General features: G+C 45.7%; 4 protein-coding genes and 1 long non-coding RNA gene across 5 annotated transcripts; 3 read left to right on the top strand and 2 right to left on the bottom strand.

Annotated features, from left to right (window-relative positions):
• Positions 1 to 4,519: 4,519 nt before the first annotated feature.
• Positions 4,520 to 5,053, top strand: LOC136549186 (secreted RxLR effector protein 161-like). The gene has a single exon (XM_066540454.1). It carries the CDS (start codon positions 4,520 to 4,522, stop codon positions 5,051 to 5,053), a length of 534 nt encoding a protein of 177 aa, XP_066396551.1.
• A 5,394-nt stretch (positions 5,054 to 10,447) lies between these two features.
• Positions 10,448 to 18,840, top strand: LOC136550485 (gamma carbonic anhydrase 2, mitochondrial-like). Its single transcript, XM_066542067.1, has 5 exons — positions 10,448 to 10,726; positions 11,511 to 11,654; positions 15,793 to 15,918; positions 16,022 to 16,173; positions 18,397 to 18,840. Exons 1-5 carry the CDS (start codon positions 10,612 to 10,614, stop codon positions 18,679 to 18,681), a joined length of 822 nt encoding a protein of 273 aa, XP_066398164.1. The 5' UTR covers positions 10,448 to 10,611; the 3' UTR covers positions 18,682 to 18,840.
• Positions 18,841 to 22,213: 3,373 nt separating this feature from the next.
• LOC136552830 (uncharacterized) lies at positions 22,214 to 24,513 on the top strand. The gene is made up of 4 exons (XR_010782885.1): positions 22,214 to 22,287; positions 22,918 to 22,980; positions 23,092 to 23,738; positions 24,207 to 24,513. It is a non-coding gene; the product is annotated as an uncharacterized lncRNA (long non-coding RNA).
• Positions 24,514 to 25,563: 1,050 nt separating this feature from the next.
• On the bottom strand, positions 25,564 to 26,891 carry LOC136550484 (probable carboxylesterase 18). The gene has a single exon (XM_066542066.1). The coding sequence runs from the start codon at positions 26,714 to 26,716 to the stop codon at positions 25,667 to 25,669; it is 1,050 nt and encodes a 349-aa protein (XP_066398163.1). The 5' UTR covers positions 26,717 to 26,891; the 3' UTR covers positions 25,564 to 25,666.
• A 3,071-nt stretch (positions 26,892 to 29,962) lies between these two features.
• Positions 29,963 to 32,018, bottom strand: LOC136550483 (SWI/SNF complex component SNF12 homolog). The gene is made up of 2 exons (XM_066542065.1): positions 30,357 to 32,018; positions 29,963 to 30,258 (listed from the first exon to the last, which is right to left on the bottom strand). The coding sequence occupies exons 1-2, from the start codon at positions 31,892 to 31,894 to the stop codon at positions 30,180 to 30,182; spliced, it is 1,617 nt and encodes a 538-aa protein (XP_066398162.1). The 5' UTR covers positions 31,895 to 32,018; the 3' UTR covers positions 29,963 to 30,179.
• Positions 32,019 to 58,524: the final 26,506 nt, after the last annotated feature.

Here is a 58,524-nt window from a genome sequence, read left to right as displayed (position 1 = left end):
GCTTGGCGTGACGCGCTTGAATTAGAGCGGCCAGACCCGAGCAGGTCTCATCGGCGTCGACTAGCGAGGGCAAGTGAGGCAGGACGAGTAGAGAGGCATCACCATCACCCTATGACTAGGGTCGGTTGACCTAGACACGGTGAGTGGCGGCACGGGCTCACGGTAGGTGGGACACAGGGCAGGGCGACTGCCACGTCAACACGACGACAATGGCCACGACCTTGGCTCGACCCCACGCGTGGCTCAACGGACACGGTGGCGCACACATGCAGCGACAGCGAGGGCACACAGCAACCGTATTGCAATGACGCCGTGCCACGCGACCTGTGCAGTGGCTGCATCAGCGTAGCGCTCATGTGCACGCGTGGCTAGGGCACAGCTCGGTCGGACCGATGCGCAGCACGTGTGGCGATGAGACCGCCATTGGAAAGGTCACACGCGGTGCACACATGCGATGGTGTGAGCACCCACGCGTGACATCGCACACCCAAACATGGTGACCGCGCACAGTCCGAACAGCTGCCCTAGGTGACGTGCACACATTTTAAAGCATGTCTAAAAACTAACCTAACACAGTTGAAGCTAAACTACCTCGACCATGCTAACGAGGGTACATCAGTCTACCATAAGGAGCAAAAACATAGCATTGACCTTTAGCTAGATTTTCTAGAATTAATTCACCAACATGGCATTGTCACACTGTTTTCAAACTTAAAAATTCTTCCAAGTCTTGAGCTAAATTTGACTTCAAGTTCCATTTCCAAGCCATTAGAAATCCTAGCTAGTCATATTATTTTTCTACAGCAAGAGTTGCATTGTCATTTGCAAAGTTTGTACTTCAAACTTTATTTAAGTATCACATACATGTTCTATAGTATTTTTGCTTAATAAAAATTGATTTTTAACCCTACTTGATATACATGAGCTATTGAATCAATATTGATTTAACATTTTTATTGGTTATTTTAGCCTACAAGAAATTTATCAACACCTTCTATCACATGCATTATTACATAAACACGATGCTCATGACATGATTTAGTAGTTGGTTTAAGGCATAACATCGAGGGTGTTACAGCTCTAGCCCCCTTACACAAAATCTCGTCCCGAGATTTGAAACAAGAATCAAAAAGGAAAAATACGATTACACTTCGTAGATCTAAAATTACACGAAAGATTACACTATGTCGAACACTAAACCACACAAGAATTTAGAGATACACGGTTAAGAGCAACCTAGTACAACCCAGGCTTAATCCAGAAGTTGAGATAGACGAGGACAATGGAGAAACAAGAAAATGATTATCCAAAACATAGCGTATGTCTAACAGATCCAGAAACAGAAGACTAAGAACTCAAACATCATGAACCCTAGGACCAAACTAACTAGAGGTGGACTTGAACTTCTTCGACAAAAACTAGATCCCTTCTTCTCTGGATTACATAATTTCCTTTGACTAGCGACCCTAGTTCCACGAACGACAACAAGATCTTGTAGCTCAAGACGCTCGGGGAGACAGTGGATGACACCCACGTGGTTAAGAATTTTCTCCGCATGGTGCCTCCTCGTTTCACCCAAGTGGTGGTCTCCATCGAGATGTTCTATGATCTCAAGGTGATGACGATGGAGGAACTGGTGGGGCACCTACGTGCGACGGAGGAACGACTCGATGACAAGGTCGAGCAGATCGTCGATAAAATGGGACGTCTCCTACTTGCTGAGGAGGACTGGCTTGAGAAACACAAGCATCATTTCCATCCCTGTCCGAAGAAGGTGGTGGAGGATCTAGTGGCAGCCACTCAAAGGGCAAGGTGGTGGTGCGCTCAGATGGCGGTGGCTTAGGAGCAGTCAAACCGACCTCCGAGGGCACGCCAAGGCGGAAGGGGCGCTATCGCAACTGTGGCATATATGGCCACTGGGTGCAAGACTACAAACTCCCAAAGAAGGAGAAGGAGGCCAAGCAGCCAGAGGCTAACATGGCTATGGGCGGCGCGGAACAGCCGGCGTTGATGCTGGCAACGTGCGACATCGATGTCATACGTAGGCCAACACAGTTCGTCTACCTGGCAGAGAACATGATCCCGATGGACGTTCTAGATGGCGTGTGGGTGCTAGACATCGATGCTAGTAACCACATGACCGGAACACGGTTGGCGCTGACATAGCTCGATGAAGGTGTTCGTGGCATGGTGCTGTTTGGTGATGGTTCACATGTCAAGATCCATGGCATCGGCTCCATGGTGATGCAAGGTCGCCACCAGCAGCACAAGGTACTAACTGATGTTTACTACATACCAGCACTAAAAAGCAACATTGTTAGTCTGGGTCAGTTAGAAGAAAAATGTTTTAAGGTCACTCTTAAAATGGCAAGATGTGTGTGTTTGATCAAGAACGTGCCCTGTTGATCTCTGCTCCTAGAACTTCTAATAGGTTGTACACAATCAAGTTTGGTTTAGTGTCAGCAGTATGCCTGTTAGCAAAGTCTGATGATGTAGCATGGCATTGGCATGCAAGATTTGGCCATCTAAATTTTAGAGCTCTCAGAGATCTCAGTTGCAAAAGGATGGTAGAAGGTATGCCAACAGTGAACAGGGTTGAACAAATTTGTGATGGGTGGGTTCTTGGAAAACAGCATAGAGTTCCTTTTCTCAAAGCTTCAAATGTTAGAGCAAACCAAGGCTTGCAGCTAGTTCATGCAGATCTGTGTGGTCACATCACTCCTAAAACACCAGGAGGTTGCTCATACTTTTTGCTTGTAGTTGATGATTACAGCAGATACATGTGGGTGGAGATGTTGAAAACAAAAGATCAGGCTCTAGATTTCTTTAAGAAAGTCAAGCAGAGAGCTGAGGTGGAGTCTGACAATAAGCTGGAAGCCCTGAGAATAGATAGAGGAGGGGAGTTTACATCTCATCTTTTCTTAGTTTTTTTGCAATGAGCAGGGGATCAAGCACTATACTACTACTCCTTATTATCCTCAAGCAAAATGGAGTAGTAGAGCATCGAAACCAGATAGTGGTGGAGATGGCAAGGTGTATGTTGAAAGCAATGAATGTCCCTTGCAAAATTCTAGGGTGAGGCAATCCTTGATTGCTATCTATGTTCTGAACAGATCACGAACAAAGAGCTTGAATTGTGTCACCCCATTTGAAGCTTGGCACAGGAGGAAACCAAAGGTGAGCAATTTGAGAACATTTGGATGTGTGGCTCATGTGAAGCATATAGGTCCTGGTCTGAACAAATTGTCAGACAGATCAACCAAGATGGTGTTTATTGGTTATGAGTCAGGCACCTAGGGGTACAGGTTTTTTGATCCTGCTGCTGGTCGTCTGGTGATCAGTAGAGATGTGATTTTTTATGAGGGTCAAGCCTATGATTGGACAAATGTAGAGAATGTGCCGATTCAAAAGGAGACTAAAACCTTTACTATGCACTATGAAGTATCTGATGAAAATCCGACAACAACTGAAGATGCAGTGTTACCAACTACAGGAGATGAGGGGGAGGCTTCAGTTGATTAGGATGGTGTTGTGGGTCCACATGAAGCAACACCTACCCCACAAAACTCCCCAGGCTCAGTCCAAGCACCACATTCTCACCGGGCAACACCACCAAGCTAAGGATCTGATAGTTCACAAGTGGGTCCAATCAGATACAGAACCTTCAATGACCTATTTGATTCCACTAAAGAATTATATGATTATGAATACAATGGTGTATGTATGCTGGCTGTAGATAAGCCGACTGGTGTAGATGAAGCACTAGAGGAATAATGCTGGATTGATGCCATGAAAACTGAGTTGTTGTCCATACAAGAAAATAATACCTGGTACTATGCAAATCTTCCAAAGGGGCCACAAAGCAATTGGACTAAAGTGGGTTTATAAAGTGAAGAGGGATCCAAAGGGAAATGTTGTCAAGCACAAAGCTAGACTTGTAGTAAAAAGATATGCTCAGAGGCTAGGGGGTGGACTATGAGGAAGTTTTTGCTCCAGTGGCAAGACTGGAGACAGTGAGACTGATCCTAGCTCTAGCTAGCTCAAGGTAGGATGGGAAGTGCATCACATGGATGTAAAATCAGCATTCTTAAATGGAGATCTACTAGAAGAAGTGTATGTCCACCAACCCCCAGGTTTTCTGAATCCCAAGTATCTAGGCAAGGTGCTGAAACTCAGAAAAGCTCTTTATGGGCTTAAACAAGCACCCAGAGCCTAGGAATGCCAAGTTAGATCAAGAATTGTGCAAGCTAGGGTTTCACATGAGTGAGGAGGAGCATCAGTTTACAAGAGAGGCAGTGGTTACACACTGCTGTTGCTTGGGGTGTATGTAGATGACCTCATCTTTTGCGGGCCTGATAATAAAAGAATTGTTGAATTCAAACAGCAGATGTGCAAGACTTTTAGTATGAGTGATCTAGGCATGTTAAGTTACTACTTGGGGATAGAAGTAAAGCAAAGTCCTGGTTAGATTACTATCTGTGAGAGAGCATATGCAGCTAAGATTGTTGAGCAATGAGGCATGACTTGCTGTAATCCAGTGGATACTCCAATGGAACAAAACAACAAGTTACTCCCTGGAAAACCTAATCTAGCAAGAGATGTGACCAAATACAGAAGCATTGTTGGAAGCTTGAGATATCTGGTGAAAACCAGACCTGACATAGCATTTGCAGTTAGGATGGTGAGCAGGTTCATGGAATCTCCAACTTCTGAACATTGGGCTGCTATCAAAAGAATTGTGAGGTATATAGCAGGGACATCTGAGTATGGTTGCAAGTATGAAAAGAAATCCACTTCAGGTTTGAAGTTGTTGGGTTACTTTGACAGTGATCATGCTGGTGATCTTGAGAAGAGGAAAAGTACTTCAGTGATTCTGTTTTTCTTGAATGACAATGTGGTCACATGGACATCTCAGAAGCAAAGGGTTGTATCACTGTCCAGCTATGAAGCTGAGTATATTGCAGCAAGCTTCAGTAGCATGTCAAGGAGTTTGGTTGAGCAGACTCATTTTAGATCTGATCAGGAGACAGGGTGCAGAAGTTTAGACTTCTGATGGACAACAAATCGGCTCTAGAGTTGAGCAAGAATCCGGTGTATCATGAAAGGAGCAAGCACATTGACACATGTTATCATTACATCAGAGAGTGTATCAAGTGATGGCATTGTAGAGGTTGAAAATATTGGCACTGACAGACAGCTTGCAGACATCCTGATGAAGCCACTTGAGAGGATCAAGTCCGTCGAGATGTGTCAACAGCTTGGCGTCAGCAACGTGTGTCACAATTAAGGGGGTGATTTGTTGAGTTTGATTCCTTGTAATCGTGACAGACATGTATCAGCATGGTAGATGCATTAGTTAGTTTGTTGTTTAGGCAAACATGTTTGCAATTATCGCATAGAATCAGGGGCAGCGTGGAGACTGCATGCGCTGTGCTTTGACCGCATCTAGGGAGAGTTGGCTCCACCATGGCGTGCACGCCGTGCATGTAGCACGAGTGACCGCAAAAGATGGCGCACCGTGCAGCTGTATGTTGTGGTGGGAGTCTCGGATCAAGCCTGGTTTTAATACAAGCAAATGCATCAAGGAAAGCTACGCCATTCGCAGTGGAAACCACTCTCTCTCGCGCGCGCGCGCAAGTGCTCGTTGTGTTCTCGCCATCGCGTTCGTGGTGATCGCGCTCCGAGCAACGCCGGAGCGTCGGTGAGTTCATAGCGTCGGCGATCCACCGGCCCTAACAAACTAAACAATGTGTCGTCCAAGCTGGCTGCTTGATGATCCCAGTCACAGCAGCTTGGAAATCTATCGTTCCTACTTACGCATGCGTCGTGGTTCTTGTATTTGATGATGCGAGTGAGTGTGTGATCATACTATTAGCAATGTTGTCTTCAAATCTATCGTTCCTATGCTTTATGAGACTGATTTCATTTTCTGAGAAATAATATGGTGATATATGTCAATCTTCCTTCCTGCAACGCAGCAAGTTGTTGGCCGTGGAGAAATAATATGAAAAGTGTACTGCTTGCGGCATTACTACGTACATGGCGCATATGCCTAGACGAAGCGCACATGGGTCACTGCCTAGCTTGTTGGCGTATGGTATGGCGCACGACACGGTGCGTGACCTGCATGCTATCGCACCTACCTGCCTCTTAGCCTCTGTATGCTCGCTGGCAGCCAGCCTGCTAGCTGCCGTAGCATGGGCCGTGGGCATGACTGCACGCACCATGAGTGCCTGAACTAGCGTTGTAGCCTACAGCCATCGTACTGTACTAATAAATAAATGCCGAGTAGTGGGCAAAAAACAGTGTGTTGAAATGACGATCCTCTACTGCTACAAGGCAATGGGTGAAAGACAGTGTCCTTAGGGGGTTTGGTTCCCCTACTAAAATTGAGTTCCTGTCACATTGAATATTTGACACATGCATAAAGTATTAAAAATAGACGAATTACAAAACTAATTGTATAGATTGAGACTAATTTACGAGATGAATCTATTAAGCCTAATTAGACTCATGTTTAGTCTTTCTAATTAGTACATAAATACCCGATGTGACATCTACTAAACTTTAGTCCCTGGATTAGGACCGTTATTGCTATTGCTAGGTTGTTATAGCCTCCGTCCTGTAAAGGATGTAACTATGGGTTGTGTGTCACGAAAAGTGGTTCATATTTTATTAAGTTTTTAGTGAATAATATTCACATTTATGGCTTTAAATTAATTTATTATGAAAATACATTTCATAATTAATCTAATGGTATTTATTTGATATCATAAACATAGATACTTTTTATTTAATTGATCAAACTTAAGGTACTAAAACAGGACACTGTGTTAGAATTGCATTCTTTTTGAGACGGAGGTAGTATTTGCAACTCTCCCTCGTTCCAAAAATAAGTGCACTTTTAGAACTATGGTAAAGATAACAAGGCTAGTGAAAAATTACAAATATACCTCTATAAAGATGCAATCATTACATATTGGAAAGAGAGAAAGTAGGAAAGGACAAATAAAGTTTGTTTGTTTTATTTTATATGTAGGTGCACTTATTTTGGGATAAATTTTAAACTCTAGAAATGCACTTATTATGGGACGGAGGGAGTACATGAATAGTTTAAGTGTACTCCCTCCGTCCCTAAATATCTGTCGTTTTCGCTTCCCAAGAAACATATTTGACTAAATATATTTAAAAATATTAATATTTATGGTACAAAATTAATATCATTAGATAGATATTTGAATCTAGTTTTTAATAAGGAGTTAAATGCACCAGCGGCCCTCGAACTTATAGGCGTGTGTCACATAGGTCCATGAACTTGAAAAATGCATTTCTGGGTCACTAAACTTGTTAAGTGGTGCACCGCAGGCCCACATCAGCCACGTGGACATTTTTTGCTGACGTGGACATTTCTTGTTAAATAAGTCTGCGGGTATCTTCAAGACAATAATCGTTCGTAGCTGGACTGGTCAGGCAGCCGCGTCTCGAGGCAGGTTCGAATCCCTTCGCCGACGCATTTTTTTGGTTGACGCTGTTTTGCATGGCACTGTGACCGTGCGGGTGTGTCGTGTTTACGCGCGTCGCTGGCTTGCTTGCTCGCGTACGCACTGTGGGATGGCCCGGCGTGATCGGCCGCCACACGGCCAGCCCCGCCGCATCCGCGAACTGGAATCATCACCCGCGGCCGCCACGGCCTCCAACGTACCCATGCATTTTCATCGATTTTGGTAGCAGAGTCCACGATTGACATGGGGCAAGAAAAAAGAGTCAGCTCACCTGGCTTTTGTTTCTCTCGCTCGGCTCATGTCTCTGGCAACAGACCCGAGCAACGTAACCACCGTTCGGTCTCCCAAACGAACCGCACCAGGGTTACCAACCCACCCGCCGTGAATGTCTCTGGCCTGCCGCGCCTGTTCCTCGCTTTACATACATAGACATGTTCTAAAGTAAAAGCCTAGGCTAGGATTCGTGGCTATGTACATTCGTGAGTGCGGTTTAAAAGGAGCGGGGATGCAAAGAGACAAACCGATGGTCACCACGGGCTGCTGCACGCTCAGTTGAACGATCCGATCGGTACTAGTATGAAAGGTTGTGGTGTTCACTCATCGTCCTCCACTAAATAAAGCTTACCCCATCGTACGTGCCGTCATCCATCGTACGTCGGGCGGGCGACGCCGCGTGCCCCCGGGCTTTGGATTTTTCCTCGGTCGCGGCCGGACGGCCGGCGGCAGCCGCACGCGATGCGACCGATATGACCCAACGAGCACTCAGGAGCCGTGTATCTGTAGCTCCGCGGTTACTGGATGAGCACGGGGGAGGACTGGAGCAGTGGTCATCGGTCGTCACGACCTGCGTCATATCACAAGAAGTTTAACATGCTGATGCTTATTAAGATCATGCTTAAGCTTAACAATGAAGTGCACATTCATATGCGGTGCGGGCGGGCGGCGATGCAGATGCAGACGCAGAGCTGCAGACACCGCGGCGTGCCGATCCCCAGCCGACGCGGCGCGTTTGCCGCTCGCGCCTGGCGCGCGCCCTCCCCGTCAGGCCGTCACCTGCCGATGCACAGGTTTCTCTCAGACACCCTTGCCCATGCGCTGCTCGTCACAACGTGGGGCATGCAACTGGACGGCTTGTGTCGTACACATTGCACAGCCATGCCTAGTTGGCTCTCGTCACAAAGAGAGAAGCTAAAGCCTTGTGTTGGTTCACCTGAAATGCTGACCATGCATGGGTACGTATTGGTCGCTTAGCTAACAGCATGCACGCATGTGGGAGCCGTGGTCATGCTAATGAGATACTTCACGCGGAAGCCTGTTTGGGAGGACGCAAACCAAACAATCCCCGACCCAAACGCGAGCAAGCAAGCCAGTGACGCGCGTAAACACGACCCACCCGCACGGTCACAGTGCCATGCAAAAACGCCAGTCCCATGCAAAACAGCGTCAACCAAAAAAATGGGTCGGCGAAGGGATTCGAACCCTGCCCACACGCCTCGAGACGCGGCTGTCTGACCAGTCCAGCTACGAACGATTTTTGTCTTGGAGATACCCGCAGACCTATTTAACAAGAAATGTCCACGTCAGCAAAAAAATGTCCACGTGGCTGGTATGGGCCTGCGGTACACCACTTAACAAGTTTAGTGACCCAGAAATGCATTTTCCAAGTTCATGGACCTATGTGACACACGCCTACAAGTTTGAGGGCCGCTGGTGCATTTAACTCTTTAATAAATTTATTTGAATATACAAATGTTGCACATATTTTCTAAAAATTGAATTAAACTTTCAGCACGGAAACCAACGGCGACGATTAATTAGGGACAGAGGGAGTAAGTACGGATGATTCCAATGAAAAAAATACTAGGATAGTGATTTGGGCCATGATAAAGAGTGTTGAGATTAAAAAAAAGCGTTATTGTCATAGTCTCATTTTTATCCTAAAACTCTAAAATCAAATATCTTATCCCCTCAACCCTAAAAAATATCTAAATTATTTCACTGCTCTGATTTGGAGTTGTTTTCGTATTTTTTTAGTTTAAAATATCAGCAAACAAATATTAAGGTTTTTAAACAATGAAAAATATCTCTAAGCTTCTCAAAATTATGAGAAAAGCCCGGGATATAGATTGGGTACAACAAACCCAAGTTCAATATTTATCATGAAAGTGTCTCTAAAAACTTCCAAAAAAATAGCACCAGAAAAAAATAAAAACATCTATAAAAATATGGAAATTTCCCATAGCATGTTAATCAATGTCGAAACATTTTGAAAACTTTCTACAACAAAAACATAATATGCAACCAGCATGATTGCATTTAGAATTAAATGTATGTTTTATTCGCTAATTTTGTCACATATTTTGTTGTGGAGAATTTTTTTAAATGCATTTAGACATCAATTAGAATGTTTTGGGAATTTCCACATTTGTCTAAATGTGTTTCTATTTTCCTAGAGCTAAATCTAATCTTTGAAACCTTATAGATATATTTTGATGAGCTCTAAATATTTTATCTAGATCTCTTATGTCCTAATCTATCTCTAAAGAGTTTTCTCGGAATTTTTAGAAGCTTAGAGGCATCTTTCATGGTTTTAAGAACCTTATCAGGTATTTGTTGGGTTTTTTTAATTATATAAAAATTCCTTAAAGACCACTTCTAACTTGATAGGGAGTTAATTTAAATAATTTTAAGAGATGAGAGCGGCAGCATATCCAATTTTGAAGTTCGATGAGAAAATTCAGAACGTGGCACTGGTTCATCGATGTAAGATGAAATTTTCCCATAGTTGTATCCATTTCCTTCTTAAACTGTTTGGGCCATTATGTAGGCCCTTTAGTTAAATCGTGGAACTGGACAGCAAACAAAGCAGCCCAACATTTCAGGGCCCAGGTCCATCGACCGCCCGGCCTCCTCTCCCCTACAGTCCAGTGGCCACTGCCTCGGCCGCAGGCAGCCATCGCCTCGCCCTCCTGCAGCCTATTCTCTCTCTTCCCCCGTCTCGCCTCCTGACGCCATTAAACCACACCCGCGCGCGCGGCGGCCGGCGGTGAGCCCCTACCCATCCGAGCAAGCGGAGGAGGAAGCGCGCGCGGCAGTAGAAGGAGGAGGCATGGGTACCCTGGGGCGCGCGATCTTCACGGTGGGCAAGTGGATCCGGGGCACGGGGCAGGCCATGGACCGCCTCGGATCCACCATCCAGGGCGGGCTCCGCGTCGAGGAGCAGGGTAAGCGTCCGCCTCCTCCCGCTCCGTCTCTCTCCCCTTCTCCTCCGCCTCCTCGCCCCACCCTGTGGCTGTTTTCTTTACTCACAAAGGATGGGTCGTCTCCTCGTCTAATCATTTCGATGCGGCGCAGAGGTAGTTGTATGCCATCGGTCAGTTCATGCTGTTCGTCTTTTAGGATCTGCTAGAGCCAGATCAGGCTGATTCAGTGGCGACCGTGTTCTTCGTTGTTCTTACACTTGGGGCTGTGCCCAAAGGGGGAGAATAAAGCTGAAATAGTATTCGTGAAGGATGGATTAGCTATGGATATGCGTAATGTGGTTTGATCATCTGAATAAAGCTAAAATGAGCATTTCGTTTACTGTTTACATTAAACTACCATGCCCCTTTTATATGGTATATGTTTGTTTCCAATGCCATCACACATTCGTGAAATGTTGCCACTGCAGTCACTATTTTTTCCTGTGGAAGTCATGTACAACAGGAATTGGTTAACACAATCGTACTATCTTCTGTTAATATATCCAGCTAGCATTCCAGTTTCAAGTGATCTTGTATGCAATTCTCTCTTCCCTAGCATCATAATAATGCACAACTGGTGAATTACCAGGGATTTGCGTGATTTTGGCAGTTAGCGCAATGATGAGGAACGTGTGTCTGATTTTTTTAGTGCTTTGCACTTAACTCCATTTATCATTTTAGAGTCGATTATGCACTTATGACTTCTGTGATATGCAAAGACATTAGTTGCTGACTGGTTGGTTACCCTTTTGTATGCTATTTTCAGTTTCAAGGCATCGTACAATCATGAACATTTTTGAGAAAGAGCCAAGGATCCATAGAGATGTGTTTGTTGCTCCCAGTGCAGCAGTCATTGGTGATGTTGAGATTGGGCATGGGTCATCAATCTGGTATGGATCCATATTGAGAGGTAAACCCTTGAACAGTATGCTTTGTACATGATAGATGTTCTTTGAGCTGCAATGCTCGTAGTCATGATGGTTTCCTTCGGTGTTTTTCATTTAGTGGTCATGGTCGTTAACACAGAGCTGTGCAGCAGAATACTATGTTGCGCACAGTATATCCGACATACCAATGAAACTAAACAGTGGGAAACATTTAGTTTACTACCAGAGTAATTCTTTGTCTGCAGTAGGACACTATCATACATACAGGTGAACTGCTGTTAGATTTCCAAATATACAAATATTTCTAAGAAATAAGTGTACTCAGAAATAATCACTTGATTCATTATAGTAGCTATCAATTTTTCTGTCAGTTTCAAGTTTGTCAGGGTTAGGCCCTGTTGCATCACCACAATCTGTTACTGAAAAGTTAATATTCCACCCAAGAGAAGGTGTTCAATGTATACTTGTTTATCACTTTGGCTAGTACATCTAAAAGTAACTGCCATAAGATTCAAACCCGTAGTGATTGGCATTCAAATATTGAGGAAGAGTATACTGTGCTAATCTGTACAAATTTAAGGCAATCTCGAAATTTACAGCTTGCAATGATTTATTATTGAAGCGTCACATAGTTTCATTTTTGGACGGACATCAGCAACGTTGTCGGAGAGTACAACAACAACAACAAAGCCTTTAAGTCCCAAACAAGTTGGGGTAGGCTAGAGTTAAAACCCAGCAGAAGCAATCAAGGTTTAGGCACGTGGATAGCTGTCTTCCAAGCACTCCTATCTAAGGCTAAGTCTTTAGTTATATTCCATCATTTCAAGTCTCCTTTTATTGCCTCTACCCAAGGCAACTTCGGTCTTCCTCTGCTTCTCTTCACGTTACTAACCTGGCTTAGGATTCCACTACGCACCGGTGCTTCTAGAGGTCTTCGTTGGACATGTCCAAACCATCTCAACCGGTGTTGGACAAGCTTTTCTTCAATTGGTGCTACCCCTAATCTATCACGTATATCATCGTTCCGAACTCGATCCCTTCTTGTATGACCGCAAATCCAACGCAACATACGCATTTCCGCGACACTTATCTGTTGAACATGTCGTCTTTTCGTAGGCCAACATTCTGCACCATACAACATAGCAGGTCTAATCGTCGTCCTATAAAACTTGTCCTTTTAGCTTCTGTGGTACCCTTTTGTCACATAAGACACCAGATGCTTGCCGCCACTTCATCCACCCTGCTTTGATTCTATGGCTAACATCTTCATCAATATCCCCGTTCTCTCTGTAGCTTTGATCCTAAATATCGAAAGGTATCCTTCCTAGTCACTGCTTGACCTTCCAAACTAATATCTTCCTCATCCCGAGTAGTAGTGCCGAAGTCACATCTCATATACCCAGTTTTAGTTCTACTGAGTCTAAAACATTTGGACTCCAAAGTCTCCCGCCATAACTCCAGTTTCTGATTCACTCCTGTCCGGCTTTCATCAACTGGCACTACATCAGTCCGCGAAAAGCATACACTAAGGGATGTCCCCTTAGTATGTCCCTTGTGATCCTCGTCCATCACTAAGGCAAACAAATAAGGGCTCAAAGCTGACCATTGATGTAGTCCTATCCTAATCGGGAAAGTCATCCGTGTCTCCATCACTTGTTCGAACTCTAGTCACAACATTGTTGTACATATCCTTAATGAACCCGACGTACTTCGTTGGGACTTTATGTTTGTCCAAAGCCTACCACATAACATCCATTGGTATTTTATCATAAGCCTTCTCCAAGTCAATAAAAACCATGTGTATGTCCTTCTTCTTCTTCCTATACCGCTCCATAACTTGTCTTATTAAGAAAATGACTTCCATGGTTGACCTTCCGGATATGAAACCAAATTGGTTTATAGAGACCCGCGTTATTGCTTTCAAGCGATGCTCGATAACTCTCTCTCATAGCTTCATAGTATGGCTCATCAACTTAATTCCCCGGTAATTAGTACAACTTTGAATATCCTCTTTATTCTTGTATATCGGTACCAATATACTTCTTCACTCATCAGACATCTTGTTCGATCGAAAAATATGGTTGAACAGCTTGGTTAGCCATACTATAGCTATGTCTCCGAGGCATCTCCACACCTTGATTGGGATACCATCCGGTCCCATTGCTTTACCTCCTTTCATCCTTTTCAACGCCTCTCTGACCTCAGGTTCTTGGATTCTCCGCACAAAGCGCCTATTGGTGTCATCAAAAGAGTCATCTAACTGAAAGGTTGTGTCCGTATTCTCACCATTGAATAATTTGTCAAAATACTCTTGCCATCGATGTCGGATCTCATCCTCCTTTACCAAGAGATGCTCTCTTTCATCCTTAATGCACTTAATTTTGTTGAAGTCTCTTGTCTTTCTCTCACGAACCCTAGCCATTCTATAAATGTCCTTCCCTCCTTCCTTCGCACTCAAATGTTGGTAAAGATCCTCGTACGCTCTATCCTTTGCCACACTTACAGCTCGCTTTGCAGTCTTCTTTGCTACCTTGTACTTCTCTATGTTGTCCACACTCCTGTCATGGTACAAGCGTCTATAGCACTCTTTCTTCTCCTTATAGCCCTTTGGACTTCCTCGTTCCACCACCAAGTATCTTTAGCCTCGCCTCCTATTTCCTTTGGTTACTCCACACACCTCTGAGGCCATCTTTCGAATGTTGGTTGCCATCTTCTCCCACATGTTGTTTATGTCCTTGTCTTCCTTCCAAGAGCCCTCTTTGATAACCCTTTCCCTGAATACCTCTGACGTCTCCTCTTTCAGTTTCCACCACTTTGTTCTTTCAATCTTAGCTTGTTTATCCCTAAGGGCACGTACCTAAAAACGAAAGTCTGCCACCAAAAGCTTATGTTGAGAAACAACACACTCCCCTGGTATCACCTTGCAACCCAAGCATGCTCGTTTGTCATTTCTTCTTGTGAGGACAAAGTCAATCTGGCTAGAGTGTTGTCCGCTGCTTGAAGGTCACTAGATGAGATTCTCTCTTTCTAAAGAAAGTGTTGGCTATCATCAGGTCAAAAGCTACCGCGAAGTCCAGAACTTTCTCCCCCTCCTGATTCCTACCACCATACCCAAAACCTCCATGAACTGTCTCAAAACCTGCGCTTGTAGTACCTACTTGCCCATTAAGACCTCCTCCTATAAAAAGCTTCTCACGAATAGGTACAACTCTAATCAGGCCATCTAAGTCTTCCCAGAACTGTCTCTTTAGCACTCTCGTCGAGGCCTACTTAGGGGCATACGCACTACTTACGTTCAAGACCATATCACCAATGACAAGCTTGACTAAGATAATCCTATCTCCTTGCCTTCTCACTCCCACCACACTATTCTTGAGGCTCTTATCAATCAAAACTTCTACTCCATTTCTACTCGCAACTGTCCCTGCGTACCAAAGCTTGAAACCTGTATTGTCCACCTCCTTCGCCTTCTGACCCTTCCATTTAGTCTCTTGAACGCATAATATATTTACACGTCTTCTAGTCGCGGTATCAACTAATTCTCTTAACTTACTTGTAAGCGACTCTATATTCTAACTACCTAAACGGATCCTAGTTGGTTCGACTAGCTTCCTTACCTCTTCGCACCCGTCGACTCAGATGTGAAGACCCTTGCTCATTTTTCACTACACCCGGGCGCTGATGTAGCATGCCACTAAGGATGCGACGACCCGATCCTTGCTCACTTGACACCGTGCCCAGATCGCGATACGGCGCGTCACAGGGGGTGATGACCCGGCCCTTGCTCATTTAACACCATACCCGGGTTCCGATATGGCGCGTCGCTAAGAGGGTTACGCCCCAACGATTTTTCTTCGGGTTTCATCTCCATTAGAATGGCTAGATTTAACGTTGGCTCGCCACGCCTATTACAACCCTTCCTCCTTTACCAGGGCTTGGGACCTACTATGTTGAGACAACATAGGCGGAGTTCAACGTTGTCGGAGAGTGAGGTTTGTTAAATACATCTAGGACTGGGTTATCATGTGATTGACATTCTTCATCACTACTAGTCAATGTGACGAGAATGCAATATAGTTTCTGTGCATGTAGGATAATTTACTATCTGAATTCAATTTCTGTGCATGTAAAATTTTGCTTGCTTTTTATTCTTGTCTTCAGGTGATGTCAACAGCATTCATATCGGATCTGGTACTAATATACAAGATAATTCCCTTGTACATGTTGCAAAAACTAACTTTAGCGGGAAGGTCCTCCCAACCATAATTGGAAGCAACGTTACAGTGGGTCAGTAAATAACCTTTTTGTATATTGCTGCTAAATGTGGAGCTTCATTTTGTCTGGATGATCGACAAAATTTATACAACTGGCCAAACTGTATTTCTTACAGGCCATAGTGCTGTATTACATGCATGCACCATTGAGGATGAAGCTTTCGTTGGTATGGGTGCCACTCTGCTTGATGGAGTGGTGGTTGAAAAGCACAGCATGGTTGGCGCAGGATCTCTTGTTAAGCAGAATACAAGGATTCCTTCTGGAGAGGTTATTTACTTATGTTCTCATCAAGCTATTTTCCACTTTGATGTATGAGCAATATGCATTTAGTTGCAAGAATTTCATTATTTAACAGTAGTATTAGCTAATGTTCTTCATACTACTAAAGATGGAACTAAGATCATAATATTTGGAATGGAACCTTATTGTACATTCTTTTTCCGGCAAGGAGCAATTGCAGTTGACACCGATAGGCGCTTTGTGCGGAGAATCCAAGAACCTGAGGTTAGAGAGGTGTTGAAAAGGTGAAAGGAGATAAGGCGATGGGACCGGATGGTATCCCAATCGAGGTGTGGAGATGCCTCGGGGACATAGCTATAGTATGGCTAACCAAACTGTTCAACCATATTTTTTGATCGAACAAGATGCCTGATGAGTGGAGGAGAAGTATATTGGTACCGATATACAAGAATAAAGGGGATATTCAAAGTTGTACTAATTACCGAGGAATTAAGTTGATGAGCCATACTATGAAGCTATGGGAGAGAGTTATCGAACATCGCTTGAGAGTAATAACGCGGGTCTCTATGAACCAATTTGGTTTCATGCCCGGAAGGTCAACCATGGAAGCCATTTTCTTAATAAGACAAGTTATGGAGCGGCATAGAGAGAAGAAGGACATACACATGGTTTTTATTGACTTGGAGAAGGCTTATGATAAAGTACCAAGGAATGTTATGTGGTGGGCTTTGGACAAACATAAAGTCCCAACGAAGTACGTCGGACTCATTAATGTACAACAATGTTGTGACTAGAGTTCGAACAAGTGATGAAGACACGGATGACTTTCCGATTAGGATAGGACTACATTAAGGGTCAGCTTGGAGCCCTTATTTGTTTGCCTTAGTGATGGACGATGTCACAAGGGACATACAAGGGGACATCCCTTGGTGTATGCTTTTCGCGGACGATGTAGTGCTAGTTGATGAAAGCCGGATAGGAGTGAATCAGAAACTGGAGTTATGGCGGGAGACTTTAGAGTCCAAAGGTTTTAGACTCAGTAGAACTAAAACTGAGTATATGAGATGTGACTTCGGCACTACTACTCGAGAGGAGGAAGATATTAGTTTGGAAGGTCAAGTAGTGCCTAGGAAGGATACCTTTCGATATTTAGGATCAATGCTACAAAGAGACGGGGATATTGATGAAGATGTTAGTCATAGAATCAAAACAGGGTGATAAAGTGGCGGCAAGCATCTGGTGTCCTATGTGACAAATGGGTACCACAGAAGCTAAAAGGCAAGTTTTATAGGACGACGATTAGACCTGCTATGTTGTATGGTGCAGAATGTTGACCTACGAAAAGACGACGTGTTCAACAGATAAGTGTCGCGGAAATGTGTATGTTGCGTTGGATTTGCGGTCATACAAGAAGGGATCGAGTTCGGAACGATGATATACGTGATAGATTAGGGGTAGCACCAATTGAAGAAAAGCTTGTCCAACACCGGTTGAGATGGTTTGGACATGTCCAACGGAGACCTCCAGAAGGCACCGGTGCGTAGTGAAATCCTAAGCCAGGATAGTAACGTGAAGAGAGGCAGAGGAAGACCGAAGTTGACTTAGGTAGAGGCAATAAAAGGAGGACTTAAAAGGATGGAATATACCTAAAGACTTAGCCTTAGATAGGAGTGCTTGGAAGACAGCTATCCACGTGCTTGAACCTTGATTGCTTCTGCTGGGTTATCAACTCTAGCCTACCCCTAACTTGTTTGGGACTTAAAGGCTTTGTTATTGTTGAACAATTGCAGTTAGAAACAAAGAGTGTCTGGCACTATGCTTAGACTTATCTGCTTTTTTAGGTTCAATGCCAGTGTTCGTGTGCGTGCTTTTTTTACCAGCTTCAAAACTAATTTGTTTGGAAGATTTTAGTTATCTGCATGCTCCTGCTCTGAAGAGTACAGTCCAATGTTGTTTTGTTAGAGGCTTAGAAACTTGGAGCACATGTATTTTGCAGAGAACATTACAGCTAGAAGCTTAGAATGCCTTACTTTGCAACATAATTTCGTAAATCTATGCAGTAATGATTATCTTTACTATTGGGAGTGACTACCCAAAAATGTCGTTGGCATGTTTATTCTGCAAGTGGCATGTTACGATCAGAACTTGGAAGCTTATGCTATATTGAAGTCTGCATATTTTTCTTAAAAAAGAAAGAATCCTTATTTATGTGATTTTCTTGCTGAAATTTCTGTTTCTTGACACTATCAGGTTTGGGTTGGTAATCCTGCCAAGTTTTTAAGGAAGCTTACAGAAGAGGAGATTGCGTTCATCGCCCAATCAGCAACCAACTATATCAACTTAGCCCAGGTCCATGCAGCCGAGAATGCCAAGAGCTTCGACGAGATTGAGCTTGAGAAGATGCTGAGGAAGAAGTACGCGCACAAAGATGAGGAGTACGACTCGATGCTTGGGGTGGTGCGCGAGATTCCACCGGAGCTCATCCTTCCTGACAACATCCTCCCACACAATGCTCAGAAGGCCGTTGCCCGCTGAACCTTTTCTCAAGCCGTCCTGTTGACTTGGAACATTTTGACACGAGTTTATTCTCTGTTTTTTCCAGCCCAATAAGATTGGGTCGAGCGTTGTTTTAGGATCGACCGCACACCACCTCTATTTTGAACTGCAATGGAAAGAAGCTCAAGGTCTCATTTACGCCATCTTTGTGAAGCACTTGTAATCGAAGTGTGCCCTGTTTTCTTACTATTTACCCAAACAAGCCGGAGGTGGTTTCCCGAAGGAACCACCGTCCACGTCCCTCCAATTGATTTCGGCCGTTCGATCTATCATCGTGTGGCTGTGATCGCTCGGAGCGGATTCGGCCGGAAGCGGCTTCCTCTTCTCCTCCTTCGCTTCCATCCGCTTTCCCTCTGCTTCTCTCGGTGTCGTGCAGCTTCTGCTCCGGAGCTAGGCCACCCAATATATACAGGGCTTTCGATTCTGATCCTTCCGGCAAAAAAAAATGCCCTCCACCTTATCTCTTCCCCGTCCTCCTTCGCTCCTCCCGTAGGTCGCCACGACGCCGCCGCCGGTGGCGCCCCCGCACGCGCCTCCCTTCCTCTTCCTCTACTCTCTCCTTCCTCTCTCCATCCCCGCGCTCTCTTCCTCTCGACGGGCGCAGGGCGACGGCCTAATATGATGGAAGAATAAATGAATGAACAAGATCTTCGCATGACGCAGGCGGCGGCGACGTCCTTGAGGCGCGCGCGCCCACGGTGGCCGTCCCCGGCCGCCGCAGAGCGGCGTGGCCGAGCCCCACCGGTCGCCGCCGGTGCGCCTTGCCCTCCGCGCTGCCTCCTCCCGCGGATACTCATGGGTTGGATGAAACCCTAGCCGCTTCCTCCCCGCTCGACGGTCCTCCCCACGCCGCCCTTCTCACCGACTCTTTCTTCGCTCGCCACTTGCCAGTGCCGTCTCTCTCTCCCTCTCTCCCCGTGGCGCGGCGCACCATCTGGGCCCCTGTGTTGGCCGCGCATGGTGGCCGCACCCGGTTCAGGTGGCCCTCGACGGTGCCGCGATTGGGGAGGACCAGTCTCAGGTCGCGGCAGGTCTCGACGTCCACCTCCTCAACGCGGGTTCTGGCTCCAGGGTAAGCGGAACGTTCGCCTGTGCTTCAGTATACCTGGTCGACTGAATTTAGTGCTCCTTCAGATGCTTATCTGTCAGAACAATCCAATATTGTCCTCTAGGTATAAGATTCATGTGAGTACTTGCTTGGGACTTGGGATCTCGTGGTGTTCTTATTGTGCAGGCTCTTTCAGTGATTTTGTTTATTTTCAGCTACGTACCACATACGCATACAGTTTAGTGGTTTAGATAGCTGATCCTGTTTGCTATTCTTTTATTGGGTTCACAATAATACTGTCAGATGATGAGTCCACATTAGCAATTTGATTCGTCTTCTTAACACTACATGCATTGTTTTAGATACTTTTCCTGCCTATATGTTAGGTAGTAGGTCAGACCTCTTACAAATAAGGTTTTGTTGTGCAGTTTAAACTATTCCAGTTTGTTGTGGCAATTCAAGAAACATGCCTACAAAAACAAAAACATATCTCTATCTATTCGTTATTTGTTAGTTCAATTTTTAGTTATGCTCATAGTCAGATCTTTAAAACGCAATCCCAGTTGCTCTTTATACATGGCATGCCTTTGCAGTGGTTTGCATATACATAATGGTGATTGGGACAAAGGAGTCATGCTATCTGAGGTCCTTTATTCGATGTTACGGACAAATAACTATTACATGCACTCTTGCCATAATCATGAAGAGTCAATTAGGGAAACAGGGTAAAGATGGTGTCTATAAACTGCTCAGCTGCGAATACTAATGTTTAGATGTAACCTCACAAGTATCTGTCATGTGCCCTATATTCTCAAACATAGGTTATCTCAATAATTGATGCTTCAAAAAATAGATTGGTTAATATGAATCATTTAACATGTCGTTGTTACACACCTGGTTTCTAACTACTGCTGAATGTAAACTTTGTCAATGACATATGCTAACTTTTGTTCTTTCCAAGTGGCACAGAGCACTTCTATGCGTGAATTCCTTGATAGCTAACTACAATTCAGCCATAGATGGTATGATTTGACGCACCGAGGCCCAAGGGGGACGGTAGCAGGTTTGGTTGTTGGGGACCTTGCGGCGTCTCCCTCCCTCTCTTCCCGGACGCGGGCGACGGCGATTTACCCTTGCGGTGCACGCCACCGCGGTTGCCCTTCTCAGCGCCTCCCTCTCCGCTCGCCGGTTGCCAACGCCTTCTCTCTCTCCCTCTCTCCCCGTGCCGTGGCGCACCGCCTGGGACCCTGCGTTGCCCACGCATGGTAGACGTGCCCGGGACAGATGGCCCTCGATGGTGCCGCGATTGGGAAGGAGCAGTCTCAGGTGCTCCCGTTTCCTCTCGTTTTGTCATTTTGATTCTGTCTCTCTGATTTCTCCCTACATTGGCTTGGATTCCTAAACTTTTCCCTTCTTCGGCCTGTGATGAAAATTCCAGACCCATTGGTCAAGGATATGAACTAATGTTCGTTCGCTTGTGAGGTAGTAGGCATGCTCTGCTACTTATACTGTGCGATTTATGAGAGTAACCCAATTGTGACCATGCCTCGAAGCTCCAAGTTGATGAACAAATGATGATTGATATGTTTCTGAGGTCTCTCAAAATCCTGTCTTCATTAAGAAAAATTCTTATCTTTTTCATTGCGACAGATGGTGAGTGGTGGCCTCTCCACTACTTCCCACTCTGCTGATCTTTTGTTAGGTCATAAAATCTTTTTGTTTATATACTAAATGTAAGAGCTTCTGATGTTTGTTCTCTTGTAAGTTACTAGGTATGATCGGCTAATTATACTAAATGTAACAGCTTCTCATGACCAGTTATATCTCAATTGATGCTTATTTTTTACAATTTGTTGTCTTCAGTCTAGGTGTGCTTTGCTACCTATTCCAAGTATTTATATTGCAAAAAAAAAAAAAAATCAGCCTCAAGGGTAGTTGCAGTTTAGAGCTCCATGATACTTAGCTATAGTTCTGTCCTCCTTTTCCTTCTGTTTTTTATTTTGCTTGGTGTTTGAAAGGGTTCAGAATTGAAAGCAAAATAGTGTTATTTCGTTTTGCTGTAGTTCTGTCCCTAAAAGTTATGTAAAAATCGCTTGCTTGGAGCTAATGGTTTAGCCTCTCCTGTTCCCCAGAGTATCGTATGGAACTCAGACTGGATGGCAGGCCACCGAGTTTCACTTTGTTGCTTAAATTTTTTACCTCATTCCCATAGGGAAAATGATATTTTTTTTACATGGCACTCATGCATTAGAAAAAATTAACCATCACAGCTCAAGTCATGGTAACCTTGAATCTTTTGTTCTATTTTTTACCTCTACCAATCAATTCCTGAAGTACAAGCAAGGTACGGTATGATACTCTCCACCTAGCAGCAACTAATTTGATGATGGACATTGTTTTTTTAGATTCTTGATTGAGGGTAATGTGTTATCTGATCAATCTACAATTTGTAGATGGCAAGGACAGCCACATACAGCAGAACGTCCAATGTGAACGACAGGCAGCAGATGTATAACGAGGCAAGCATGGAAGGAAAGGTAGTTCGGTCGCAGTTCCTATGAATTAATCTTGCCAGTTCCTAATTTGCATTGTAGCTATCTTAGCTGCCTTCTGAATTTTACCTCTGGGAACTGCATTTTAATATTTTATCATATTCTTTAGAGGTAATAATGCAGGATCTTAACTATTGTATGCAATTTCCAAGCAGGTTGTAGCTAAGAATCCCTCTTTGCACCTACCATGGGTTCTTACAAATTCATGTTCTTGGTTAATTCACAGATAAAGCAAATCCTAAAACATATATGGATAAATTCCTACAAATACTGTGAACCGTCAGGAACATATTGTCCCAGTTTGATGTTTTTTTGGCGCATACCATGGATTCTTAGAAATTCATATATGTCAACATGTTATAGATGGTCATATTAGTGGACAAGTTACAAATTTCGTTTCTGGGATTTACTCAATTTCTATCGCTGTACATATGAATGTCGTTGTGTTATTTATTTACTCACAAAACCATTACCAAGGGTCTCGACCATCCATACACGTTATCCTGCATAGTCTCTCACTCTCCTAGGGGATAAGCTATGTGTACCTTGAATTCATTATTAAACATTCTGTTATCCATATCTAGGTATAGATTTACTGACCACTGAAATGGCCAGGTCGCTGCTACCGCACCACTTCTCTCCAGATTGGCTGCCTTTCAACCTTGTGAAGTAAATAAGGTGAAAGCAAAAACACATTGTTTTGCTATATATGGTAATACCATTTCCTGTTGCACCATATATAGGCACGTGTAACTATATCACAGATTACTGAAACTCAATCATTTTCAGGTGACAATTTCTTCAAAGGTGTGAGCTATGATATTATTGAGGTTGTATGTGTTGACCCCTTTTGTGCTTAAAAAAAGAAGCCACGAAGCGTAGAGGCAAACATGACTGCAAATCGATCCGAACTGTCTAAATTTGAGTCTTGAGTATCGGGAGATATGCAGTTCCCTTTAATATATTTTATTCATGCAGGTTCTCCATTTATAATAAAGCCATAATTCACTCTGTTATTTCATAAAAATTCCTCTGCACATGCATATGTATAATCATATTTACTGCATGTTTTTTCATGTGCACGTACAAAGGAAGAGAGTTTCATGACCTTCAAAACTGCATGTGTCTAATGGCTAGAACAACTCTTTAAATATCTTATGCTTCGTTTCGAGTTTGGTTCATCTATACGTTACACACAAATTCCTGTCAATTTTATAGATTTGGTATTTATTGTGCTGCCCTCAGGTTTATTTAGAATTGATAGTTTTTTTTTGTGATGGATGGTCCAACGGCCTAATTCGGATTTGCTCTGCAGAAAGTGCCGCATGCTCCATTTTATATGAGACTTGATCCAGAATGCTGATAATTGTGGACCAATGGCAGACTCATTGTTCGGAGCGATGGCTACAGAGCTTACTATGCTTGTCATCAAGCAGGTGGGCACAAAAAAATAAGCAATAATTCTTTGCATACTCTGTTGTTAAGGAAGTCTAATTGAACACTAAAAATATTCAGTGTAAGTCAAATTAGACAGTGCACATGCATGTCTCTGTTAGGTATTTTATTAGTTGGTATTCAAGGGAAATAAAGCTTGGTTATAGGTGCAGTGTGTGTTATGTTCTAAGCCATAGCAACCTTTCAAAGTTCAGACAATTATATGGTTACTTGAATCATTTAAAAATACTTTTGCCTGTGGCAGTTGGTCTGAGTAGAGAACACCATATAATTAGCAACCTATTTTTTAATGTTTCATTTGTACATAGTTGTTTGGTAACAGAAATGTTTTACATGAGTTGCTTATGCAGCGAAAAACATCCTTGGGTGTGAAGCTTCAAATTCCACCTTTGTACATAGCTGTATCAGGCTGATTTTGTCTAAAGATGTAGCCGTTTCTCTCTTTACAGATGGCCCAACGTGTGATGCTGAATGCTTTGACAAAGAATGAGGCTTCAAATTCCACCTTTGCGTTCTCAATCATGGGAAAAACCTGATTTTGCAAATTGCTAACTGATCACTTGCAAGCTGCTGCTGATTCATCGGCGAAGAGATACAAAGATCGATGCTCATTTTACTAGCTACTCATTGCTGCCTTATCATGATCATGATAGCAATCTATCTTTAGGGTACTCCGTTACGTTGACTTCTCTTTAATATTGATGCTTTTGTCGTCTAATGAACTATAGCATTAGTCTCTCTGGTGACCATTCCTTGATAAACATATTCATTTAAGTCAAATCTAAAGATATCAACATAACATATGCTTTCTTCTATACCTGCCACGCTCTCTCGCCCACGCGCGCGAAGGCGCGCGCTTTCTACTAGTATATCTCTATTTGGAACTGCATGCAAACTCTCCTGGGCTTCAGTCCCTTGGTTGCTTGCTTCATAGATGTTCCTTCGGTCGTTCATACAATGTTAGTTTTATGTGAAATCAATACCCGAAGTTTAACTTTAAAATACCTCTGTTTCTGCAGACTTTACACCTTATGCGATATGCAATGCAAACTCTTCTTGATATGTATAGCCGGCTTCGGTATTTCTCAACGACTAATGCTAAATGATACTCGAGTGTTCCTCTCTCAACACTCTGGATTTCTTTTCCTCTCATTCATCTCCATCTCCGGCCTCTCCCTCTTTTGCCCCCCAACTCTGGTGGGCTTAGACAGGGTTCAGGGGAGGCAGGGTGGGAGGGCGGCGTTAGGGTTCCGGTGGCCGGATCAGGTCGTGGCGAGGGTGCCCATATGGCCATGACGACGGCCAGAACGTCGGTTGGAGGAAGAAGGGCGTACCTAATGCAGAGAGCTTCTGCTCTGGGCGGGGTTTGGGAAGGGTGTCAGTGGCAAGCCTTACCCTCGCCTGTGCAATGCGAGGAGACTGCGACTCGAACCCGGGACCTTCCGGTCACAGACGGTAAGACTCTACTGCTTGCACTAGCACCGGGACCTTCTGGCCGGGTCGGTTGGAGGAAGAAGACGGTGAAAAAAAAAAGGTGTCGGAAGAGCGTGAAATGCTCTAGTGCTACCTAGATCGTTGCTGTCTCAACTTGCAGATTCGCTTGCGCCCTGCGTTTGCAATGCGCGTATAGTGGTTCGCATGCAATGCAACGAGATGCTGCCTGCCGAGTTATTTCACTTGTGAAGGTCTGCTCAATGGAATGGAAACACTCGGCGTACGACACGGTTCATATTTCAGGAAATGTGGCATGACAAGAGCTAGCTCAATTGCTCGTTTTTATTGAGAAAGTAGAGAGTGAACGGAAACACAGCAAAATAATGTACGGCGAAGTACCGAGTGTGGGTTCAGTTGTGCACTAGTTTTACATCAAATTCCACTGAAACCGTGCCTGCCATAATTCTATAGACTACTAGACGGCACGCTTGGTGTTGGTGGAGCTATGCTCTTGGACGAACAGATTCATCTCCTCCACGAACTTGCCGGAGTCGGCGAGCTCCGGGAACGCGTGGAAGCCGTGGACAGCGTCGGGGTACTCGACCACCCGCACCGGCTTCCCCTTCCCGCGCAGCGCCTCCACGTACCTGGCCTGCCAGTCCTTGAGCAGGTCGAAGCCGCCGACCACCACCATCGCGGGCGGGAACGCGTCGGCGAGCTCGATGCCCTCGCCGCACACGCGCGCGGCCTCGTGGTCCCGCGTGGCGCCCTCCGGCAAGAACTCCCTCCAGTAGTGGTCGGTCCCCGCCACCGACAGCGCGGACACCCCGTCCAGCGCCACCTCGGCCGCCGTCCGCTCCTCCCCGCCAAAGAACGGCTGGATCAGGACAGCGCCGGCGATGCGGAGTTTCGCGGGCAATGACGCGGACGCGGACGCTGCCGCCCAGCGCTGCGACACGTGGTGCGTGATGTTGCCGCCCGCGCTGTCGCCCGCGAGGAAGCAGCTGGAGAGGTCGACGGGGACGTGGGCCGCCGGCAGGGAGTCGGCATTGGCGTCGAGGTAGCGGAGCGCCGTGACGCCGTCGTCGTACGCCGCGGGGAACCGGTGCTCGGGTGCCAGGCGGTAGTTGACGGACACGACGACGGCGCGGAGGTCGCGGCAGAGCCGACGGCAGAAGGCATCGTAGGGGCGAGACGCCGCGGAGAAGAGCACAAACCCGCCGCCGTGGAAGTAGACGACGACGGGAACGGGGGCCGGCTCGGCGTCCGTGTTCGCGTCCGCGGCGGGCGAGGGGGAGAAGACGCGCGCCCACAGGCCGCGGGAGGCGTCGATAGTGACATCGGCGGAGCGCACCCCCGAGGCGTCCGGGCGGGACGTGGCGCCAGACTTGAGGTCGCCGAGGGAGAAGAGGAGGTGCCGGACGCTGCCGTCCCGGCGGTGCGCTAGCGCGAGCGCGGCTAGCTGGATGCGCACCGTCCACGGCAGGGACATCGTCCGGCGGGCGTGGTCGTCGGAGCCTCCCATTTCTGGCAGTCTGTTAGGATACACCAGCACTCCACCTCACTGCCAGTCTACCACAGTATTTAGTACCGAAGCAATGTCAAACAAGGCCTACACGGAACGGAGATAACTAGGTGCAGACGCAGACTGCCGTTGCCAACTAGCAATGGTTTTATGTGTTTGTTGCATGTGGTCGATGCCGCCTATGCACATGATCAGTGGTTAATTAACCAAGATGTTATAGAAGTATACGAGTAGGACAACTGCGACATGACAAAAGCAAGTTTTTTTTTTGGGCTCCGGTGAGAAGGTATGAAATTCGCCATGTTCGTTTGAGCTTGTTTGGCTGATAAGCCATGACTGAAAGTACTGTTGACTGATTTGGTGCGAGATAAAAATACCGTTAGTTGGCTGAAAAAGTACGACTTATAAGCCAAACAAACCCAAACGAACAAAGCAAATGTCAACAACTAGAATAATTGTTTTTTACAGAACTGCTAGATATCAAAATATCTACTTTTTTTTTTGAAATTGTTACATATACTTATTAAATACATGTATAGAATGTGAGGGCACTTTGTTACACCACTGAGATAGTGAGATCATACATATCGTCGTCCACACAATCACACAGGCTAAATCTCATGTTATTGCAGATGAAAAGTAAACGTGACCACGGCGGCTAAATCTCATGTTATTGCAGATGAAAAGTAAACGTGACCACGGCAGAGTCGACAGGGACGGATACACTGGGGTGCAAATTAAGTAATTTTGCCAACTTGCATTGTTTTATGCTTTTGATTAAGTAACTTTGCCAACTTGCATTGGTTTTTATGCTTGCCTTGGATGCCGACTGCATGATCCATCCTCGGTGTGGACACCATCTAATTTTGAACGGAAGAATAGAATTTTAAGAAACCATGCATAATGATATGCAGGGCTAGGGAGAGAACATATACAATGAGCATAGTAGTTGTGTGCCCGACAACATTTTGAACTTAAGAGAAACACAATTATGGTAATCAGTTAAGTAGTTGACAGCATGAAAGAAGTGAGTTTTCAAGGCTATCAAATGGTCATTACGACAACAGGTCAATTTGAGGAGATATGTACTATGCTTAACAGAGTTAATTGGCGTTTCAAGGAAATGATTATGGGGTAATTTGCTGGATTAATCTACTTCCTGAAGTTGCTGACTTATGTATTCTAGTACTAGTGTTGTCCACAGTTCCAAGATTTGTCTGAAGTCCAAGTTAATTAGCAGAAGTCAACGTCAAGATTTCACCTCCCCTTCTACATAAGTTATTTTAGCAACCCAAGATTCTGGACGAGCAGCATGTAAACACAATAAAGATATTTCTAAGTTGGTGGTGCGTGTGCCAAGTGGTGATGCCTGAAATAGGTCTGACTCCCATCAATATATGTGACTTGACCAACCAAATAATCCGTAAATGAACCAGCATTCTTCTATTTCCTGTTTAATTAATGCTTCTTACATGAGTGTCGCATGCTCCCATCCCCAACACCACTTACAATTACAACACATACTTTAATGCACTTTCAAGTTTGAACATGGTCCATGTTTTGCATAGGCTGGGACTGTGGTGCAGTTGTTTGTCATTGTCTCAACAGGCTACATAACAATGCAGAACGACCAGTCCAGAAGAGTGTACATTCCAAATTTCCAATGTTAGTGCAAAATCAATACCATCATTAGAATCGTAATGGTTAAGTAATAGAAGTGATGCAGTTGATAAAACTTCACAAGAAAGGATAATTGAAAACCAAGACTAAAAATCAGAGCGGACATTTTCTCTTGAATAAATCAGAGTGGACATGAAGAACATGTATTGGAGCAAATTATTAGACCAACACCGGTGGTCCACCTGAGGATTAATAAGAACCAAGGAATCGTGCTGGTGAATGTAACAAGGAATCAAGGAGTGTAAACAAGCCAAGGGCTTAAACCAGCTTGGCTTGAATTGAGAGCAAAACAAATTTGCTTCTAGTCCCAAGCAGGATGGGCTAGGATTCTACTTGAGAGCAGAGCACTAACAAACTTAGAGCTTGAGCTCAGATAAACTAAACCTGAATTGGTATGTGGTTGGCTTGACCGAACTTAGCTACAGGTCAAAATAAATATAAAAGCTTCCCCTGAAAAGCTAAACTTTATCCGAAACCACTTGAATCAAGTATATACATGGCCGATTTACCATAATCAATACTACTATTATCAACAACAACAACAACAGCAAAGCCTTTAAGTCCCAAACAAGTTGGGGTAGGCTAGAGTTGAAACCCAGTAGAAGCAATCAAGGTTCAGGCACGTGAATAGCTGTCTTCCAAGCACTCCTATCTAAGGCTAAGTCTTTGGGTATATTCCATCCTTTCAAGTCTCCTTTTATTGCCTCTACCCAAGTCAACTTCGGTCTTCCTCTGCCTCTCTTCACGTTACTATCCTGGCCTAGGATTCCACTACGCACCGGTGCCTCAGGAGGTCTCCGTTGCTAATACCACCCTGCTTTTTTTAGCCTGCTCTATTGGATTTCATCCCTAACCTACCCTAACTTGCTTGGGAATAAAACTTCCGCTGTTGTTGTATCAGTACTTTAGTACATATGTATGCATTGTCGCATTCAAACCAAAGGTTCAATATGAACACAAAAAAGCTTATCGTGCTAATGTTACTTTTTTTTAAAGAACTAAGGGTAGGGTAGGCAGAGAAGACAAACTAAAACAGAAAGCATCACCATTGTGTTCAACTGAGGTTACACCATGAAAAGAAACCTTGTAGTGGAAGATAGTAACTGTAATATAATCCAGATGAAGAGGATTTTGTACCTGCTTTCATCAATGGACACGGTCTGTTTGGCAGGTAATGAGATGTTGTCTGGATAACATTATTGGTTTGAATCTTAGCAGGTGCATCAGTATCATCAGATATGTTGAAAGATTATTCTTCATCCTGCCCACTGCAGACACAATCTAAAAAGTAATTGTAAATGTCATGCTTTGAAATGTTGCATCAGAATGCGATTGTTTATTAACATAATGCGTAGACCAGGTCATCATAGAACTACTATCTGAAAACAAAAGGTTCTTAAAGAAAAGAGTAATATGGCTTATAAGAAGATCCTGGAATAGATAGAAAATGTCCTTGACAAAAGGCAACCACACCTCAAAGCTTCTTCCAGCTCAAGGAATCAAAGAAAAGCTAGACTGTCATACTCCTGCATTCCAGTTTTTTTGTAATGTGATTTAGGCTTACTATTTTCAGGGCCACACCAAACAACACTATGGTTCAGTTCAGCACTTGGCATTGTACTTCCACAATAGTTAGACAATATAGAACACAACATACAACGACTAGCCTGAACATCCTTTCACAACACTGAACAAATCTCTTCGCTAATACGTCTGAATTTTACTAGCAATACAGAACAGATAATTTGTTTCTACACCAACAGCACTAGGAGAAATCCACGCCTCAAGAACCACCAGCACCACCACCTGGGCCCTCATTAGCCGGTTTGCGGTTCAAGTATCTTATAACGGCGTCTTCAACCCTATTTAATTGTGGCACAAAAGTGATCTCATCAGCACATGGATCCATATAGTATAATGCTCAAGTAAGAAAAAAACAATGGTCAGCTAGAGAGCATACCATGGTTGGTTATAGAAGTCAGCACGTCTTTCCTTCTCAATGTTCCTATTCGCCTCGCCGGCGACCAGCTTTAAATCTTTGCTCTGGGAAGCTATCAGTGCATTGATGAACTCCATTGGGGACTGGCTGAAACCCAGGAAGAATGCCCTCCTCCTGCGGTGCTCATGGATCTTCTTGATCGAAGCAGATATCACCTCGTCGCAGGCCTCAATGTCCTTGTGCTTCTCTGTGTTGGCAAGGAACGCCATCATCTCTTTCTGCAGCGGGAAGGGAACATCCACCAGCACATCATAGCAAGCACTGCTATGCGCTCCATTCCCTGACAGCTTAATCTTGTGCTCCAAGTTGATGGGTGGTGGGGCAGACAGATGCTGCGATATCTTCTGTGACAGCATTGCAAACTTGAGCTTGTCCTCCCCAAACACCTTCTTCAATTGAGGGTCACACATGAAGAAGGAAGGATCATTTGGGTTCTGAAGCTTCTTTGCCTTAATATACTGCCAGAGGGCAGCAATCACTCGTGCACGAGTGTCCACCTCCACCCCAAGCACCTCCATAAGCGGCTGTGACAGCTTGAACTTCTCAGGGTTGTAATTCATCTCCAGCCGGATGTTTGCAACAAACTCCTTATCCCCTTTCCTCTTTACCTCAAACCCTTCCTGCTGGGCAGCTGTTCGTGCATTCTCCCAGATGATGAGCGGATTCTCTGGGTACAGAGACGGGTCCAGCGCTATCGTCACCCTCTTGAAGAATTGGGAGAACTTGGGGTACACTGGGTTGTGCTTGGGCACAACACTGGCAGGATCCAGCTCGGCGCCATCCTCCAGCACTCGACCAATGATCTTGAGCGACCAGGTTGGCGGATCGGCATTCTTGGGTGGTGGGATGGTGCGCGGCCCCTGGTTGGCAAAGGTGTTGAAGATATAGATGCGGAGCGTGCGCTGGAGCGAGGGCGGCGTCTTGAGCGCCTCCTGGATGTCTACCTTCTTCCGCGCAAGCGCGGCGTCCACGCGGGCCTCGAACTCGAGCAGCTGCGTGTAGAGCGCGGATTCTGGGAGCAGCGCGGCGACGCGGTCAGGGAGCTGCTTCTCGGGGAGCTTGCGCTTCTTGTTGCGCCGCGCGGCGGGGGTGAGGTCGACGCCCCCGGAGTTGGCCACGGCCGCCGCCGCGGCAGCAGCCTTGTACGCGGCGGCTGCCGCAGCCGCCGAGGCTGCCGCGGCCGACGAGGTAGAGGCCGTAGAGCCGGGGGCCGGGGGCCGGACGGGGGGCTTCTGCGGGGGCCGCTTGGCCGAGCCTGCGGTGGCGGCCATGAGCGGAGTCTGGGGCGAGGACGAAGCGCCCATGTGGATCTGGAAGGCGGGGTTGTGGGTGGGCGGCGTGTGGAAGAGGCCCTGGAAGGGGGAGCCGGCGAGGGAGGGAGGGCGGAGGTGGGTCATGGGCGTTGCCGGTGAGCCGCCCGGTTGAGGCTGCTGCTGCGGATGCGGTGGGCGCGGCTGGGTGGGGGCGCCGGTCGGGTTAGGGTTGCCGCCGGAGGCCATGGCGGCGACGGTTTCGCCGGTAAGGGCGGCGAGATCGGATCTCGGTGGAGAGGGGATTGGGGGAGCTAGCTAGGGTTTGGAGGGGAGAGAGGTTGGCGACTGACGGCGATTCGGGGAGGATTGTGGATGGAGAGATAGTTGGGCCTTCCGTGGGCCGGGCTTTTTTAAGGTTTTTTTTTTTTGAACGAGGTCACCACAATTCTTCAAATTTAGAAAAACGCCGTTACAATTCATGCGCCATTATAATTTCGTCAATCTCATTCATATCATTTTGTATGCTGAAGCGGGTAAGGACCCACGCACGTCAACTCCGCACCTCCTTCGTCAGACAGAGCCTGCTCGCCTGCGGACGCCTCACCGTGCTCTGGACCTCCGCTTCACCTTGGCGGCGTCGGCGCTGCTCCGCCGTTGCCGCGGACGCCACGCCCCTTCGCCGCTACTACGCCATCAGCTGGTGCCGCTGCTGCCGCCCTCCTCGTCCTCGTCCTTGTCCATCCACGACATCCCCCGCAGCGTGGCCGCCATCGCCGACATGTCCTCGGGGGTCATAGAAGACATCATCCTCGAGCTTGAGCCGGTCGCCCCACTAGAGCTCGTGCACGTCGGCTCGCGCGACGCTCAGCCCGTTCGTACCCGCGTTGGCCCTGAGCCCCGGCAGCAGTGCGGCGACGTCCATGAGCACGCAGCGCGCGGCGCCGAGGCAGGCCACGGCCGCGACGCTCGGGAGTCCGTGACAAAGGGGAGGAGTCCCACAGCCAGGAGCCGATGAGGACGCGGCTGGTGGCCGGGTCGCTCGTGCCATCACACTCTACCACGGCCAGCGTGTGCCTAGCTACGGCTACGTGTAGGACCATCCCCACGCGCGCTGGCTGCCTACGTGCGTTCCGCCCGTCTTATCTGGTTGCCGCCAGAGGCTCTGCTCGAGTTGAGGTCACTAGCCAACGGCGAGGCAAGCGTGGCGCGACTCTCCGACTTCTTCGATGCGGCGGCAGGGTCCGACGTGGGAGGTATCCTGGTAGTGGGGGCCACAACGGCATGCGCGGCTTGCACAGTCAACGGACGCGACAAGCGAATGTTAAACCACAAGCAGGATCTCTAGGCATAGAACTAGCATGTCTACTTGCTATTGAATAAAACCATGAGTACTAGAACATCTACTAGTTTAATAACAGTAGATAGAATGAGTTGTCGAGCCTGACACTGCAGAGAGAGATGGTCCTGAAGCCACCATATCGTTCGTCAGTGAAGTCTGCGCACGGGCAGTGATGTTTGGAGAAGAGGACGATGAAGTCGTCGACGTCGATGGAGCAGGGCGGCACGGCTGGTGGCTTCCCGTTACTGGCTACGTCCCTCTCTGATCGGGTTAAGGTTTAGGTTTCGGTGGGGACCTCGACTTAGGTGAACCTCGTACTCAGAGCCGCTGGCCCCCACCTCTATTTATTGCGTAGTATGACAGAGGCCCTCTAGCCATAGTAGGTTGGGCGCCCCCGATCAGGGCACGGATCAAAGGCCCAACTAGGTCGTTGGGCCTAGTTTGGGATTAGAGATCAATCTAACAATCTCCCCCTTGATCTCCTACCATCTTTCAATTTCATATCATTTACTTTTATTCATTCCATTATAGATTAGCGCATAGAGTATGTTTCATCATCACGGTCAATTACCGATAGATTTAACAACTATAACACACCAGTCTGTTCTGAAATAGATACTTAACTTTGGGCCTTCTTTTGTCCAGAAATTATAGGCTTTTCCTTAAACCCATGTTGGCTATATGTTCTCTAAACATGTTGGGAAGTAAGCCTTTTATAAGTGGATCCGCGAGCATCTTTTCGGTACTTATATGCTCAAGACTTATAATATGATCCCGGACTTTATCTTTCATAACATAATACTTTATGTCAATGTGTTTGGTAGCACCACTTGACTTATTGTTGTGAGCATACTGTACTGCCAGATTATTATCGCGGTATAACTTAAGTGGTCTATAGATGTCGTCAACCACCTTCAAACTAGGTATGAACTTCTTTAGCTAGTCCACCTGCCCCGTTGTCTCATGACACGCTACAAACTCGGCATATATTATGGACGATGTAGTGACAGTTTGCTTTGAGCTTTTCCATAAAATAGCTCCCCCTACCAGAGTGAATACATATCTAGACGTGGATTTTCTATCATCTCCCACACAATCAGAATCTGAATATCCCACTATATGGAGTGAATCTGATCTTCTATACGTCATCATAAGGCTTTTCGTTCCTTGCAAATAACGTAAGACTTTCTTTACTAATTTCCAGTGTTCTGTTTTAGGATTGCTCTAAAATCTGCCAAGTAACCCGGTAACAAATGCCAAGTCAGGGCGCGTACATACTTGAGCATATTGCAAGCTTCCGATAGCTGAAGCATATGGAACCATTTTTATCTGATCGATCTCATACTGATTCCTAGGGCATTGAAAATCCCCATATCTGTCGTCCTTGACTATAGGAGCAGGTGAGGGACTATATTTGTGCATATTGAATTTCTTTAAGATCTTTTCTATGTATACCTTTTGTGACAGTCCTAATACCCTTTTACTTCTATCTCGGTGAATCTTGATCCCTAGAACGAACGAAGCTTCACCAAGATCTTTCATATCAAATTTTGAGGACAAAAACTTCTTTGTCTCCGGTAGTAGACTGACATCACTACTAGCAAGTAAGATATCATCCACATACAGGACAAGGAAGATAAACTTTTCATTCTTAAACTTTGCATAGACATAATTGTCCTCTACATTCTCTTTAAACCTAAAATTCCTTATTGTCCGATCAAACTTCAAGTACCACTGTCTTGAAGCTTGTTTTAATCCATAAATGGATTTCTTTAGGCGGCATCCCATTCGTTCTTTTCCTTCTATGACAAAACCTTTCGATTGTGCCATATAAATATTTTCCTCCAAGTCCCCGTTGAGAAATGATGTTTTTATATCCATCTAATGTAATTCTAAATCGTAATGTGCCACTAATACCATTATGATTCTGAAGGAATCCTTATATGAGACTGGAGAAAAGGTCTCATTGTAATCAATCCCTTCTCTTTGCGTAAAGCCTTTTGCCACAAGTCGTGCTTTATCTCTCTCTATATTCCCTTGAGAGTCAAGTTTTATTTTGTAGACCCATTTATAGCCTGCTGTTTTGTCTCCTTTAGAAATTATTTCCAAGTCCCAAACTTTATTGGCATTCATAGATTTTATTTCATCTTCCATGGCCTCAAGCCACTTTGATGAATGATCACTTCTCATGCCTTCTTCAAATGAGGTGGGATCATCCTCCATTTGAAATTCCTCAGTATTGCATACTTCATAGTCAGTAGGAATAGCTAATTTTCTACTCTTTGAGACCTTCTAGGGGCCTCCACATTTAGCATATCTTCTATTTGAGGCTGTTGTTGCTCTCATGTGTGGCAATAGGTTCTACAGGATCCTGAAGAACATGTTCCTCATCGTCATTCATTTTTGTCACAGGTGGAATAACAATAGGTGCTGGCACCATAGTATCTTGCACTATCGGTGCAGCACCAGTAGATAGTGAGAAAAATGGCTCATGAATCATCGAAGTGGGCGCATACACCCGCTTCTCTTCAAGGTCAATTTCTCGAGCTACCATGCTCCCCCTCATCATTTCATCCTCTAGGAAGACAGCGTGTCTTGTTTCCATAAACTTTGTATGTCTGTCTAGACAGTAGAAATGGAAACATTTTGACTTTTCTGGGTAGCCAATGAAATGGCAACTCACTGTTTTGGAATCTAGCTTCCCAATGTTCGAGTTAAATACTTTAGCCTCAGTAGGGCTCTCCCACACACACAAGTGGTTTAGTGAGGCTACTCTTCCTGTCCACAACTCATACGGTGTTTTGGGCACCGATTTACTTGGTACTCTATCGAGAATATGAATGGTGATTTTTAACGCCTCCATCCATAGGCTCAATGGTAAGGTGGAGTAACTTGTCATACTGCGCACCATATCCATCAGGGTACGATTGTATCTTTCAGCTACTCCATTCTGTTGAGGTTCGCCCGGTGTTGAATACTGGGCAACTATGCCATTCTCCTATAAAAACCTTGCAAAAGGTCCAGGAACTTGGCCATATGGGGTATGCCGACCGTAGTACTCTCCTCCATGGTCGGACCTGACTATCTTAATCTTTAAATTGTGTTGGTTTTCAACTTCTGCCTTAAATATCTTAAATTTATCCAATGCTTCTGTTCTTTCTTTGATTGGATAAATATAGCCATAACGGGAGTAATCATCTGTGAATGTTATGAATGAATCATAACCATCCACACTCTTTATAGAAACGGACCACAAATGTCTATGTGAATAATCTATAAAATTCATGTGCTTCGTTTGGCATCTTTTTTAATTTTCTTTACATACTTTCCTTTTATGCATTCTCTGCATTGTTCTAAATCTAAAAGCTCTAATGGAAGAAGAATATCATTCTTAACTAGTCTTTCTATTCTTCCCGTCGAAATATGGCCTAAACAACAGTGCCATAATTTCGACGATGCATCATGAGCTCTCTTTCGTTTTCTGTTTACATCCACAAACGAGGATACATTCTCATTGTCGTACGCAACGTTCCCATCATCGCATACAACATTTATATCATCATGTAGTGATAACAAATAAAGCTCATTTTTGTAAGATAGCAAGACCAACACATGCATTATTAAATGTTATCTTACATTTGCCATTTCTAAAATGGCAATCATATCCATCATTGTCCAAGCATGAAACACTAATCAAGTTTCTCTGTAAAGAGGGAACATAAAGTACATCTCTAAGTAAAAGTGTGAAGCCATCAGCAAACTCAAGAGAAAGATCACCAACGGCTTCAACATCTACTCAGACTCTATTTGTGACTTTAACGTGTCTTTCTCTTCTTTGTGTAGTCCTCGTCAAATGGAATTCTTGTAAGAAATTAGCAACATGAACAGTTACACCTGAGTCAATCCACCAAGTAGATTTCAAATACTGTACATACAGGGATTCATTTATAAACATAATAATGTTCTCACCTTTCTTTGCCATGATCATCTTTAAGTAATCGGGACAGTCTTTCTTATAATGTCCCGTCTTCTTGCAATAGAGACACTATCGACGAAATATAGTCGGTAGTCTACCTAGGGGTATGTCCAAGGTAGTAGATTATCGGTAGACAGGTGCGCAAGCCATGAATGAGATGGTGACGCAAGACAGCCATGAGGTTTTATCCAGGTTCGGCTGCCGTGAAGGTGTAATACCTATGTCATGCGTCTGATTGTATTATTGTATGTCAATGAGATGTTTTTGAGAGGGGTCCCCTGCCTTACAGATTTGGAAACTAATCCTAACCAGTTACAATTGCCATAGGTGGCAGGATAAGGATTCATATTCTAACCGATTAGGATCTTGCTTGACCTCCAAGTCTGCCTTGATTCCTTGCGCGGGACTCTGAGCAGATCGGCCGGGCCATGCGTCGTCTTCTAGTGGGCCAAACCCCCTGGTCCGGGCCGGCCCAAGCCTAGCCGTAAGGGTATAGGGGTTAATACCCCCACAGCTAGTCCCCAAGCACCATGTATTATGTTGCGACACACCATTTGATCTTCTTCGACTAATACGGTCTATCTTCATGTCATCTCCAACTGGTTGAAACGTTGACCAAGCAAATATGACAGTATTCCAATCAGCACAGAGAGCAGTAGACCACGATTATAGCCAAAGATTTTAGTTATCCAAAGAATGCATGGTGTTCTAAAGAAAAAAGAAAAAGATTTCTTTCCTGATCAAGTGTGCCCACTTGTATTTCTGAAAAGAAATGTAAGTGACCCTTGTACAGTAGTAGTTATGGCCAACAGTCAGAGCGTAGGGGTCGATAAAATAAGCACATTCACCGCAAGGTAAAGTGTGCCCACTTAGTCCCCGAGCCTGCTAGTAGGTGACGTAGGCACGTGGTGCCAGGGTCTAAAAAGAATTCCCAGTAAAGTTGAAAATCCAATCATCGTACAAGCGATACGAGATGCACCGACAGGTGCATCGTACCGATGTAGTCTCCGAGTTTGCTGGGGGCGAGGTATTAGCCTTGTAGCAAGGTCTAAGTGAGAAAAAATAAATGCCTCTCAACTGTATGTGAGTACAAATCACATGTAGCCAAGGAGAACGGTCTCCGAGCAATGGTCGGAGAGTGGTCAGGGCAGTCTCCGAGCGCAGCATGGGAAAAACGACAAATCCCCGAGAATAACCGTAGTTAGTTTAGTCCCCGAGCACGAGGGCGGTCGAGACAGTCCCGAGCACGAGAGTGGCTGGAATAGTCCCTGAGCACGATGGTGGTCGGGATAGTCCCCGAGCACAAGGATAGTTGCGACAGTCCCTAAGCACGAGGGTGGTCGGAACAATCCCCAAGCACAAAAAGTGTGGCAAAAAACCATATGCCATTTGTACTATTATTTTATGTATTTATTTATTTGTTCTGACAAGTCCGGTCTAACACATCTAGTCAAAAAAGTAGACGGGTATAGCACGTCATACTGCCTTTTTATCTTGTCAAGCAAACAGTTGCGTGGCACCTGTTAGTAGGTGCTTCAGCGTGGGCCCTCCCACACTGGCAACGAAGAGGCACATATATTGGTGTAGATCTCGAGGCTGAGTAATACTGCAAACGTGAAAACAACCATCTGCAGCGCGTGCGCACGTCCCCCAAGAATCTTGGGTAGACAAAACGGCATAACTCTTAGGTTAAATATGATATATGATAGGTCAGTTGCTATTTAATGAACCCCATTACCATTCGCAACCGCAGCTTTCGTCTTCCTCTCGCTAACCAACCCTAACACATCTGAAATCACCACCAATCAATTCGCCGTTGCTTCAACTGCCGCCTGTGCTCATCCCCCACTGCTGTTGAAGATCAGAACACTCCCTGTTCACCAGCAAGGCCGGAGTCTAAGGCAGAAAACAAAAGGGAAATGGTGAAAAGTGATGCGCAGAAGACAACAGGGGTCATGGCGAAGGAATGGTGGAAGTCGAGAACCAACGAGCAGACCATTGAAGACCTCATCACCATGGGGGTACTCCACAACAAGGAGCTCGTAGGATGGCATGCGCCGGAGGGCGAGAGGTATCCTAATCCACAACCAGGTGAGATCGTGGTGTTCAAGGATTTCTTTAAACGGGGATTTGGAGTTCCAGTGCATCCATTTCTTTGGGGGCTCTGTCTTTACTACGAGATTGGGATTTGTAATCTGCATCCCAACTCGATCCTCCTTGTCGCCACTTTTATTCATCTGTGCGAAGCGTATGGCGGCTTCCAGCCCCATTTTGATTTTTTCTGCCATCTTTTCTATCTGTGGAAGAAAGGAAGCGGTGGTTCTAAGATAGCCGAGGGTGTATACCTCAACCTCCATGACGGCATGAAAGCCCAGTACCTGCTCTGCCCATGGAACACGTCACTCGATGACTGGTACAAAAAATGGTTCTACATCCACGAAGAGCCAAACATGATCACATTGTGTGATGCAGGCTACATTCTAGAGAAGAAGACGAGCTAGTCGGAGAAGCCCGAGCATCTGGGACAGATCCCAGAAATATGTGGAATGATCCCATGGAACAAACTAGATGGTCCGAGCGTGGTCAGGAGCTTCATCAGCCGACGAGTCTAGCCCTACCAAAGGAGGGTACATCCTGGCTATGAGTATCAAGGGAGCGTAGACCCAATGAGGATGAGGCAGGGGGCGCTTGACAAAATCGAAGTCAAAGCTAGAATTAGTGAGCTATTTAACTTAGCCGATCCAAATTATGCCAGATTGAGCGACATCGAGCATGCTTTCAAGCTTGCCTGACCTCCCCCAAAGGTAACTCGTCTTGCCGCGTACCCATAGTCTTATATTATGGTAGGATAAGTGGAAACTTACTATGTTCACTCCCTTTTGTTACCCAGGTTAATGGTTGAGATATAGCGATAGTGTTTGTGTCGCCACCCCTAGAGTAGAGTGGATATAAGGAGCTGATCCCACCACCTAGACTAGTGTTGAGATCAAGGACGAGGACATCGACTGGGCGGAGCTCGGAGCTAGAGAGAAGGCAGTAGCCAAAGCCGCTGGTAAGCGACCGACTACCCCCAAACAGTCGAAGAAGAGATCAATAACCACCCTACTCACCGGGGGAGCGCTAAATATCAATGAGCCCGAGGGGGACCCAGAGGAGAACCCGGCCGGCAAGCGTCGATAGGCGATTTTTGCCTGGCCGGACGATGGCACAGAGGAGGGAGAAGATGCAGACACCTTTCAACTTGTCCCTCAAAAAAGGAGGAAGCAACTAGAGTCAATCGAGCAAGGTGGGTCCTCCGCGCTTATGGGACCCACATCATCGACGGCAGTGAAGGATGCAGCCGGGTCGAGCTCGGGAGTACCTAGGCAAGGAACGCGACTGGCGATGGGAGCGACAACTCAACCGAGAACGCCACCAACCACTACAGCGCGAAGGACAAGCGGTGGAGGGGTCGAGCACCAAGGCCCAGTGATAGTGCTGGATGTAGAGGGAGACCAGGATTCATCCGCATAGCACGTGGAGCAAGTACGACCGAAGAGACGTGCCTTCTCCACATCATTCCGTGCTTCCAACATGTAAGTATTTGTAACCTTGATATAATTTAGCAATTTGCATTTAATATGATTGCTTTCTGAACTTATCTCGGATGTACTAGCTCAGCATCCATAGAAAATCCAGACTAGCTAGCTGGAAGTGGTGTGGCGCCGCCAAAAAGTATAGAGCAGACTACCCAGCAGCCGACCACCGAGGAAGCCATAGTAGAAGATCCATTAGGGCCTCAGCAAGCGAGCAGGCAGACAACAGTCCCCGAGTAGGTGGTCGAGGGACCAGCCGAGCCAGGCACAAGTGCTCCAAGCGCTAAACCTGCTGAGGGCAACACCTCAATGTCGAGGGTAACAAAGCAGACTGAGGAGCAGCGGCCGGAGGTGAGGGCACAGACCACATTTACCGACGTTGTAGCTCATGGGAAGGCTGTTTTGATCATAGATGCTGCTAACGCCATGCCAACACCAGGACCCGAAGAAGAGCCTGAAGAGGACGAGGTGGAGGAGGTCTTGGGCCATCCGCAAGACAAGCGACAACATGTTTATGTGTTGTATTAGCAGAACAACCAATGGGTTGTCCATGAGGAAATCCCGGAGGTCGAAGAAACCAAGAAAGTTGAACGGGCAGTGAAGCGGCTTGTTACGGAAGTGAAGGTAAGCTTCGCTTCACCCCCTGGTCTTGTGGTATAGTTGTAGTTGTCTTACTTAGCTATCTACACATAGGACTTAATGAAGACCACAAGGTACCGTAAGAAATGCTTCAACCAGATCAAGAGGATCGTTGCAAACAACAAGGACCTAACGGCGGAGGTGGAACGCTTGCGCCAATGACTTGAAGCCGCCGATTATGAAAAGACAGTGCAAGATTCCTAGAAGCAGAACCTGGTTATCTAGCTCAGTAAGAAAGAGCAGGAAAAAATAAGTAAGTAGCCATTTTATCATACCGACTACTGACAAGTGCTGTTGCGTTGTTGGTAGTAACAACTATAGTGCAGGCTTAGAAGCTAAAGTGATCCATCTCTGAGAGGAGAATAGTCGTGTGCTCGAGGAGTGTGATCATCTAAACGATGACAATAGAAAACTAGTGCAAGACCAGTCGTAGCTCCGGGACCACACGACCAAGATGATAGAGGAGCTGAAAGGTTAGTTGTCCAACCACCTTTGCTTATTTTTGTTGCCTACCTTAGTTTGGCATGGTCTAATGTCTTAACGGCATCTGGAGGCCATGATGAAAGACTGTGATGGCTGGAAGGTGTAATGCCAAGAGATCACCAGGGACCGTGACACCTAGAAAAGCCGGTGCTAGGAGGTGGCAAAGGGCATTTTGCCGGTCCTTAACCTCATCGATCCGGCGCTAGCAGAAGATTTGCCAAGGACGCCACAGCTGGAATTGATTGAGAGATGCCAAAGGGCATGAGGATGGTTCCAGGGGTTCATGAAGGAGGTGGGAGAGTACGCAGGCGCACATGTGCTAAGCATGGTACGTGCTCACTACCCCCTGATCGATCTCAAGCACCTGGAGGCTAGATACCCAAAGGAGGTAGATCTAGACAAGGCCGAGGAGCTACAGATGACCTAGCTGGACTTGTTGGCAAAAATAATTGGCAATATTAACCTATGTGGAGGTGCGACACCACCCATATAAGGAGCGCCGTCAACAAGTCAGCTCGGAGTGCCGTCATCTTCAAGCCAACCGACGAAGCCTACGGTCTCGACTAGCCAGGCATCGGTGGTGTAACACCTCGGGTGTTAGCCTTGCATAACTTGACTTACATAACATGAGCATGATCATCAAGCATTCATAAACAAGCATTTACAATTAAAACATTGGATTGAAACATCTGCAACATTTGCCTGTTATCGCATGTTTCTTTGAACATATGCAACTTTTCTCATTATTTCATGTCTCCATGTGTTTATGCATATGATCATGAGTGTATACATGTAGATGGTTGATTTGAGTCATAAAAATATATTGGCAACACTTAGGTTAGCAAATGGAACATAGTTCATGAATGTCATTTCCCATGATCAAGACTTAAGTCATATTTCATGTGATTACACTAAATAGCTCTATGAGTGACTAATACATGAAATGATTGAATGACCTTGCAAATTGCTTAAACATGTTTAGAGTATCATTATGAACAACTTTGATATTCATGGTTAGGGGTAAATAGGTCATTAAGCCATGGTTTGAAGCACACCACTCTTTAAATGTGACATGTTTGACCAATTTTGAACTAGGTGTTAGAGACCTTGCATGGAGGAGATCACTAAAGCAAAGTTGTAGTATTTGCTATATGGAACAACTTTTATTTTTGGGTCATTGACTGATTTAGCTTTTAACATGCTTGAATTGGTCTCACAAGAATCAGCAAAATCAACATTTCAACACTTATACAAATTTTTCTAAGTCGTGTTCACTGACCGACTGACAGGCTGACTTTGGGGGTGATTTTACTCAGTCTCGGTGGTGATTTAGCACGAGTTCACTAAAAGAGAATTGTAGTTGGTACATAGGTTTACCATTTCGGTTTAGAGTGTTTGCACATTAGAGCCACGGATTAGCAAATGAATCGTCATGAAAACTCGCTGTCAGGCTCGTATCGGGGTTAACTGATGAACTGATTGACGTTGTTCGATGGCCGACCAGCATCAGGATAGAGCTGCCATGTGGAGGTCGCATTGGCCGCGTGTCGCCATTGCCCTGACTGCGCAGGCCACGATGCGCCTGAGCCCGGTGTTATCACCCCAGCACCCGCCCGCTCCTGGCCATGCCTCCAGTTTCGCATTTCGCCTTCTCCCTCATTGCTGGCAGCGCCCACAGCAGCAGCACCGCTCGCCGCCATCGCCATTACTAGTCACCGGCTAGCCTAGCTGCTTCTCCATCATCGCAACAGCACCACCGCCTCCCCAGCACCCCACTGCTCCTCCCAGTGCCCGCTGCCGGTGTTCGGTAAGCTCTAGCCCCGCCCACCGCCTCACCGGAGCTCCGCCATCACCTCTGTCACTATGGTCCCACCTAACCAGACCACCCCAGGCCACGCTAGAGCGCTAGCTAGGTTTGCCATAGCTCTATGATGCTCGGCGTAGCGTTTGATCAAGTCATCGTAGCTTCCACCGACGTAACGCCGTCGATCCGCACCTCCGCCCCGCCATGGCCGCTGCCGCCATTGCTAGCACCGACGAGAAGGCCACCCACATAGCTCAATTAATGCGCCAGGTTGAGTAGATCATCGTGTGATGATGTCGCCGCCAGCAAGTTCGCCGTCGATGAGCTTTGGCCATGCCATTGTAGCGCAGCGTAGCGACTCTGTTCTTGTCTCGATGACATGTGGGGTCCTCTGACCGATGGGTCCCACCGGTCAGCGGCAGCAGGAGATAGGATAGGTCATTTGATTCTAGATTTTGAATTGTTTTGTGATTTTTATATCTCCAGTTTGGTAGCTTCAAAAATTGTGAAATAAATTTGGTTATGTTCCTTAGGAAGTGTAGTATTTAGGAAAAATATATTCTTGGCACTTATAGTAGAATTTTTGGAAGATTTAAATGGAAGTTTGAAATGTATTTTTGAATGCATGTAAATTTGTTTATTTTATATCTAGAGTTCCTGTGCTCCAAAAATTATGAACTTTTTGTGGTAAGCTATTCTTGTCATGTATGAGCTCTGGTAAAAATTTGAGGATCAGTGCATGGGTAGATTTATAGTTATAGATTTTTCTTTTATAAATAGTTAATCCTTGTATGAATTTTTATAAATTATTTATGAATCCAAAATTCATGAAATTTGTTGGGGGTAATCCTAGTACCATGAGGATGCTAAGAAAAATAGGAAATCTGTTGCTTGACACTTTTCACTAGGGTTTTCTATTTATGCTACTTTAAGCCTTTCTGTCTTGTCATTTTTGTATAGAATGTTTTACTATATAAAATGGCATGAAACTTTTACAGTAGTCTTTTAGTAACCTTAGTAAAGCACTGTAAATTTTTTAGAATTTATGAAGTACATCTGGTTTATGTTTATTATTTAACCTATGTATCCAAATAAAATAATAAAGGCATATAAAGAAATAGTTTGGGCTTCACAATTATATTGTGTTGAATGTATTTGGTATGCTTAAACTGTTGGTAGGCTTTATGTTGTCAAACTTTGAGTGATTACATGAAGTAGAAGTATTGTTGCTTTAAAATGCAAATTTAAAAGGATTTCGGACAGATTCTGGAGTTGGATAAGTTGCATATTAAAAATGATGTTTGCTGTAAAAATAGTTAATAACAAAGTTGTAGGTAATTTTATAAGCTTTCCAGAAAATCTAGGATCACTGCATTTGGATTAATAGAACTCCAGTTATGAGTGAAACAAGTAGCTGCTATTTTGTGATATAGTGGATGCATTGTGGAAGTAGTTAATTAAATAATCGAGAAGAGATATGCACCTACTCAATAAACATGATGCACTTGTTAACACCATGCTGTTACGAATACTTATATGAATGCATTCATCATGTGTCATCATGCTATACTTGTATGCATGTATGCATTCACAATACCTTATGCCATATTCATGCATCTTGGATCAGAGAAAGAGATAACGTTGCTGGACTTCGAAGAAGCAGAGAAAGGGGACCAGCAGAAGAATCCTCAAGTTGTAGCTCCTGAAGGCATAGAGCAGAATTCTGAAGAGCTTTCGGAGTGTCCTGACCACCGCCCTACTTCCTTTCTACGAGGCAAGCCCCGGAGCATTCTAAGTCTCCCAGTATTTTACAAATGATTACTTGCGTATTTATGATTAATGCATTAGGTTATAAGAGTTGAATGGAACCACTTGATGCATATACATTCCTTGTCTAGATATTACACCTTTAACCGGTATAGGTCCAGGATCGAATATATGCTTAGCCATGCTTAAACCGGTAGAAGTCGGGTGATGTCCTATCACCTGCGAAATATAGGTGGATACCGAAGCACGGTTGGCTATAATTGCTATCATGGAATAGAACCATAGGGTAAAAGAAAATCGAGACCGGGCGGGAAGTCGATAGAGAAGTAACAAGACATGGAGGTCTTGGGTGTGGATCTATCCCTGTCTGTGTCGATTAAGGACCGTACCATTGTTGGCGCTTTTGACAAGATTGAACACATGCCTCTCACTTAGCTAGCCGGATAACTCATTCCGACCACAAAGCCGAGTAATTCAACTCAGGCCAGGACCCATTTTGTTGTGCGCTCCTTTCGGGGAACGATCAGACTGAGCCCAAGGGCAGGCTAGGCCTGAATGTCCTGGCATCTGGTGTTCCAGATTGTGCGGCGCAGTACGGACCTGCGAAATGTAGACCTGAGTTGTACCAAAGGTGACCTAAGGCTGCCTTCGCATGGTATGCCTGGGTTTGTGTTAGGAATAAATTCCCAGCTGGTTGAAATCGATTCAAATCGCCGTCTCTCCCGGATAGTGAGAAACTTGGCTAGTCCTAACATCGTAGTAACTGTGTTATGGAACATGATGGTTCGAATGAATATGGAAGTACAATACCTGCTATGGTTACTATTGTATGCTTTTAAATGATATACCACATGTTTGGCACAGGATAGTTGCTAATCTAGAAATGGATAGTTATAATTAACTTGTTAAAGGAATTTGAATTGTACGACTAAGTTAATTGCCTTTATGCAAAATGTTGTCAAGCTATCTCCACTTATATAGCCTTGCATAATCCTTGGAGTCATTTATTTCTGGTTTATGATGGGTAAGTCTAGCTGAGTATCTTCTCGTACTTAGGGTTTTATTTCCCATTGTTGCAGATGGCACTGTGTATCATGGTTATTGCAAGAGTTGCTTCTATCTCGCCATGGATGAGGAGTAAGCCTTGGGCAGGCTTCTTTATTAATCTCTGTCTTTGCTTTTGTGGACCGTGATCCTACTTGGCACTATATCAAACTATGTTGGAAACTTTATTTTCGAACTTATTTACTTCCGCTTTATTTATCAAACTCGGTTTGTAATAACTTTTATTCATACTCTGATGATGAAATGTATCTGTGAACTTTATGTAATATATGGCATGTATGTTGAATCATGTACGATCTTGGTTGTTGTAAATTGTTTATCGAGACCCGTCGTGGTACTCGATGGACTACCGGGTTTATATGGGTTCAAGTATGACAGTGCAACCGCTTGCGGGCTGCCATTGTACTTGTACTCTTATAAATTGGTCGGTTCTACGACATGCAGGGCCATCTTCTTTAGCTCGATCAATGCCAGAGTCCCCGAGACCTGAGCACGATGTCAGGCCCAGTGAGCAGCAGGCGCCGTGTGCCTCGACCAGCCAATAGTGTAGGCTATAGCTGTTGAAGAAGATGTAGTTGGGTTATTGTAAACTTGGACCTTTTCAAGCAAGCTTGTAATAACATAATTGTATATCAACATAAGCTTGCTTGTTTTGTGGAAAATGTGTTTAAGCTCGGATATCGTGTTGATGTAACTAAGTTAGAACATGTTAGCGTTCTGTTTGGTTGTACCAGTTTAGTCGACATGTCATCCTGAAAGGTTTGTATGGCCCTAGTTTGCCTTGCGGTCGGAGTGTGAGGTGTGTAGCTTGTGCACACGTAGAAACACACAAGTCAAACCAGAGAGCACCTGTCGATCACCCATAGCGTAGAGAGCAGATCCCATGCATGTGTTGGGAGGAACTAGAGACAGGGCCTACTCCGAGAACCCGAGAAAGAATGGTGGTCAATTTTAACTGGTAGAGTTAGAATAACAATAGACTTTGAAGCGACACATTAGAGTGGTCAGAGAAATCATAATAGCTTTATTGAAATAAACCAAAAGTACAAGAGGGGTACATATCTTAGTAGCTAAGTATAGAAACGCCTAAGCTTGTCGATGTGCCAAGAATTGGGTACGTCTGTGCCGTCTAGGCGAGCTAGCCTGTAAGATGTAGGGCGTGTAACCTCCTTGATCATGAAGGGTCCTTCCCATGGGGTTGCGAGTTTGTGGACACCAGCCTGATTTGTCTTCCACTTTAGAACCAGGTCCTCGACCATGATGAACCGCTCCTTGACGTTCTTGTTGTAGTACCTACGCAAAACAACATGGTATTTAGCTATACGTACACAAGAATTGAGCCACTTCTCTTCTGCACTATTCACTTCTAGCTCCCGCACTTCATTGGCCTTGTCTTCGTCAAAGTTCTCTACCCATGCTGATCTGAAGGCTATATTTGCTGGGAGCACTACCTCAGTGTTATAAACCATAAAGTATGGTGATACGTCGGTATTGCGACTGGGCTAGGTTCTGAGACCCCAGACCACGACTGGTAACTCTTTGAGTCATCTTCTAGGAGCTTTGTCATTCTCTCTGTACATCCTCTTCTTAAGTGAGTCTAGGATCATACCATTTGCCCACTCGACCTATCCATTAGCCCTAGGGTGTGCCACCAAGACATATTTTACTACTATGCTCCTTTCATCGCAGAAGTCCCAAAAAGCATTCCCGATGAACTGAGTACCCAGATCAGTGATGATGCTATTGGGTATGCCAAAGCAGTGGATGACCTGGTCGAGGAACGTGATATCCTTTTCTGAAGATGCCTTAACCAGGGGCATGTACTCTATCCACTTAGAGAATTTGTCGATTAGCACAAAGACGCATGTAAATTTCCCAGGGGCTAGTTTGAAAGGCCCGATCATATCCAGTCCCTAGCATGCGAAGGGCCAAGAGGCTAGTATAGTCTAAATCTTGTGTGCTAGTATGTGGATTCTCTTGGCAAAAAAACTGACAACCTTCACAATGGCGAACTAGCTTCTTTGCATCGGCTACGGCTGACGGCCAATAGAACCCTGCTTGGAAAGCCTTGCCGACCAGCGTTCTTGAGGCCATGTGGTTGCCGCAGGAGCCAGAGTGGATTTTGTTTAGGAGATGTTCACCATCCTCCTAGGTTATACACTTCATCAAGATTTCCTCCTTTGCGTTCTTGCACCACAATTTGCCATCGACGAGCAGATACTACTTACTGCGATGCATCAGGCGTTCGTTTTCTGTCCGATCGGTGTAACCGCTACCATCTATTAGGTATTTGATGAAAGGTACTCTCTAGTCAGGCTCCTTAGTGGTCGGAGGTGGTTTGGTGGTGTTTGACGCCGAAACCGTAGCCACTAATGGCTGGTCTAGAGGCTTGTCGACCATGGGATCTTCTTCTTTGATGGAGGGCGTGAGTAGGTCTTGAGCAAATACGCCATGTGGGACTTTGGCTCGGGATGATCCTTACTTTGACAGCGCATCTGCTGCTTGATTTTTGTCTCAGACCACATATGTGTACTCGATGCCATAGAACTTGCCTTCTAGCTTCCTGATCGCTTTGCAGTATGTGTCCATCTTTTCGCTGGTCGTATCCCAGTCCTTGTTGAGTTGGTTGATGACCAGAGCTGAGTCTCCATAAACATAGAGACGCTTGACACTAAGCTCGACCACAATGCGTAGACCGTGTAGGCATGCTTTATACTCGGCGGCGTTATTAGACGCCGGGAAATAAATCCTGAGGACATATCGGAGCTACTCCTTGGATGATGAAACAAAAAGGACTCCTTCTCCTATGCTGTCGATGTTGAGGGAGCTATCGAAGTACATCTTCCAATACTCAGCGGACCCCTAAGAGGTAGGTGTGCTTAAGTCTGTCCACTCGACGATGAAATCAACAAGTGCCTGAGACTTGATTGTAGTACGACTTGCAAATTCCAAGGAGAAATGGCATAGCTCCATTGCCTATTTGATGATGCGCCCGTTTGCATCCTTGTTGCGAATGATGTCTCCCAGAGGGTACTTGGTCATGACCACCACATGATATCCATCGAAGTAGTGTTTCAACTTTTGAGATGTAATTAGTATGGAGTAGATCAGTTTCTGAATCTGTGGGTACCTGGTCTTGGATTCACTGAGCACCTCACTGATGAAATAAATTGGTCACTATACCTTGTAGACATGGTTGGGCTCGTCGCGCTTGACCACCATGGCAGTGGAGACCACTCGATTAGTTGCCGCAATGTAAAGCAGGAGGGTTTCATCTTCTCTAGGAGCAGTGAGGACCGGAGGTGATGTAAGGAATTGTTTTAGCTGTGTAAAGGTAGCATCTGCTTCCTCTGACCACTCAAACCTCTCGGATGCTTTGAGCAGCTAGAAAAACGGTAGTCCTTTTTCGCCTAATCTAGATATGAAATGACTGAGGACAGCCATGCATCCGGTAAGCTTCTGAACATCCGTCACCTTTTTGGGCGGCTTCATGTCTAAGACAGCTTTTACTTTCTCTAGATTAGGGCGTATGCCATCATGACTGATGATGTTGCCAAGCAGTATACCAGATGGAACACCAAAGATGCACTTCTTTGGGTTTAATTTCCATTGGAATGTGTTAAGGGCTGCAAAGGTACGTTCTAGGTTGTCGACAAGGGTGTATGCTTCCTTGGTTTTAACAACTACATCATCAACATAAGCCTTGATGAGGTCATCTTTTATCTCATCTTTGAGGCAGGCCTGTATGGCATGTTGGTAGGTGGCTCCAGCGTTCTTGAGCCCAAACGACATGGTCATGTAGCAGTAGGTGCCGAAGGACATGATGAAGGATGTCTTGATCTGGTCGTCCTTTTGATCTGGTGATAACCAGAGTAGCAATCGAGAAAGGAAAGCAGCTCACAACCGGTAGTTGAATCTACGACCTCGTCTATGCGAGGTAAGCTAAAGGGGTCTTTAGGGCAGTATTTGTTGAGATTAGTGTAATCAACGCACATTCTCCATTCCTTATTCTTTTTGCATACAAGAACTAGGTTGGCTAACCACTCTGGATGATACACTTCTTTGATAAATCTGGCTGCTAAAAGTCATGTAACTTCTACCCTAATAGCCTCCTTTTTGTCATGAGCGAACCATCGTAGCTTCTGCTTGATGGGTTTGGCCTTGCCATCGACATTTAAGGAGTGCTCGATCAAGTTTCGAGGTACACCAGGCATGTCAGTGGGTTTCCATGAGAACACACTCACGTTGCTCCTCAAGAACCTGACAAACATGTCTTCCTATTTAGGATCCATGTTGGCCCCGATAAGGGCCGTTTTGCTAGGATCACTGTCGACCAGCTAGATCTCTTTGTGCTCTTTGGACTTGATGTTCTTGCATGCGGCCTCAAGCTCTAGGATCTCTAGGTGGTTGGCTAGGGTCTGCTTGGCATTGAGCGTGGTCTCGGCCATGCAAATAGAGAGGTCGTGAGCCTCTACTATTTTGAAGCTGTCATCCTCATAGGTGTAAGCTACGTATATGTTGCCCCTGAGAGTTAGAACCCCCTTCTTAGTAGGCATCTTGAGCACCAAATACCTGTAGTGAGGTATGGCCATGAACTTGGTGAGCGCTGGTCGACCAAGGATTGCATGGTAGGTGCCTTCGAAGTTGATGACCACAAAGTTGACATAGTCGGTGCGGAAGTGGTCTGGGGTACCAAATTGCATAGGTAGCATGATCTACCCAAGAGGTGTGGAGCTCTGTCCAGGGAGAACACCCTAGAACTGTGCCTCGTATGGCTTAAGATCAGCCTAGGTTATCTTTAGGACTGGCAAACTATTCTTGAATAGTATATCAATGGAACTACTGCCGTTAATCAGCACTCTATCAAACTGAACCTTGTTGATACAAGGATCGAGAACCAGAGGAAAACACCCTAGCTCAGGTATTGTAGCCCATTGGTCCTTTTTGCTGAAGGAGATCTCACGGTGAGACTAAGGAGGGAGCCATGAATCGACGATGAGGTTGTCGGCATTGGCCACGTTCAAGCAAGCGCGGGCAAGTAGCTTATGCTCTTGTTTGGTCTCGATGGACACTCTACCCCCAATGATGGTGTGGACGCAGTCGGTTGGCTTGACGTACTTGTGACGGGGATCTGCGTCTTCATCATCGTTGTCCTCGTTATGCTACTCCCCTGCGTCGTTAGGCTTGTCGGATTTATCCGGAGCCTATTGGCGCGTGTAGATGGATTTGAGAACACGGCAATTCTCCATGGTATGGTTTGACTTATGATGGAGCTAGCAGGGTCCTTTCAATGCTTTAGCATAGTCTTCTTCGTAGTTGCGACGTCCACCACCTTTTTTAACGATGTTTTCTTTGCCGTCATCTTCCCAAGCACGCTTGCCCCAGTAATCGTCACGGCGATTACGCCACTAATTACGCTAGTCATGGTGGTCATGAGAATCATTGCACTGGTTGCGGCGATCAAAATTGTCATTCCGACCACGGTTGTCGCAGTAGTCGTCGTGGTGTGAGGGGTGGTCGGAGCATAGAACCCTTGCTACTTCTTCGATGATTATCTTTTTAGCATCATCGACGTCCGCATATTTTTTAGCAGTGGCTAGGAGCACTGTGACCGATTCAGGTCTTTTGCGGAGGAGCTTGTCCCTTAGGGCATCGTGGAAGCGGAGACCAGTGATGAAAGCTTTGATTGCCTCATTGTCAGAGATTGACAGGACCTTAATGCACATCTCTGAGAAGCGTCGGACGTACTCGCGTAGTGGCTCATCTTTGCGATCTCGAATCCACTGTAGATCATACTTGTTGCCAAGTTGTTCGCAAGTAGCAATGAAGTTGTCAATGAATGCTTTCTTGAGCTCTTACCAAGAATCAAAGTAGTTCGCTGGCAAGCTGACCAGCCATTGGTGGCCTGCATGGCCGATGGTGACTGGGAAGTAATTAGACATGACGTGCTCATTATCCATGGCTGATCTGCATGCGGTTTCGTAGAGCATGACCCATAACTCGGGGTTCTCCTTGCTATCGTACTTCTAGAGTTTTTTGAGCTTGAAGTTTTTTGGCCACACGACTTGGCGAAGGTGAGGAGTAAATTGCTTCAAACCCAAAGGGCCATGGGTAGTATCATATTCCATACGGCGATAGCTTTCGTGGGATGCACGATCGTTGGCTCTTTGGTTAATGCGATCGCGCAGATCGTGTTCTCCGAGGGAGTGGCAGAGATCGTTATTGCCATCATGGCGATCTCGATTGCCACCCTGGTTGACCCTGCGACCATGGTTATCATGGCGATTGTTGCGGTTGTCTCATCGATTATCGTCCCGGTTGTTGCGGCGGTCGTCGTCCCAGTAGTCACGGTGATTATCATCCTGACCACCATCATGACCACCGTTTCTGCCTTGATGGTTGTCTGGTGGGTCGTTGTTGCGTGAGCCACGTTGGTTGGGTGATTGTGGGTGACTTGAGTACTGGCGACTGTGGCTTGATTCGATAGAGACGGACGGAGCCCGGTCTTGGTTTGCAATCTCAACGGTCTGGGCTATAGCAGCCATCAGGTAGGCTTGTACATCATCATGAATTGCCTGGATTTCCAGGGTATTGGGTAGTCATTGCATTGTCGCCATAGCAACAGCTACGTTAGCGCTTGGAGTCTTGAAGACCTGCTTTTCCCCTACCCTATCAAAGGCATTTTAAGATCGTGTGGCTGGAACCTTATGCATTGTGCCTCCTCTTCTGCCTTGGCTTCGGCTTGTCTGTGATTAAACCGGTCAATATTGCATGCTTCGTGTACTAGCCTTTCTTGTTTTGTTTCACCAACTGCTGGTGGTTCATCATTACTGACGACATTGATCAAGTCTCCTCGTCTTGGTGGGAAGGATGGAAATCATGGGAAACCCGGGGAGTGGTCTAGGGTATCCAGATCATATTCAACTTCTTCATTGTCACGATGTTGGAGCTCAGTGTGGATGGAGCCATTAGAGGCGATGCTGGATGGGGAGCTTGAGCCGCCCTCTTGAACTATGTGGATAGATCCTTCTTGATACTCCTCAATCCGAACCATGTTGACAAAGTTGCATGGCTTTGGCCGAGGTCAATGTATAAAACATAGATCCGAGCAGCGTTGTATATTGTATGCGTAGTTGGAAGCAGTGTTTCACAAGCCATAGGGCTGAGCCTAGTAATTCTCCATCAAGGCTTCGCACTCGGAGAGCCAGAGACCTATTACAGGGGCTGGTCGGCGATGAATGGAGCGCCCTTCAGGAGTAGACATGACCATGAGATCCGTACTGAGTCGTGCAGGATAACTGGCCCGAGCTGGTCAGGTAGATCTATTGTGGGTAGTGGTTACCTGCTTGGTAGGTTGATTTTGAATCGAATATACTAGAGCTAGGGTTTTAGCAAGCTTGGTGCTGACCCAATCGATGGAGTCGAGCAGGTCGGTGTTGTCGATCTGCCTCCCTTTGTAGCGAGGAAGCGAACGACGGGTTGTCGGTATGGCTGAAGACGATGCTGGTGTGGCCGGAGCCGGATCCAACGTGGTCAGAGCCATAGCTGATGCTGGTGAAGGAGTGGTCGATGCAGATTGGATCTATGTCTCCTCCGTGGTCATGGCGATGAAGTTGTTGGAGCTAGTGGTCCATGTGATCTAACCGATGGTGAACGTGAGGCCATTCGGTGTAGCCATGGAATCGGGGATGATGACCATCTTGTTCATCTGGAGAGCAGTACGCACACCCCCTACCTAGCGTGCCACTGTCGATGAAATATGGTTGGTAGTCTACCTAGGGGTATGCCCAAGGTAGTAGATTATCGGCAAACAGGTGCGCAAGCCACGAACAAGATGGTGACGCAAGACAGACACAAGGTTTTATCTAGGTTCGGCCACCGTGAAGGCGTAATACCTACGTCCTGCGTCTGATTGTATTGCTGTATGTTAATGAGATGTTTTTTGAGAGGGGTCCCCTACCCACCTTATATAGTCTAGGGGCAGGGTTACAGATCTGAAAACTAATCCTAACCAGTTACAATTGCCATAGGTGCTGGATAAGGATTCCTATTCTAACCGACCAGAATCTTGCTTGATCTCCAAGTCTGCCTTGATTCCTTGCGTGGGACTTTGAGCAGATCAGCCGAGCCGCATGTCGTCTTCTAGTGGGCTAGATCCCCTAGTCCGGCCTGGCCCAAGCCTAGCCATAAGGGTATAGGGGTTAATACCCCCATAGACACTGGTTTTTCTCTACTGTGAACTTATTGTGCTGAGGCTGATACAACATGGGACCCTTTCCCTTTGACTTTGAGGGGGAGTTAGCATTATTATTCTTTTTCTTGTTGTCTTTCACATAATTGATAGTGCCACCATTAGCAGCTTTCATTCTCTCATCCTCTTGCACACACATAGCCATGAGCCTCTCTAAGTCCCACTTCTTGGGCTATATATTATAGTTGACAACAAAAGTGTCAAATTCCTTTAGCAAGGAAGCAAAAATCAGATGGATAAGAAACTCTTCCTTGAGAGCTAGATCCATTGGTTTTAGCTTGGATGCCAAATTACTCATCCTTAGTATGTGCTCTCTTATGCCACCATTTCCAGTGTACCTCTCTATCACCAGTTGCTTTATCAGCTGGGTAGCATATGTCTTTGAAGAGCTAGTGAACTGACTCTTTATTCTATCGAGGTACTCAGTGACCGTATCACACTCTGGGATTGAGCCCACAATTACAGGCTCAATCATGTTCTTTATCACAGCTAAATATTTTTTGTTGGTAGTGACCCACTTCCTATGCTCAAGGTCATATGATATCTTTTGGGATTCAAAATCCCTCTCTTTAGTTGCCCAAGCGGCATCAGCCTCGTTTGTCTCTCTCACCAGTGCCACAGGCTCAGTGGGACACGATGAGGTGACTACCCAGTCCACCTCAGCCAAGATGAAGGTCACGTCAATCTTTTTCTTCCACTCTATGTAGTTGTCACCTCTGAGAGTGGGGATCTCTTTGATACAACCCATCAAGTTGTATCCGCCTGAAAACACAATTCATATAGAGTGAACACAAATAATAACAACAATTGCATGCCTTGATTCTAACGTTGGTCAAAATTAAAACATACAACCATTTATACATTAAATTTACATCACCGTTGGGCAGAAATAAAAATAATGCATAAAATCATTAAAATTATGATATTGTTATTAACAACATTGGTCAGAAAATAACAACATCATAATCATGTCAAAATCACTTTTTCTCCAATTAAATATCACGTTGGTTCAAAATAACTGGAGAATAAACAATTTCTTTAGCAGCGGAAAAATAATCTCAATTTAGTGAATTTTACCCACAGGAAAACTCACTTTTCTTATTTTCTTTAAGCCATTTATCCATTTTCCAGGAAATAAAATCTTTTCTAGAAAATAAAAAAGAAAAATGACTCCTTCGCTTGGGCTCAAAACTAGCAACAACTCGGCCTAGCTTTGCTCTCACGCGCGTGCTGCCTTCCCAGACCGCAACATGGGCCTAGGCCGGCAAAGCCGCGCGCCAGCCAGAACTAGCCCGTTTGCCCTCCGCCATCGAATTAAATAGGACGGCCCAGCGGCCGTTTCAGCTGATCAAAACTAGCACTGTGTCACCTCCCCCGTAACCCTAGCCCATTCCTTCTTCTCCCTCTTCTCCCTCTTAGCGTCGTGTCGACACTGAGCGAGAGCAAGTGATGATGGTAGAGCCATGGCGCCATCGCTGGCCCCCTTGTCGGCGTGCGCGCTCCCTAGCAGGTGAGCGTGCCCTCATTGAGCGGCCTAGCCATGGCGCCCTACGCAAGAGGCCTCTCAACAACCGCGCCAGTGGGTGCCATGCCCTAGCGGTAGCGGTAGCTTCTTCTCACGCGTCGACGAGGCGGCAACACAGTGCATGACGAGGTAGGGCTCTTTCCCCTTCTTCTTCTTTGCTTTGGTTTTCCTTTCTTTTCTTCTTGGATTTGTCCAATTTGGGGATTAGGGTTTGGTTAGGGTTAGGGTTTTGTTCACTGTTGTTCTTCCCCAAGACTGATTCACGGGTTAGGGTTTGGCTTTGAGATCCTTTCCAAAAACTGACACCCTTTCTCTTCTCTGTGCTTCACCTAATTAGGGTTAGGGTTCGGTGACCCTCTTCTCTTCCTAGATCTAGATGGATCTGATCTCTTTCTTACCCCTGACATTATCTACATCTAGACAGAGGTTTCCTATAGGCTAGATCTATACCCAGTGAGGCTCTGATACCATTGTTAAACCATAAACAGAATCTCTAGGCATAGAACTAGTATGTCTACTTGCTATTGAATAAAACCGTGAGTCCTAGAACATCTACTAGTACAATAACAGTAGATAGAATGAGTTGTCGAATCTGACACCATAGAGGAAGATGGTCCTGAAGCCACCATCTTGTTCGTCGATGAAGTCTGCGCATGGGCAGCGACGTTCGGGGAAGAGGGTGATGAAGTCATCGATGTCGGTGGAGTGGGGCGGCGTGGCTGGTGGCTTCCCGTCACTGGCTATGCCCCTCTCTGATCGGGTTAGGGTTTAGGTTTCAATGGGGAGCTCGGCTCAGGTGAACCTCATACTTAGAGCCACCAGCCCCCACCTCTATTTATTGCACAGTATGACAGGGGCCCTCCAGCCATAGTGGGATGGGCGCCCTCGATCAGGGCATGGATCAAAGGCCCAACTAGGCCATTGGGCCTAGTTTGGGATTAGAGATCAATCTAACAACAGAGAGCCAGTGGGCAGCGCAACGCCGACGGCTATTTCAGCGTACAAGTGAGTACGGGTCGGGGAAGCCTCCATCACTGTCTCCCGCCCCTGTCCGCGTGTTGAGGACAATACGACCGTGCATGACCTCGGGCCTCGGCCTCATTGAACATTGGCCTAGTGGCCTTGCAGCTTTGCTACGTCGCTCACTAGCCCCGCGTGCATTGCCCACTTTGGTGCCACGCACCGCGCGTCTAGGCTAGCAAGGACATGCGACATCAGGCTCTCACCAGACACGGGCAGATGGTTGCGGTGGTTCCATGCGAAGCTAGAGGACTCAATGGTGTATGTGTCATTCAGCACGCTAGGTCATCAACAGCATCCGAGGAGTCGGAGACAGTGGCAGAGCGTGAGTAAAAATTAAGGGGGTGCCAAATTACCATTATAGATTTATTAGTGAGAAAGTAGCAGGCTTGTAATATAATTTAAAATGATAGAACCATTACGAATTTATGAGGTGTTTGGTTTGTCCTCCAAAACTTTAGTCATTGTCCCATCGGATGTTTAGACACATGCATGGAGTATTAAATATAGACTAATTATGAAACTAATTACACAGCTTGCGACTAATTTGTGAGATGAATCTTTTAAGCCTAATTAGTCCATGATGAAAGCATCTAGGCCTCTAGTCGGGTTTAGGTAATTAATGATAATACATGATTACTATGACTAATGTGTGTTTTGTAGAGACAATTAAGTTAGGTCATGGTAATGGAGATCGATTGGGCTATCATGGTGGTCATGCCCCTACGATAGAAATCATTTTGGTTTTCAAATGATGGACGACAAGGTTAAGGATGGACTAGTTCTAAGTGTCGTTTGGTATTGACAAGACACTTAGAGTAGTTTAGGACTTTGTTTTTCATTTGGCCATACTATTAAGGGGGTATGGATGGGTAGCTTGACCTAGGTGAGTCTAGTGGGTTAGGTGTGGTACACACTTGCTAAACCTAGCACTAGGTAGCTCCTAAAAGCCCTTAGATTCATTGGAGTAAACTTCATTCATGTACGTTTGAAAGTTGGAAGTGAATGGAGGGTCAAATACTGACCGGACGCTAGCTTCAGTGTGACCGGACGCTGGCGCTGAGCCCGGTCAGTTCATTTGATCAAAGTGAAATTGTCTGGAAGTGACCGGACGCTGAGGGCCAACGTTCAATCGACTCTAGTAAGGTTCTAGAGAGGGAAAATCTCGATCAGACATGTTCGATCAGTGCTGACCGGACGTTGGCCAGCGTCCGGTCACACTTTAAACACTGGAGTTTAGGGTGAACTGACCGGCGCATCCAGTCAACATGACTGCAGCGTCCGGTCACCCCGCAGAGGCACATAACGGTTTGTTTTTCAGCCTATATTATAAATACTTTCTCCATTCATGTGTGGGAGTACTTTTTGCTCATTTCATCAGTTAGACTGCTAGATGAGGCGACTTTTTGTCGATTGCAGAATGAGCTCAATG

The sequence above is a fragment of the Miscanthus floridulus genome, chromosome 4 (genome assembly GCF_019320115.1).
Source record: "Miscanthus floridulus cultivar M001 chromosome 4, ASM1932011v1, whole genome shotgun sequence".
NCBI classification, from domain to species: Eukaryota; Viridiplantae; Streptophyta; class Magnoliopsida; order Poales; family Poaceae; genus Miscanthus; species Miscanthus floridulus.
The sequence above is the reverse complement of the archived record's forward strand: the minus strand, read 5'-3'. Positions and strand labels throughout refer to the sequence as shown.

Excerpts from the sequence above, each read along its gene's own strand:
- LOC136550483 (XM_066542065.1), bottom strand. The coding sequence starts at position 31,894 with ATGGCCTCCGGCGGCAACCCTAACCCGACCGGCGCCCCCACCCAGCCG. Across the intron at positions 30,259-30,356 it reads GACTTCTATAACCAACCATG|GGTTGAAGACGCCGTTATAA; the intron begins GTATGCTCTCTA and ends ACAATTAAATAG.
- LOC136550485 (XM_066542067.1), top strand. The coding sequence starts at position 10,612 with ATGGGTACCCTGGGGCGCGCGATCTTCACGGTGGGCAAGTGGATCCGG. Across the intron at positions 10,727-11,510 it reads GCTCCGCGTCGAGGAGCAGG|TTTCAAGGCATCGTACAATC; the intron begins GTAAGCGTCCGC and ends TGCTATTTTCAG. Across the intron at positions 11,655-15,792 it reads GTATGGATCCATATTGAGAG|GTGATGTCAACAGCATTCAT; the intron begins GTAAACCCTTGA and ends TCTTGTCTTCAG.
- LOC136549186 (XM_066540454.1), top strand. The coding sequence starts at position 4,520 with ATGACTTGCTGTAATCCAGTGGATACTCCAATGGAACAAAACAACAAG.
- LOC136550484 (XM_066542066.1), bottom strand. The coding sequence starts at position 26,716 with ATGGGAGGCTCCGACGACCACGCCCGCCGGACGATGTCCCTGCCGTGG.